Source organism: Rhyacophila brunnea, unplaced genomic scaffold, assembly GCF_057557595.1.
Source record: "Rhyacophila brunnea isolate RB1 unplaced genomic scaffold, BYU_Rbru_1.0 scaffold_13, whole genome shotgun sequence".
Lineage (NCBI taxonomy): Eukaryota > Metazoa > Arthropoda > Insecta > Trichoptera > Rhyacophilidae > Rhyacophila > Rhyacophila brunnea.
In genome coordinates, this window is record NW_028232785.1 from 8,934,408 (window position 1) to 8,996,013 (window position 61,606).

Genomic DNA, 61,606 nt, shown 5'->3' on the forward strand with positions numbered 1-61,606 from the left:
AGTAATCGAAGAATTAAAAAAATGCAACATTTACATCAAAATTGAAAACATTGTTTCTTTTCTCGCTGTGAGGTCTAGAAGTTTAATCTATGATGTAGATAACAATGTTGCTGAAAGGTTTAATAGCATAATTGCTAAGTATGTTGGAGGCAAACGAATAAATTTCAGTCTAAGGCAATCCTATCAAGGCAGATGTGAAGCTGCAGCTGTCGCACACAATACTGCTCTTCCTTTGACCGCGCTTCATAAAACGCTGTTTAATAAAAGTCCTGGAAAGTATACAAAAATTATGGAACTTTCACGCAAAAAAAGTAGGTTAATTGCGTATAGGCCAAAGAAGAAGAATTTATTAAATTATATGTCTAAAAACCCCGATTATGGTGAATCTGCACAGCAACCAGACATGGATAATGAAACATTTAATATGGCAAAAGAATCGTTTTTAATGAAAATGGCTGTCAGTAATGAGGATATCCAAATAATCCAATCTGAAACCGTTCTGCAAGCTGGCTGTGGTAAGTGGCTAGAAATGAGAAGATCACGCATAACTGCCTCGTGGTTTGGTAGGATCTGTAAGCGACGAGAGAAAACAAGTTGCGTGAGATTAATTAAAGAAATGCTTTACGGTTCGTCACTTTGTAATATACCATCTATTAAATATGGCAAAGACAATGAAAAGAATGCGATAAAGCAATTAAGTGACCAAGAAAAAATAGACATTGTGCCATGCGGACTATTTATTGATGCAGACAAAACATACTTAGGTGCCTCGCCAGATGGACTTTATAACGATGGGAGTTTTATTATTGAAATAAAGTGTCCATCATCAGCCTCTAATATGGAAGTTGACGATGCCATAAAACAGAACAAAATAACATTTTGGAGACATAAAGAAAATAAAATAATCGGGGTAAATACAAATTATGACTGGTATTACCAAATTCAAGGACAGTTGCACATTGCAAATAAAGATAAATGTCTTCTTGCAATTTGGACAGGAGAAAACCAAAAAATTAAAGTAGAGTATATTTTCAAAGATGACGGCTTTTGGATAGATAAAATGGAATCCCAACTGACAAGATTTTATATGAATTGTGTATTGCCTGAACTCGTTGATCCTAGACTAACACGGTCGATGGATATAAGAAACCCTCAATATATATTAGATGCTATCAATAGAAAAGAAAATAAAATTGTAAAAAAGAACAATTTATAATTGTTATTCTAATACATTACTTACCGTTTAGCCTATACTTACACTAATTACATAAGGAATCAATTACTAATTTTCTATACACTAATGTTCCAAAATCCTCCGAAGCGTTCAAAACGTACTGCCCAGTGCTTATAACTGCTCACCGCGTAGTATTTTGTTTACCACGATATACCTAATGGTTTCTTAAGTTTTAATTTTTAGACAACATTTTTAAAAATCGTGCCTCGCAAAATATTCATTGAATTGCTTTCTTTTTTGAGTGCAAGCATAGTCCTGTTTTTAAGTCATGTTTTTATAATCTAATAAAAACACAATAACACCAGAATGTTTTCATGCCATCTTGTGAATGTTTTAACCCTTTGTGGAGTGACGTTTCTTAAAATTACCGGCATCTTAAATAAGCATAATATACCTACTATTATGTGTAAAATATTTTTTTTCTCAACTTACAATAAAAAGCAATATTTTCAAACATAAACTAATATTATTTTGTAGATTGGCATCATTGATTTCGCAAAAATCATCTGTCAAAAGGAAGTTGTCGGTGTTTTTCGATTATGTGTTGTTTCTCTTGTTTAATTCTATGTTAGGTACTTTTTTTATTGTTATTCTTGAAAATATAATATTTAGAAAAGTATGTTATATAATATTTATAAATTCAGCATGATAACATACAAATAGCGAACCATAATGTTCCGTCAGGCATTTGCCACCATTCTTTTTTTTACGTTTTACAAATAGCAATTGTTCGATGTTATTTGGATAAATGTGACATTATTTTGGTGTAGTTTGGGACAAAATAATAGTACTTATCTTCTCAAAATATTCAAAAATTCTGATAAAAAAGACATGAATCCAAACAATACTGATCTACGGCTCAGAGTTTTGAAAGGCACAAAGGCCGATGAGCATGCGCTCGATGTACACGAGATATACATCATACGATACGAATCATACTACATAGTACATACATGATACCATGTATGTATGCTTATACTAGGTTCCCTAGTTCTTTGCTACCACGTCCGGCACGTGCATGTACCAAGAACTAGACACCAAGAAGAGTGGAGGGAGCCAGTATCCAGAGCCAGGCCAGAGCCAGAATCCAGTAGTTGTTCGAGTGATTATGAATAAACTAAAATATAGTTTTATTTTTACCCTTTTATGACTTACATTTGCCTTCAACTTATATCTAAAAATATATATGCTTGCAGAAAAAGAGTGGTCCAAATTGCCTGTCGGTACTTTAAAACACCACACATTTTTTTTTATAAACGGTTGTATAAAGTAAAGTTTGTGAGCTCTAGTGGGAGTGGGCTCTAGCTCTAGGGAGCCATACTGATACAAAACAGTCGAAAAATATATAAATTTTTCATTATTTTTTATGTCAGGCAACAAATTGTTAAACGTATAATTTGTAATGTTAGATGAAAATTAATAAAATTATTTTGTTCACACCTTCGTTTTTTTATACATACACACTGAATTTGCCGTGGGAAAATTATATAATACATACCTATACATATTTGAAATACCTCAGAAACATACATAAGTATTAGATTTTTTTTGAAAAATATTTGCACTGAATTTGGTGGGCCTACAATAATAATATGATAGGTTCAAGAAAATGTATCACTTCACAAATTTAGAATATCAATAATATGACGTTCTTATTTGGAGGTCTACTATTTTTATTCTTATAATTTATTCTACCTACTACCTACAAAAATTTATAAAATTTGTTTGGAAAAAAATATTATTTTATTAAATAATACTTTCAAAACCCCTGATTTCGTTCAAATTCGCTGGCGGCGGCAGACTACAGACACATTCATATTGCACTGTAGATTGAAATGTTATATTATAATGCTTCTATATACCTATAACAATAACATGTTTATTTTGTTCCAAGGCTTGTCGCTTACGTCAAATTTGATTCTTGCAAATCAACCCATACGCCTTAAGAAGAGTGTATAAAGAAATATTCATATATACGCTGTGTCTAGTGATGTGAAATTAGGGAAAAACTATTACAAATTTGGATATCTATTTATGATTTACAGTACAATTTAATTTTTTTTCGCTAATGTCCGATCGTAATAGGATCATATGGGCCTCTACAGAGTAGAGGTTTGTGTTAACAGATTTTGTTCTTTACGAGAAATGGATGTCAGCCACTTGCTCAACCTATTAGGTCCATGCCCTGACTCACACACAAATTGAAAAACAATATGTGTACTTGCCAGACCCAGGATTCGAACCTTAAACCCTCGACGGTATAGGCGGACGCTTAAGCCGCGTGGCCATCGACGATAACATTTTTATTCACATACACGTTTAATAGCATATGGCGGGGTTCTAATCATTATTGTGATCGCGGCTGGTATAATTTTTTTTTCTAGCACCTAAGTATTAGGTTACTTCATTTACCACGGCGTGATAGTCCAACGCTTAAGCCGCGCGGCCACCGTGGGTTTCATTTTAATTAATTACTATAACTAGATTGCAAGCATGATTAATATAATCCACCAATCACATCATGAAGATGTTTTTTCAACAGTGTGAGTCAGTTTGTGTGATTTCAAATTGGCAGATCTTTTACATGCAAAGTTACAATCAGTACATTTAAACGGCTTTTCACCGGAATGTGTCAATTTGTGTGATTTTAAATAAACAGATTGTCGACATGCATAATTACACTCATCACATTTAAAAGGTTTTTCACTAGAATGAGTCATTTTGTGTATTCTCAACTGAGAAGATCTTGTGCAAGAATATTTACATTCATTACATTTCCACGGCTTTTCACCAGAATGGGTCATCTTGTGTAATTTTATGGATTTAGCTGATATGCAAGAGAATGTACACTCATTGCATTTAAATGGTTTTTCACCAGTATGGGTCATTTTATGTGATTTCATATTACCTGACTGAATGCATGAAAAATTACATTCATCACACTTAAACGGTTTTACACCAGAATGACTCATTTTGTGTATTTTCATATTACCAGACGTTATACATGAAAAATTACATTTATCACATTTAAATGGCCTTTTACCAGAATGAGTCATTTTGTGTTTATTTAGCGAGTCAGCTGATGTGCACGAGTAAATGCATTCTCCACATTGAAATGGCTTTTTAATAAAATGATTTACTTTATGTAATTTCATGTAAACAGGTCGTTTACATGAGAAATCACATTCGTCACATTTAAACGGCTTTTCTCTAGAATGAGTAATTTTGTGTAATTTTAGGTTATTAGACTGTATGCATGAAAAATTGCACTCATCACACTTAAAAGGTCTTTCACCGGTATGGGTCATTTTGTGTAGCTTTAGCTTTCCAGTGCTAATAAAAGAGTAATGGCACTCATCACATTTAAACGGTCTTTCACTTAAATGTCTATTTTGGATTGTAGCTTTATTATGTAACGCTTTGTGAATATTTAATGCGTCTATGGATGCGAAAAAATCAAAACAATGACCACAGACGAAATTTTCTTTATGAAATGACTTTTTTTCTAACTTTATAACAGCTACTAACTCTGGGTTAATGAATTTTGATTGCATTACATTACATTTAGTGGTGTAATTGTTGGGTTCAAGATTTGTTGAGCTATGATGATATTCATCAAGTTCTTTTTTAATTTTTTGTTCATCAATTTGTATACTAAGACAATGTGCATGTAAATTTGAGACACTCTGTAATGATTTCAGACTCGCATCAGTTGCCAACTCGGAGCATCCAGCAAAAGACTAAAAATATAAAAAAATACAGAATTAAATATATTTCTATATAAGAAAGAAATAGTGAAGATTGGATGACTTTTAAGAGTAAATTACACGAGCAAACTTAATGAGGGCATCTGAAATAATCGTAAAATTAGTAAGTGTTTTATGTAATTTTAAATCTTCTTCAACCATTCACGCTCCTTAGTTGGAGTTATCCATAATATTATGGATACAATATGACGCCTCCAAGAACCCCTATTGCTCGCCGGTATTCTTTTGTCGTTTTATACACTATGTTTGTATATGTTACACCGAATGTGCGAAATTGACTATTACATGAAATGGCCAAAATTTTGGCTAATTCATGTAACCTTCATGAATTAGGTAAATTTTGTGCTGGGTACATGAATTCGCCAGGGTATGGAATTCTTGAACTGTCAACATGACAGAAGAAAAAGTAAATTTAATACGGATGGTTTTATTAGTTATAATTGGACATAATATAATATTATTATTATTAGGTTAGGTTTGGTTTTGTAATTCTGAATTAAAGTATTCAACTGAATGTCCATTTTGAAGTTAGCTATCAAGTGTCAACAAACTATCACAAACATTCAATCGACCAAGCACGAATCAAATCACGAAAATACTTTTCAATAAAATTCTTCCGTTATCATATTATAGTTCTAGATTTCTTTGCGCATAGTAAATAGATATGAAAATCATTGCAGTTACATATTGATTGGTATATTTTTATATTATAATCAATGACATTTGTTTAGTTTGATTAGTTGCAAAAAATACCACCGGAGCGCGATCATCTATTTTGACCATAGATAATATAATATGTAGATTTTGACCAATGCACGAGCATTTTGATACATTTAGTTTAGTTGCAAAAAATACCACCGTAGCGCTACTATCTAATTTGTCCAAGACATGAACTAGACAGAAAAATTACTGCCGAATTCACGCACTCTCCAGATATTTTGTCTAATTCATGAATAAGGTGACGGGCTTGCATTTTTCATAATTTAGGCAAAATTTTGCCCATTTCATGTAATATTCAATTTCGCACAATCGGCGTAACATATTATATAATGTCTAGCTAGCTTACAGGACGTCGGAATCTAATTCCCTTAAGAAAATCAACCATTGTATTGGGAAGTTTTTTTAAATTTCAACTTATAAAGTAACATGGTTATTCACGATCAAAAGTAAATGGCCTCTAGAGGGCTAGAACAATGAAAGAGTGGGAGCTGACGAAACTTGAATTTAGGTTCTGGCAACTTCACATGTTATTTTACAACGTTTTCATTAGGTCCCATTCTTATTTGTCCGGTGGTTGTTTATCCAATAATAATTAATTAGTTAATCCGGTACAAATCTTGCAATCGATTTTAACTAACTTCCCGACTAGCTAGACATTTGAAACTATTAGAATATATCAGAACACGATGCCAATTTTTTTAAATACTTTTAGCCATCTTTAAGTAGAATGGAATTCATTTTCAGTTAATTCTGTTTTGTATGAAAAGTTATTTCGACACCGTTATTGGTTGCTAAGCGGATGGTCCTAGCAACTAAATTATTAATATATTATACGTGTGTTATTATGGAAATCAAAATGAAATGTCAATATGACATTTCAGTATTCTATGATCCTTTAAGCTAGTCAAGTCAAGTCAAGTTTATATGATTCAACATAAAATTTAAACACGTATATAATAAAAAGTTTTTTTTAACTTGTATTTATTTCAATGTGTGTTCATATCGTTGTAGGGGATCATAGTATGTTGTTCATAGGTTGAACAAATTGCTAACTTTCATTTTTCGTAAAAAATAAAACAAAAAAACCTCCACTCTGTGAAAGCACATTTTTCATATCGTGGGATTTTTGCCGAAAGTCGATAATTTAGGTATTTACAGTAAACAACAGATAATGTGTCTATAATATAAAAATGTAAGTAGGTTTGCTAGAAAAAAAATCAAGGTCATCCGATATATAGAACATGCACATAAAGCACAAAGAAATTAGCAATATGCATGATTTTAGAGGGAATTCAATTTATTCATTTTTTTAAAACATATTGTGGACATTACAAATTATAAGTTTAAGACGTTCAAAGCATGACATTTAGAAACAAATATATATAAAAGATCAGTAGATAAATAAGATAGGTACAAGGAAGTACACCGGATGAGTTAAGCAGACCCTATTTTAAGAATTTATAAAACAACGTCTACCTAAACTCATTCTCACGTATGTGGAATATATCAACACCCGAAGCAATTTCGTTGAACATAGTTATCGCCCTCCCAATTGGCATTACCAGTGGCAGGTTGGTTCTGCCCTTGGGTGAATAAACAACTGATGGTCTCTATTTCTAAGATAGTTATCAGGGACACACAGGTCAATACTGCCCAGAATGGCAGAGTTCTCACTTCCTCATTCATACCTCAGTCAGACTCCTTATTTCCATATGACTTCATAACATGATTTCCAAACATTTTTGGCACTTCACGCAGCGCTCGAAATGGAAAAGTTTACGAACCGGAGCGCTTGACAATTTTTTGAAAATATTAACAGTCATCAAATTTTATGAAAATAAGTGTTAATTTTTTTGTTATATGGCCTATCTAGCTCAGACGGTCAAATTATTTTTTCCACGAGACGGAGCGATAACTTTACCGATTGCATGAACCGAAATGGCGCTCCGGTGCGTTCCGGTCCATTTCGAGCATTGACTTCACGATATGATCTAGTACTAACATGGTAAAAAATATATATGTACCTCGTTTGCTGGTCTGCTTGCGGAATTTGAGCAACCCGGTTGTGGATCTTTATAATCCGTAGGGCGAATTATGTTCTCATTCAATTCTGACTTGATGCTAATTTGATGAGAGTTATTCTCAGCTTTTATTATGGTCAGGTCATTTACAGGGTTCTGCATAAGAAAAAAAAACATTTTTTGTGACACACACTTATCGGGTACGGTTGGTTTTTTGTAATGATTAGCAAATTTAATAATGTCGTTTTTCTGCCTTTGGACCAAATAATTTAGTAGGACATACATAACTTTGAAAACACTCATGAGAACATAGCCAAAAGAAAAAAATCTTTTTTGAAAAAAGTAAGACACCCGATAAGAATCGAACCTGCGCCTCTTGGGTATCGCGCCCTGTGCATTACCACTATGCTAAGACTGCCGAGCTTAATTGCGACAAATTTTAACTGTTGGCCTTTTTAATACGTGCTCATAAGCGCTCTCCAAATATCCATATATTGAAAATATATCTCCATATGTTTTCTCATGAGTGTTTTCAGAATTATGTATGTTCAATACTTAGAATGGGACATTCACCACCATTTAATATTTAGATTAATAAAGCCTGAGCATAACTTTTTGCGCAAGCAACGAGTGGTTCACTTTTCAGCTATCAAAATCAGATCCCTGATTGCTTGACATATTGATTCGCCCTTTCTCGTTTCAAATTGAATTATAAAAAAATTTCAAATCAAATATTAACTATCAGTGTTATTTATAAATAATATACATTCCTGTTATTAATCAGCTGTCAAAGTCAGACTAGTCCTTCACACAAAAACCGGTGGTTATATCGATTTTCAAAAGATATGTAGCATTGGTCTATGCATTACTTTTGTAGAAGGTGTGTTAAAGCTAGTGTATTATTTATCATGTAATTTATCTATTCAAATCAAACCATTCCCTGTGTGAATACGACAGACGCGTCAGTATGAGCACTCTATAAAACAATGACAGGTCATCCATAGAAAACAGCTGGAGGGGCGGAAAAAGTAGGACCAGTCGTTGTGAATGTATCTGCTTTCTACCTGAATCGGCAATGGAATTATTCGTTGCTAGAACATTTGAAACGTCTTTAGATGATTCGAAATGAAACCAGTCAGTGGTAAAGTGACACGCACATATTATAATGACGTGTGTGCCAACACAACTTTTCGTCGCTATAGATTGGTTTGCCGAATATCCGTTTTTGTCGAAATCGACCTTTTAAATACAGAATGATTTTTTGTACTTATCTAAATGGACAGGAACCATAATTTTCTTTAAATTGCTTTGTAATGAAAACAGCATTCATATTATGCTGTAAAAACAACAATTTAAATACCTTCATGTATTTAAATATAGGATAATCAAATTTGTTTTTCTTCTCCTGAACATTTGACATTTTCTATTCGACAAACTAATCCTACAGCTACGATTTGCTATCATTAAAAAAACATTTAAATATCTACTTGTACATTAAGAAAACGTGTATATTGAAATAGGTAATAGATACTTATTTAGTCAAATTAATAAAAATAAATTAAATTTTAAAGACTAACCTCAAAAGGACGAATTCCATCGTCATTATTCTCTTGTTTAATATACGTGTTGGTGTCCGAGCCATTGGGATCGATTATTGGCACATAAAACCAATGTTGCTCATCTGTATTAGATTCTAATTCAACTGGTTCACTTTTCACGTCCATTTTTCGCATTTGAGGAGTAAATGTGTCAAGGACCAAAGAGGTGTGCAAAATAGTTGAGATGGTCGGATGGTCTATTGGTGTGACCATAGATTAAAACCTTTTAACCACAGACAAAAGTTGTCTATCATACTTCTTTGCCAATATTGGACCTTTTTATATACCTAATTTCCCTAGTTGGAATATTTACACACTGGTTGGTGATACGATATTTTGTATTGCTTTATGGTGACTTTTTCAAGATAGAAATTAGGATTTTGTTTACATGACATGTCAAGAATCCCTCCACTCAAAGAAATATGCAGGACCTGATTTGTCGGAAGTGATACCTACAGAGGAGAGTAGTTTTTAATTATTATTTGTTAATCTTTCTTTGCTTTCATTATGTTATTATTTAATTATTATATGTTTTCATTGGTATGTTATTGGCATTAGTTTTTCAGTCAAAAAACCACTTTATTCACTTACTATAGGTATTTATATCATAAACATAAAAAATAACATGTTAAAAGACTATTTCATTCAATAAAACTTATTATTTACTTACCACATTATCTTTATTATTAGGTACTTATAACACTACCTTTCACTATCCTCTCTGCTATCTACCTAGCATTGTTCAGATTATTAACAAGCAAAAGTTACTAAACCATAATTAAGCGGCAAGGTAGACATGACAAAATTGAGGGGGTCAGAAGCATAGGCAGCTTTCTGCAAAAAAATGACTTTTTAACCTATGAATGCAGAACCATAGAGCTAAAAATTCTGCACGTTGTAAGCTGATGTTTTACCAGCAAACTCGGCTTTTTTCAATAGAAAATCGTTGTTAAAAATTAGCTTCAGAAGCAAACCCAGCTTTCTTCACTCTTAATGTTTCGTCCCATATAAAAAGTAACGTAACAAAATGGCGGTTCAGTACATTTTGGCGGTTGCCGTGTGAGTTTGTGCTGCGGCTTATAATCGTAATTATTGTGCTAAAATTGTGAATCTAAGTGTTAAATTACAAAATTTTGAGAGATGGAAAGTCACACTTTAGACATAGCTTCAAATAAAGCAAGGAAACGTTCAAGATGTCCAGAAAACTGGAGGAGAAATATAAGTAAAATTTCGAGGTATAAGACAAGCATCAAAACTTTTTTTGAACAATGTAATTCTTACAATTTGACAAACAAAAAATCCTTTCCATTGTAAGTAATATTATTAGGTATATCTTATAATTAGAAATAAATGACTTTATAAATTTGTTTTTTTTGTGTGCAGGTAAAGATTTTTTTCATTTATTCAAGTTACAATTTTTGTCTTTGAGTATTTTTGTAATAAAAAACATGGCTGACAAGTTAAAAACTAAGAAGCAAACATGGCTTTCTTTCAAGTTGTCAAAAGGAAAGTCAGACTTCTTGATGGGTGAAAAGCAAATGCAGCCTTGAAATTTATTATGCATCTTAGTCATGTAATAAAATTAATGAGTTCTAAAAGTTAAATTGACTTTAAAACACAATAGTCTACTATAATGTATAGCTCACATAGAATAAATTAAATTGTAAGACTTGTTATCGGTTTTTGACGTTTTTTCTCAAAACTACTCACGTGGTAGAAAGCTGCCTTTGCTTTTAGGCACATCAATTTATTGATCCTTTAAATTGTGATGTTTTATAGGATCAATTTTGCTACTACCTATTCTATCAGTCTCCTCTTCAGTCCAGCTATCAGTTAACTGACGTTTAAATGTAAAACTAAATGAGTCTTCAATCTCTTTGGAAGCGACCCACTGAAAGCAAAACGGAGATGAGACAGGATGGATTTTCCATCAGTTATCGTATCCATTTTTAGTTACCTACCTACAGTTAAATTGACGTGTAAATAACAATGTTGCCTATTTTTCTATATTTATATATTATCCATACGACTTTTCTAATTTCGATTGAAATATTATAGTTCCTTTAAAAACAGGTAGGTACGAGTACCTACTTAACTGTTTTATAATATGTGAAGTGTCTAGTTTCAAAAGCCCCTAAAACGACTTTTTTGACAGTTCTGAGAAAAATGAGAAAAAGTCATATCTAGGTACCTATTGAATGCGTGAACATCGGGTATATATTATTTGATTTATACACTATAAAGAGTATAATATTTAGAATCCTTCACACACTTTTTGCATATTTTACTGAGAGAATATGTTAAAAATCAAATGATTTTCATTTTAAGGGACTTTGAAACTCAACTACCGTTTTAGAGGCTTTTGAAATCAACATGTAAGATTTTATGCGGTTATGAAACTTGCATTATAGCAATGGCGCATTAGGAAATTGCAAAAGCGTCCTGTGGTTATATTTCTTGGAGAAAAAATAAATGTTTTGTACAAATTAAAAAATCTATTTATTTGAATAGGTAACTAAAAATAGCAATATAAATACGTTTTATATTATATTACAAATAATAATGAAATAAAACAGTAGTCTATACTTGTATATAATATATAACCGTTTCCTCGCGTCAAGCCTATCAGGCACCATTAGCGAAGGGTGCAAGACTAGTAAATGCGCTCCCTAAAGACATAGACATTTTCAATGATGTACTTTGCATTTTATTTTTGAAACTGTATTTTTCTGTATAAAATTGTATATTTTTCGTTCTCAAAAATTATATTTTTCTGTATTAAATTATACTTAAGTATGTTTTGATTATATATTTTTTTTGTTATTATTATTGTTATTATATATATATTTCTTTTTCTATATTCTCTTCTCTCTTGTGAGGGTAATGTTTGACTTATAATGTAAATCTCATGTTGTGTACGTCTTGAATTTAGATTTGTTATGTCCACAATGTTTTGTATTCTTAAATAAATAAATAAATAAATAAATATTTGTTTGTTTGTCCCGCATGCGTTCATATGCCATTCATCCGATTGCGATGAAACTTTAGTGAGTTGTTATGTGCTTTCCCGCGAAGGTTTCTGAATGAGAAAAACCATATTTTCTTCTTCATTCTATCTTCTTTTATTCGTATGGTTCCTATACCATTCATCCGATTGCGATGATATCGCATTTAAATGGCTTCTCCCCAGAATATTGTCATGTCATTTTGTGCAACTTTAACCTACTAGATTTTATACATGAGTAATTGCATTGGTCGCAGTTAAATGGATTTTCACCGGAATGAATTCTTTTGTGTGTTTCCATGTTACCAGAAATTATACACGTGTAGTTACAGTTATATATATATATATAGTAAACTCCGGTGACCTTGATCATGGAATGCTATGATATTAAGCAACAATAAATATTGTTCAACGTCAAAGTGACTTTTATTTGATTAACATATGTAGTGGAGTGCTACCACCGATCAATCCGAGTTCCTCTAATTAGTTTGACCTCCAGTTAAACACCACCCCTGAGCTGGCCGAAGCTGGATCCATCTTATACCTTGTAGAAAAGCAGGGGAAAATAATCACAATAATCATTTTTGTCTGTGTTCTAAACTCTAAAGATTACATACCTCTTGTATTAGTATTAAATAAATGGGTCATCTTGAATGATTATTCATTAATAATAAAAAAACTTCAACTCAGGCGGTCGTATATATTCATTAGTTATCTATTTTTTCTTAATCCTGATCAAAACCGGCTCAATATGGGGTCCTGATTCAACAGAATGAGTAATTTTATGTGATTTCATGTAGGAGGAATGTCTGCATGAGAAATTACATTCATCACATTTAAAAGGTTTTTCACCAGTATGAGTCATTTTATGTCTTTTCATGTCATTCAACCGTTTGCATGAGTAACTACATTCAGCACATTTAAACGGCTTCTCATCCGAATGATTAATTTTGTGTAATTTCATGGAACACGATTTTATGCACGAATAATTGCAATTATCACATTTAAAGGGCTTTTCACCAGAATGAGTCATTTTGTGTGATTTCATATGTCCAGACTGTATGCATGAGTAGTTGCATTCATTACATTTATATCGTTTTTCACCAGAATGTGTCATTTTATGTGATTTCATAGCCGAGGACTGTATGCATGAATAATTACATTTATCACATGTAAATGGCTTTTCACCTGAATGAGTCATTTTGTGTGTTTTCATTTGACCAGACAGAATGCATGAGTAATTACATTCTTCACATTTAAACGGTTTATCGCCAGAATGAATCTTTTTGTGTGATTTCATAACAGCAGATTGTATACATGAATAATAACACTCGTCACATTTGAATGGTTTTTCACCGGAATGGGTCATTTTGTGTCTTTTCATGCTACCAGAATCTGTACAAGTAAAACTGCATTCATTACAGTTATATGGTTTTTCACCAGTATGGGTCATTTTATGTTTTTTAAAGCGAGAAGGTTTCGTGCATGCGTAGTTACAATCCTTACATTGAAACAATTTTGGAGTCATTTTCATAATTTTCTTCATTGATTTATTTTTCACCCTTATAACAAATTCGGGGTAGGATTGAATTTCACTACCTTCAACGGTTTCGCATTTGTTTGCAAAACTTTCTTTGTATTTCTGGAGTTCTGTTTTAATGTCTTGTTCATCAATTTGTATGCCATCGTTAGTCTCGTCAACTTTTGACATATTTACAGCTACATTGCTTCTGGTGACAACCTAAACAAAACAAACAGAAAAATATATGTATTATTAGAGTACAAAGTATTGATAATCGCCTAAAACCGCAGAAGAGATTAATAATATATAAAAGCATAAGCTATTGAAGTTAGTAACTCCATTAACCCACACCCGCTCCAAGCCACATACGGTCTAAATTAGATCAGGGGTAGTCAACCTGGTCTCTACTAGAGGTGGGTCGATTTTGAAGACTAAGTATACTTACTACAAGTATAAAAAAATTCTTAGTATCAAAACTTGTTCCAAAATACTAACTAGTATTTGGAATACTACGAGTATATAAAGTGTTTAGCGTGCGTATACGACATAAGTCTCATACTCAACTGGAACTAAAACCAACTCCATATTAGTATTTTAAATATCGGCTTCAATAGAATTGCTGGAAATACACTGTGCTCAGCTTTTTGTAATGTCCCATTTATTATAAAATTTTAAATTTATGAGTTGTTTTTCTATTAGGTTATTATATTCTTGTTAACAGAAATGAATAACAGTGATTTTTTTAAATTTTAAACATGTTTTGAGCCAAGCATGCGCGTCATCTCACCACTGTGCTGCGACACAAAATTTATGACCTATTGTACTTACATTCGAATGCATAGACTAATAAATTAAAATATACTATTGTATTCAAGTGCTATATCTCTCGCGCGCATTTAATGTCAATAGTGTTGAAAGTCTACCAACTCCTGGCGAGCGACTTGCGATGATGTGTTTTTGGAACAAGTTTATTGGGCCACACATACTGAGTATGGGTAGTTTCATCCGAGACTTGAGTACACAAACTGGTGACAGTATTTCCAACTTCCAGCTTTCATGGTGGGCGTAGGTTTTAAAAACATTTTCATTATGTACCTATAACAGTTTATTGATACCTTTCCCTACGCCATTTCTTGTGAAATCAGGCTTTAGTGCTGTTACTCATATTATGACAATAGAAAGAAACCGCTTAAATATTTTGAAAAGTTGAGACCTTCGTTTATTCCTCACAAAAATTGAGCCATATATCCAGTATTTAGTTTCGCAGCATCAGCCTCAGGGATCTCATTAATAATTTAATTAATTAAATGTAATTTCATCAGACTTCATGCTTCTATATATGCAAAGTATAAATAAAAAGATAGATTTAACTACAGTAAGTTGTTTTATAAATATTTAATCTGCCAAACTTAGTGAAAGTCTGACATAAAGTAGGTAATTGGTAAGTAATTAGTATTAGATGTTTTAATTTGCTGTAACTCTGCTTTATAAATTTTATAAAGTAAAGTTACTTCCCTACTTTATAAATCATCATTACTGTGGAACCGGTGGGCGGTTAGAAAATTTTACTACTAACAGAGATACAAAAGTGACAGGTAGGTATACAAAGGTTGACTACCCCATGTCTAAATCGTGTCTCGCGACCTACTTTTAGTCGTGAAGCATCAGTAATTTTATATGACCGGGGATGTTTCAGGAGCAGTTACCCAAGACTGAGATCACCACGCACACTTGTATGCACTAAAGAATCGGCACCATATACTGAGACAGTTCGTATTATGACATTATGAAAAAACTGGAATGTTTTCAAATATTACGTAGGTACCAATAAAGATTAGTTACTCGTTGGTATGGGTAGACATAACTAATAAAAATAACATGTGATTAAGTTTATCTTATATTTCTTTATATTCGAGAATATTAAACCTTGCTCTGGTCTCATCCAGAAAGCAACCCGTTTTCTATTATTTGCGTGTTCCCTGAATATAACAAATAGAAAATACATTCGAATTAAGACGGTACTTCAGTTAAACGGCAAATAAATTTCAACTATAGGTACGACGAAATTTAGGACTCGCTGACAATCGGAGAGCGAACGTAGAGCTGTGAACACGTCAATTTGTTTCATGATGGCGACGGGGGTATTAATTCTTAAATCGTGTAAAGATGACTAAAAAACGTTACCCATTTACCTACTTGAAAAAGAAAACATGTCATTGAATATATTATTATTGTAACTAATAGAACAATGAACAGAACATTAAATGGACGCATGTTGGATTTATCTGACAAATTGTATTTCGTTCGGCACGCGGCAATGGAGGTATAGCCTTAATGACGACCCAATAGCAACGACGGATGCAATGGCAAGATTTTATCAAAATGTTTAGACACCATTCAAATAGGCACACAATTCATTTTACAATAAATTATATACTAGAAGATGTATGGAGCTTTTTTAGTTTGAATTATATAGGTAGCATTTAGATCAAATCCATATACTGAAACCGTATGCTGTTTAGAACCGTGAGCCATACTTAACTTTCACTTACAGTACTATTGTAAGTGTAAGTAAGTGAATGGTATAAACTAATACAATCAAATGCTTATAATAATACTTTGTGAAAATATATTTCCATGGACAGAAACCATAAGTTTAGTATGTCACAAGGTGGTTGTTAGTAATTTTGAACATCACAAACACCCAGGCTTTAAGGCTATACCTCAGTTGAGGCATGGTCTAAAAAGATCGTGGCTAGGCGATGCGCGGATTGTGCAAATGACGCGTTCCGAACGAAATATAATTTGTCATATAAATCCAACAAGTGTCCATTTAATGTTCTGTTTATTATTCTATTAGTAACAATAATAATATATTCATTGACATGTTGTATTTTTCAAGTAAATGGGTAACGTTATTTAGTCAACTTTACACGATTTAAGAATTAATACGCCCGTCGCCATCACGAAATAAATTGACGTTTCACTGAAGTACCGTCTTAAGAAAAACACATAAATATTGTGTCTTGACCGGGAATCGAAATTTGCGTGGCAGGCAAGCGCATTACGCACTGCACCACAACACCCGCCTATGTAACACGGTTGTAGACCGCATACGGTTTCAGTCTATGGATGACTTCCTAGTGTAGATATATTTTTAACCTACCAGATTTGCTTGATTGAAATCCGAATACGAACACCCTGGTTGAGGAAGTTCATAATTAAATGGGCATATCGTATCTTCAACAAACTCATCATTAAAATCAACTCGTTGAGAATCATTCTCAGATTTTGTATCGCCTACATCTGTGTCAGGATTCTGAAAAAAATGGCGATTGGTTTAGTTACCTAAGTTAAGGACGAAACTGCAAGTTACAACGTAGAATAGGCATGAAGTAAGTTGATAAGTTAGTTATTCTTCTTCGGCCGTGCGTGCCTCTTAGCTGGAGCATATTCATACCACAGGTGCTTACAAAATCTCTGTCTCTGTCAGCGATGGCGAACCTTGTTATGCATGCGAGCCAACATATTTGTAATAATGAGTGGCGTGCCAGTAGCTAATATTGTGGGTAAATAATAAATTACGAACGACATTTTGTGCCTATTAGTAATATTGATTATTATAAATTTACTGAAATACCTACATATTTTTTATGGCCGTCTGCATAAAGTGATAGTAGAAATAAAATATTAAACAACAAATTTAAATGAAATATTTGTTTTTATGCAATAATATGATACAATATATTGGTGAAACCTCACGACTATTGTTCTAATACAAGTAGAAGATTGATTAACCAGTTCAACACACATATCGTCGGTAATTTTCTACAAACACGTACCTATCTCAATTTTTGTCAGTTTTGAGTTGTTTGATGTACCTACCTAATGAAATCAGAATTTGAATACGCACATATTCCACTAACACGTATCTCAAAACATACTTTTTAACATAATAGATTTAATCAATAAGTATTACAAAAACTCGTTATCACAATAAAAGACTTTTATAAATATTATAGACTCGTATGTTGAGTTACGTGTTTGTTAGTATACAGAATACTGAACTCCGACAGATGATTATACTGAAGCTCTTTCTCGTTAGTCAAGATACGTGTTTACTGCAGTAATATTCACAGTTGCAACGCATTCTCGTATCTTCGACAATATGACTGATCGGTCGAAAGTATAGTGCGATAAATTGAAGAAACATGATATTTTTTTATTTAAATATGTGTAACTATACTAAATGGATATTTCATAGAAGAAAATTTATTTCTAAATTAAAAACTGAGAGAATAAAGTTGATATTTGCCTCTCCTGAAACGTTTGAGATACGTGTTTGTAGAAAATTAACGACGATATTCACTAAGAAACCCGAGGAAAACAGCAAAAAATACGATATTTTAACGATTACAATAGAAGGTATTATCACCGAAAATGTCATACTGGTGGGAAAACTGATGAAAAGCTATTTATATCAGATACTTATTTTATTAGAAATATGCAAAAGTGCAACTCACGTGGTCAGAATTCTCTTGCTTTAGATTATTTACGTTGACGCCTAGTTTATTTGAATTTAATATTGGTACATCAAACCAATTCTGTCCATCCGCAGTAGCTTCTACTTCCGTTGATTCGAGTTTCACATCCATTTTACGTTACCTAACGTCATGACGTACTCGTCGTACTGTCAGTTGAGTGTGTTAACTTAACCATAGACCAAAATATATTAAAAGTTCCCGATAATAGACGGATATCTTTTATAAGATAGGTACACTGAAATTCAATTTGCTGAAAATATCAACCCAAGCGATGATAATAAAAATGAATATGGTTGTTTTTTTCTAACACGCAACAATTAAATAATTTTATTTATTTAAAAAAAAACAAGCTGAAACCATTTAAATGGCTTGGGCGTTTTCAGTCCTTTTTTAGATTGGATTAAGAGAAAGTATTAATACTGGTAAATCGGAAGAAAAGTATTGGGGGACCGTTCACATACCTATTATAAAACGTCACATGAGGTTTTCACAAGCATAATGAACCAACTCCATTCTGGTTATTTTTGAGCAAGCTAGGTTCAAACATAAAATTTGAGTAAGTATTTCTAATGCTATGAGGAGAGGGTATGATTGCAATTGAAGATCTTGGCATAAAAACAGCAAATGTCACAAAACACTTTTTTTTCAGGAGAGGGTAAAAACATAATATCTTGGTTGTGAAATTTTTTTTTATTAATTTGACAATCAGAAATTATAGAGAAATTGTATATGCACTGTATGAATGTAAAAAAAATATTAAATTTATTTTGGTTAAATAGATATTTAAAAAAGAATGAGTGTGTTTGCTGTTTTTACACAATTTTTGGACATTTGTTGTTTTTATTGCAAAATTGAAAAGATCGAAATGTAAATAGTACGACTAAAACTATAATTTTATTAAATAAAATAAAGAATATATATTTCTGTTATTTTTAAATCATAATACAACTTTTAATAAGGTTTGGACATATTATTTATCTATTAACAAACGACTTCAATGTTTCTAAAAAATCAAGACTTAAATATTTGAAATTTTTTTTTAATCATGTGCGGGTTAATACTGATTAGCTTCATATTATTATTATTGATTTAATTTAATAAAACACATTTTTTAGTACCTACTTATTCCACTTTTAATAAATAAATCTGGACCGGTTTCGTCCGCCTCTGTTTTTCTGCCAACTGTTTTCAACAGTTGAAGATGTCTCTCTAAGGCGGGTGAAACGTATCCAGATTTCTTCATTAAAAGTGGAAAAAGTACTAAAAAAATGTGTTTTATTAAATTAAATCATTAAAACAATGGATTTCCACCATGGATTGATAGTGAACATGAAAAATGAAGACCGATTAGCCTAGTCTGACACCTTCACTGCAAATTAAACGATACATTTATTGGGTTTTGTAAATATTTAGCTAATTTTAAAATATTTTTTTATTTAGCTCCTTTCAATGGAACTAATCCACCATTATGTTGTTTTAAATGCAATCGTGACTTGCATTTGATTCTTATTCACTACATTGAATCTATGCCACAGCCTAGAGAGAAACTGAAATGTTCGCAAAGCACTTCTCCCTACTAGCCTGGTCTATTGTGTACATTATAACTAGCCTGAAATGCCAAAGTTTTAACCTATATTTCATATTAAAAAAATCTTTTCTCCGGTCTCTTTAGATTTTATAATGAAGGGCCCAGAATTTTCCTTATTGCATCCAACTGAACAATAATGAAAGTCACCGTTATTTGGTAAAAACGTTGCATGTTTTTGTTCATTTTTCTCTTTCAAGACGTTTCAGATATCTATGCTAGTAATATCCATGATAAAATATAAAAACAATCATAAGAAAACGTTATAAAAAGCAATAATTAAACGAATCAAGGATAATTTGACAGCTCAGACGCTAAATTGTATGGAATGTATACTAAAATTACTAACGCCGCCTGGTGATAATAGTGTAGAACTACTGGACCTTTGCTGTTTTCACACAAAAATGCCTGGACTATTGCTGTTTTTAGAAAAGTGGCATATTTTTGAGAGCAGATTTGAGGGTCTTATGATTTTTTTTAAAAATATATCTTTGCACAGTTGTGTGTAATCATACACAGGGAATATAGAAATGCAATAAAACGAAAATGGAAAAAAGTGGACATTTGACGTTTTTATGCCAAGATCTTCAATTATTCTGAAGTGTTATTTTGACTAGGTACATTTAATTATGTTATAGAAATAATACCCTTACAGCATTAGAAATACTCAAATTTTATGTTTGAATCTAGCTTACTCAAAAATAACCAGAATAGACTTGGTTCACTATGCTTGTGAGGACTCACATGATCTAGGCAATTTAAAAAAAAAAATAATAGTACTATATAATATTTTATAATACCCAATTTATTTACCTAGTACCTATCTTTTACATTGGAACACAGACAAAACACAGCTATTGTGATAATAATGCTGAAACAAGGAGATTAGACAATGCTAAAATAAAAATACAATCTTGTGAATAATAAAATTGAACGATAAATTAATTTCGTGTTAATTAATTTTAACTCCGTTCTAATAAAGGTTCAAATAGACTATATGACGATCGGGCACATAATATATGCTAAGAGCGTTTTAGTGTCTATGATCAAATCGATGCCATTCTGACATTTTTTATACATACATATTGTATGACAGCTATAACATCGTATTTACACTCTGTGACACACTAGGACGTCAACAAAAGAAACGGGTTTTCCGAATATATGACCGATCGTGTATTTGAAGTGTATTTGAAGCAATACAATTGGATAAATCAGGATACCAGGGAAAATATTCAACTTTTGTCTATGGTAAATAAGCTAGTGTCAATGTAATGGCTGCAGGATAGAAAGTAATCTGCTAAACAAAATATTAATTCGCTTATATTACGCAAAATGGAAGTAAAGCCAGAGTTATATGGATTCGAATCAGATGCAGATGGGCAGCATTGGTGTAATGTGCCAGCAATGAACCCAGACATCTTCACATGTATAAAGCAAGAGAATGTAGACGATACCAGCTGCGTCTTTGAGGTTAGCTTCTTGTATAAATATAAAAAAAAGAATTTATTGTACGTTTTAGTTGAATTATTATTTGTCATTACGTAAATGAAGACTTGTAGACCTGTCTTGATCGATATTGTTACTAAAATACGTTGATAAGTGTGGGGGAGAAGGGAAGTGTCAAGCGTGGTTGTTAGAGGTACAAAACACCCTACTGGCAGGATACAGGAGTTGCGAAAATTCGTAAAAAAACATTTGTAATAATACCTACCTACCTACATATTACAAGAAAATACGATCAGTTATGTGGGAGGGCGGGAACCGCACTAATTGTATCACCGATTTTGTCAAAATTCATGAATTCTAGAATGAAAACCTAACTTAACCTCACCTAAACAAACCCAAGCCATCAAATAATCCAGTATATCGGCTATTTTCAAAATGTGTTTGCTGCTGGCTTCCCCATAACTGATTTGTACCGAAAATACATTTATATTAGGTACCTATTCGGTTAGGTTAGGTTACTACATGAAAATAATGATCTTTATGAGATAAAGAAGGCGTCTGATGTGCAATTCTCTTCCATGTCACTAAATATTCATCTATAAATGCTTCCGGGCTACATCGATAGATGTCTATTGATTATTACGCTTTATATTGTAATTCAGAATGTTAGGTATATTATTTAAAACGCAAAATATGTCAATATTTTAATGATATACTACCTACTGTCATGTGTTAACAGATATAAGTAGGTATTTAAATTTATTTATTTATTTATTAATAAAACAAAACATTTTGGTCAAACAAATCAAAATTCAGGACGTTCACAACATGAGATATACAAGACTATAACTATAACTAAACAAATATTACTCTCCAAAAGAGAAGAAGAAAAAAACAAGTGCAATAAAATAAAGTTTCAAAAATAAAATGCAACATCCTTACTTTCTTTACTTCGTACTTTACGGAGCGTATTCACTAGTCTTGCACCCCTCGCTACCGGTACCTGTGGGTCTATTCTATGCTTATCGACCGCTAAAGTGATAAAGTGAAAAATATTATCAAACTTAGGGTAGGTTTGTATCAAAATATTAGCACTTATTGTAACAATTACACGAAGCCGGTTTTTATTGTTGCAATAAGTGCTATATTTTAACAGCACCTATCTTGCTGCTGTTAAAATATCGCACTTATTGCAACAATAAAAACCGGCTTCGTGTAATTGTTACAATAAGTGCTAATATTTTGATACAAACCTACCCTAAGTTTGATACTATTTATCAATTTAGTGTTCGATAAGTATAGAATAGACCCACTGATAGGCTTGACTCGAGGTAACAGTTCTGACCCAGAATAGGTCATACCTGCACTATGACCGCGTAGGTAATTGACAGGCAAATATAATTTTGAATTCTGTAGTACACCAGGATATATGGGGTTACAGATATGTCAATTTCAATCGTTCCAGATTTTTTTTAAATATGTCCCTGAAATAGAGTTTAAAAACAAAATAATGTTTATTGCAGACCTCCCCAACAGATCTGAACACTGTAAAATCTGAGACTGATTCTCAACGAGTTGTCGTCAAGGATGAGTTGGTTGAAGATACGATGTCTCCATATATTAATGATGATCCTCAACCAGGATGCTCATATTCAGCGTGCAAACAAGTAAATCAGGTAGATATTATTATTATTTGACTACAATACAAATTATTGTGTATTTTATTTCCCTTTCATAGAGGAACATTGGTTGATCTTATTTTAAATATTCGAGTTTGAGATATGATTCGATGAAGCGACAGCCTTCACAGCTTCCTATCGCGTCAGCATGACTTCTTCTTCTTCTTCTTTGGCCATATCCGCAACTTAACTGGAGCATATGGGCACCACGCAACGCCTCCAAGAATCCCTGTCGCTCGCCAGTTTTCTTGCTTCGTTCCAGGTCAAACCAGCATCCGAACATTATTAGACATTATTAGACATCACGAACCAGACAAAAAATCGCGTTAAAACTTTTATATTAGTAATTAATACATTTTGTTTCCAACCAGTGAGCTGAATTTTTTATATTATATACTTAATAGAAAGATATTTTTCTGCTATTACTAAGTTTAGGTAGCTATTTCTATATATATGTAGTTATATTAAATCTATGTATGTACCTAATGATTCTCCTCGATTTGCCGCCCTTTGGGTAACTGCCGCCCCCAAGCGACGCTCAATCTGCCTACCCCCACGGGACGTCACTGGCTCCAAGCGTCAAATAAATTATCACGTCAAGTCATATATGCGAAAAAAAGAATGTATAATATTTTTCTAGTTCTATCGAAGGTTCACGGGCAACTTGCAGTACACCTCCCTATCTTGCAGTGGCGATGGGTGGAGGTAGTTTGTTAAGATCCGACATAAATAGTGCACACCAAACGTTATCAGTTATACTTATTTGTTTTCATTGAATTAAGAATACAGATTATGCTGGTTAATTTAAAAATTGAGTTAAACCCTGCATAAATTAAACCATAGTAGTTTAGGTATGCTATGGGCGATCCGACAAAAATAGTGAACAATAAACTTTGTTAGTCATACTTATTTGTACCGTATACACTCTATAGATAGTATTTAACGGCCTTCCAGGTCGCCGGAATCTGATCGGCTTGAAAAACAGGCAAGTCAGGTTGAAGTTCTCTTCTGGCATCCGCAGCTTGTGGCCGAGCCAGGTCCAACGTCCCCTCTTCACTTTCAGTGTGATGAGAGGCTGCTTGGTGCGTTCTCTTATCTGCTCGTTGCTCCTAAAGTCATACCACCGCACACCCAGTATTCGTCGCAAACATCTGTTTTCGAAGCTCAGTATACGGTTGCTCTGAACCTTCGTAAGGTACCATGATTCGCTTCCGTAAAGCAGCACCGTCAGAATGCAAGCGTCGAATAGGCGGCATTTGGTTTTGACTGAACCTACAAAAGCTATTCACTTGACTGGAGGGGCAACGCCCGACAATACTAGATCCTATTAGGCCATTAGGGGCAAGTTAGTAAAAGAAGTAATGTTAAGATGTCATCAACACAAGCATAATATACTGCTCCAAACTAACCGCCCCACACCAAACTCGGTATTAATCGAGCGTGACACGAAGTCATACGTCTGATGTGAAGTATCGGCATTTTTTTTAGTTTGAAAATGTAAGGAGCAGAAACAGATGGCCACGCGTTGACTGATTTTACAGAATCTTTAGTAGCCATAGTAGAAAGGACCACTGTGAAATAACAAAAGAACAACTTTAGTAGGTACCTATATACTTAAATAAATATGAAGTATACAAAAACTAAATGAGAAGATATCTTTACGGCCGCAATAAGACGTCGCTATTTTTGGCGTTTGTGGCGACTAGGTCGGACGACCCTATGCTATGCATATAACAGCTGATTCGACCGATTTGAACATCTCTTCCTTCTCGGAACACATTTTCGGGGATTTCCAGAGTATGCTATTATGGAATAAAAATATTATTGAAAAATAATCTTACTAATGAATAGGTACTTAAGTCATCTAACGAAAATTCAATTAGGTACAAAATTTAGTGAACACTTAAATAAAGTTAGCTACATTTTCAAGATTTTCAAGTAAATTGGTGTAATATTCCAGTTTTTTATGACACATTGTATGCTGTATTCACTGTCGAAAAACGCTGTATTTAACGCCACACGTCAGATGCGTATTTTGCAAGCTAGATGTACGTATGCTTAAAAAATGCTAAATCTGTCAATAAAAACAATGACTCGGTCAGTGTATCGATCGGTCTAAAATCTGTGACAAGACACGTCATTTAAAAATCGATATTTTTTTGCGGTCGTTCATGTACGTTTCTTACAACAATGTCGTAACTAAACGATTGTTGATCGGCTTTTTCATTAATGTTTCATACGCTATTACAGGGTTTGGCAAACTCTTAAACCAAAAGAGCTAAATATGAGTGGCACAACGGTTAATATCCATACGTATATTTTTATAAATATGATTTATTTAAATAAATTAAAAACATTTTATTATCGTTTATTTATTAAGGGGGTACATGCTCAGCGTACTTCAAAATGGAGCTTTTATGCCATTTTCGAAGCATGCTCCTGGACATTCCTTAAACGTTGTAGATAATCTATTTACATAAGCTTGAAGCCTTATTATCCTTTATATTTATTTTAAACATTTGATGACTCCATAAAGTATTTTTATTACAAAAAATAGTATTCTTTTAAACCTCTCGCTCTAATGTTTTAGAATATAGTCATATTTCAGTGCGTCTATGTGAAGTGGTGTTAAGATTTTTTTATATTTATTAATTTTTTAAAGCATTTATAAAACCATTAGTAAAATTTATGTCGACATTATTATACTTAGTGAAATATTTACAATAAAAAATTATATTGATAATCTCTGTGATCCCAAATTTGGCAAGAATTAGGCATTTTATTATTCAAAAAATGGGCAAGATTTACACATTTAAAGATACTAATTATAAGCTATGTCTTTGACCATTCAAATGTGATAAACATTCTACGAATAATGTTTGCTTTATAATAATTATTGACCTAAGAATAAGGTAATATTTTTTTGAAATACGCCATCTCTATTGGCATTTCCCAGTGGCTAAACTACAACATACCCTCGTAGCTATAAATTGACAAACGATAAATGAAGTGGAGAGTAAGATCATGGTAACGCGCGTGTTTGAACATGTACCGTTTAAAAAAAACGGTTAGGTACCTGACCTTCCTTGCATTTCTTTGGAGAGTGTCTATGTTTGGTATGTAACGTAGTTTTTAATTTCAGGCGCGACTCCAAAAAATTCTCATCGGTTATTTTTGGCTTCTCTAAATGCTATTTATATTGTTTATGTTTGAAAATGATTGTTCACATACATATTAATATGTAGACTCGAATATGAGTTCGGAAAGCTCTTCAATAATATGTATTAAAAATCGTAGTATCTACTTTATGTAGATCTTTTAGATCTTTTAGCCCCACTTGTACTGTGAAATTAAATTCCATTTTTCTCTCTCCAAATCCTCTATTTTGGTGGCAAGACAAGAAGATTTTGAGCTCCGTAACTATTTGCTTGTTAAATCTACCAATAAAATTGTATTTCAAAAGTGCTTGTGTCAATATCAAATGGAGAAAAATTTGATTTGTCGACTTTTGCAATGGGTGGATGTAAAACAACAACCATACCTTTTTGCATCAACCATCACGTAGGAAAAATTAGGCTCGCGATAATGTCATTATATAATATAATAAGTGTACAAATCAATGACATACAATAAAAATTGTGAATTTTGCAAAAGTTTTTGTAAAAATTGGGAATTAGGCAAAGAGCCGCACGCCAATACCAAAAGAACCACATGCGGCTCGCGAGCCGCTTTTTAGCGACTCCTGCGCTATTACATTATGAAAGGTCTATTGTCATTAAAATTATTAATTAATTAAAATACTAACAAATCAAACTAGGAATTCGTTGAAATAAACTCTGGTGGACGAATTCACGTAATGGGTCAATACGTAATTAATTGTTTAAAAGTTTATTATTAGATTACGTCTCTTCTTCTTGGTCGTGCACTCATGGCTGAGGATCGTGACCACATTTAAATTTCGCCATCCTTCTCGATCTTCCGTTTCTCTCAGTGCAGAATGGATGGTGCCCCCAGTCAGCTCTTTCACTCGGTCGCTCCATCGTGCAGACGCTCTTCCTCTGCTTCGCCTTCCCTGGAGACTACCCAAAACTACCAGTCTCTCCAGGTTGTCCGGTCGGCGTCTGATTGAATATCCAAAAAACTGCAGAATATTTCTCAGAAATATCGTCCCGAGCCGTTCCTTTATCTTCAGTCTCTGGATGATTGACTGGTTCGTCCTGTGCTCCGTCCAAGAAATGCGAAGAGTTCGGCGCCAACACCACATCTCAAAGGCATCAATTGCCTTCCGTTCCCTTGCCTTCAGGATCTACGACGTCTATAAACTCCGTATATAAATATTGAGAACACTAATGTTTGCACAAGCATCATTTTTGTGGCAATCGAAATTCCCCGATCCTTCCGTATAGTGGTAAGGCGCGTCATCGCATTTTCTGCAATCTGTGTGCGCCTTCTTATTTCCGCTTCGCATCCGCCCTTTCCACTGATGGTCGATCCCAGATATACAAACTCGTCGACTGTTTCGAGGTTTTGGAGTGTACTTGGCGTTGGTAGAAGGTTGGCCCGATCAACAACCATTAACTTGGTCTTATTCCTATTAATAAGGAGGCCGTATTTGCGAGTCTCTTCCTCTACCCGGTGTAGCAGCTTTGTGAGTTCTCTTTCATCTGCAGCGATTACGTTAGGTGACGTAGGGAACCCATAAATGTGTTGCCTACGCTAGTATTCAAATTAATTTTCTGTGTTTTCTTTAGGTTCTAGATACTAGCAACATAATAGCTAACGCTGCGGATCGGAAACCGACTCAGTGTCTATCAGAAGTAGAGGAGAATTACAACGATATACACATTGATGAACAGGATATTAAAAAAGAAGTGAAAATATACAATGAAGGCTTAACATATCTACACCGCAAAGTTAAACCAGCATTAACATGTCAGGAATGTAGTTTCTCATGTAAAGCACCTGGTAACATGAAAAGGCATAAAATGGTACATTCTGGCGAAAAGCCATTCAAATGTGACGTATGTAATTACTCATGCATACAGTCATATACAATGAAATTACATAAAATGACTCATTCCAAACAAAAGCAATTCAAATGTAATGAGTGTGATTATGTATGCATATCTGGTAACATTAAATCACACAAAATGACTCATTCTAAGGAAAAACAATTATTTGAATGCGATGAATGTTGTTTCTCATGTAAATTATCTAGTAACCTGAAAAGGCATAAAATGATTCATTCTGGTGAAAAGCCATTTAAATGTGAGACATGTAATTATTCATGCAACCAGTCTTTTACTATGAAATTACATAAAATGACGCACTCTTCTAAAAAACGATTTAATTGTGATGAATGTGATTATTCCTGTATATCATCTGGTAACATGAAATCACACAAAACGATTCATTCTGGCGAAAAACGATTTAAATGTGATGCATGTGATTACTCCTGTACATCATCTAGTAATTTAAAATCACACAAAATGACTCATTCTGGTGAAAAACAATTTCAATGTAGTGAGTGTACGTACTCGTGTGGTACTACTAATAGCATGAAAAAACATATAAATAGTCACTCTAACATAAAACCTTTTAAATGTGACAAATGTAATTACTCATGTAAAACATCTAATAATATGAAATCACACAAACTGGTACATTCTGATGATAAGCCATTTAAATGTAATGAATGTAATTTCACATGCGTACGGTCGAATAACATGAAATTGCACAACCTGATCCATTCCGGGGTAAAGCGATTTACTTGTGATGAGTGTGATTACTCATCTATACGGTCTTTTGACATGAAAATACACAAAATGGCTCATTCTGGCGAAAAACGTTTTAAATGTAAAGAATGCAAATACTCGTGTGTGACTACGAGTGGCATGAAAAGACATATAATTACTCACTCTAATATAAAACCATTTAAATGTGACAAGTGTAATTACTCGTGTAAAACATCTAATAATATGAAGTCACATAGCTTGGTGCATTTGGATGAAAAGCCATTTATATGTTATGACTGTAATTTCTCATGCACACGACTGACGAACATGACATTACACAAACTGATTCATTCCGGTGAAAAACGTTTTAAATGTGATGAATGTGATTACTCATCTATACGGTCTTTCGACATTAAACGACACAAAATGACTCATTCTGGCGAAAAGTGATTTAAATGTGTAAATTTAATTACTTATTTATAAACGTATATAATTTAGAAAAACATTTTAGATTGGTAGGTACATTCTTAAAATCTTGTGAATTATTCGTTGAATAAAAGAAATAGTCAATTAAGATGTAAGTAATATATTCTAAAAATATTTTTTTACATATTATATTATGTGTCTATTTATCGGTACATATGTTACGCCGAATGTGCGAAATTGACTATTACATGAAATGGGCAAAATTTTGCCTAAATCATGAAAAATGCAAGCCTGTTGCCTTATTCATGAATTAGACAAAATATCTGGCGAGTGCGTGAATTCGGCAGTAATTTTTCTGCATAGTTTTCATGCATTGGACAAATTAGATAGTAGCGCTACGGTGGTATTTTTTGCAACTAAACTAAATGTGTCAATGCTCATGCATTGGTCAAAATGTACGTATATTATCTATGGTCAAAATATACGATTGCGCTCCGGTGGTGTTTTTTTGCAACTAATCAAACTAAGCAAATGTGTCAAATGTTATTGATTATAATATATAAAAATATACCAATCAATAACTACAATGACGTTCATATCCATTTACTATGCGCAAAAAAAAATCTAGAACTATAATATGATAACGGAAGAATTTTATTGAAAGGTATTTTCGCGATTTGATCCGTGCTTGGGTATCAATCGTGCAAAGGTCGATTGTATGTTTATGATAGTTTGTTGACGCTTGTTAGCTAACCTCAAAATGGACATTCAGTTGAATAATTTAATTCAGAATTACAAAGCCTAACCTAATAATAATAATATTATATTATGTCCAATTATAACTAATAAAACCATCCGTATTAAATTTACTTTTTCTTCTGTCATGTTGACAGTTTAAGAATTCCATACCCTGGTGAATTCATGTACTCGGCAGAAAGTTTACCTAATTTATGAGTAAGGCAACAGGCTTGACTATTACATGAATTAGCCAAAATTTTGCACATTTCATGTAATAGTCAATTTCGCACATTCGGCGTAACACATATATTAATAAAGTAAATACCATTTGATCTAATTTTATGTGAGGTGATCAGGCAAAGAAGCGTATCGGTAAAGTATAAGTCTGTGCAAAGTTATAAAACGTAGGTATACTCTACCTTATTATACCCTACCATTAAATACCTATCTGATGGTCATAAATTTGATGTACAAGAATATCAATAAAACTGAATATCTAGCTTATTTCGAGTGCTTAAAGTCAGACAACGTTATCTACAAAAAAGTGTTTTTTTTTTTTGAGATAACGTTATTTTACATTTACGGCTACATGATAGTCAAACAACGTTATGTCAATCTTTTCTAATTTTTAATTAAATCGTCAGTAAAGTTTAACGCTAACTACATAAGTTACCCTTGTTTTCATATTTTTTTAAAAACTATCCCTATAAATTTTAACATCATCATAAGCAAGATAAATGTACAATAAAATATAAAATATTAACATTAGGTTTTAAATAAACCTTTCTCTTGTTGATTTACAAGAATCTAAATAACGATTTTTGGCTCTCCTGTAAAGTTGCACTTTTGTAGATAGTGTTGTTTGACACTAAGCCCTCGATTTAAAGCTGTTAAATGCATCAAAAACGCTATACATATGGTGCATATACACCATGAGTTAGATGCATTTTTTGAAAGCTAGGTGCCTAACTAAAAATTTTAAGTTGGCAACGCTGCTCACCATCTATAAAAATTTGGCTGACTATCGGGTAATCGGAGAATAATACAAATATTTTAGTTCGGGGAACAGCGATAGATAGAACAATATAAATAGCACATATCGATACATCAGTTCAATAGGGGGACATCTCAAAATTTAAAGGTTTTGAGTTAAAAAATGTCAATCGATGCAGAAATGTCTTCTCTTTATAATTCAGCAAAAAAAAGACTGAAAAATTTCTTCAATGTGTCATAAAATCGAATAACGCTTTCTGAGATTATCAGTAATTCCATTTTATACTGAAATTTATTGGATAATTCCTTATTAAACTGTACTATTTCATTGTGCATTGCTGAATTACACTAAACTAAATATAAAAAACATACACTTTTGTCAAAATCAAGGCTATAAAATTAATATAAGAATTTCTGCAAAAAAATTCAAACGCTATTATCTTGGAACAAGGTTTTTTGAGTTATTCCCCTATTGAACTGAGGTATCGATATGCTGTTTATCATTGTTCTGCCATAAGTTTGATGTTTGTTTTTTTTTTTTTTACTATTATTTGATTTATTTTTCATACCCAATATACAATGATATTCTATGTTTTCTATTTTAATAATATAATATCAATAATTAAAAAAATATTACTTTCCTGTAAAATAATTTTCGATTAAACGTTTTCCTTCATTCTTCAAAATTATCGAAATGTGCCCCTAATCGAAGTTCGGGGGGTGCCTTCTTTCTTTAATGATAATATACTGCCTACATTATATTTAATATCTAAAAATTAAACTTGTGTATCTTAATTATTATGCAGTGATGGTTTTAGTGACATGGAGACAGATAGTGATAATTTGTTCAACCAAATCGCGTCGTCTGTTGATATATTCCACCTACGTGAGTTAAGTATTATAGGTGGGCCTTGTTTTGTAAATTCCAGGGCTCGAAATAGACCGGAGCGCACCGGAGCACCGTTCCGGTTCGTGAAATCGGTAAAGTTATCGCCCCTCACGTGGAAAAAATATTTTTACCGTCTGAGCTTGATATGCCATGTACCAAAAAATCTAACATACTTATTTTTATAAAATACATATAATATTTAATAACTATGTAAATATCATCATAATAATGTCGAGCGCTCCAGTTCGTAAACTTTTCGATTTCGAGCGCTGGTAAATTTTTAAAATTGGGACCACTACACACCGAATAAGCTATCATTCGGCGTGTGTGCTTCCATGCTTTATAATTTTTGTACTTATTTACTTTTTATAGTGTTTTTCTGATACTGCGTAATTGCTTCTTTACCCTGTTTTTTAAATTATTTCTTCGCTTTTAAATGTCATGTTGTGAACGTCCTTAATTTACAAATTGTAATGTTCACTTTATGTAAAAATAAATAAATTTGAATTGATTGGGGAGGCATCTTGTTTTAGAAATTAAGCTTTATTTTAGTACTAAAAACTCTATACTTATATTATATATATTGTGTTCCTATACTATTACTGTTCTATATCATGAATCGTTGTATAGAGGTTGAACACTGATCAATGTTAATATATTTGTTTTGCTTTAGAAATTACTATGTTTGTATAAACAACATAATTTTTAAACATACATATAAGAAGAAAAAAAACTAGAACAAAACTTGATCCCACGTCTTTCACTTTCCGGATGAGTGCTGTGGCCTCTAAACTATCGATCTGTTTGTGATTAAATTAATTACATACTTTAAACTGAGATACTACAAATCCCGCCAATCAGGAGGCAATCTGCCTTGTGATCAATTAGGATTAATGACATTACTAACTTAATTAATTGTAACAGAAGTCTCGGCACTAGCCACGTATTTCATTAATGACTTTTTGAGCTTTTAATAATGTTTGATTGTTTATTTTTAAAAATAACATTATTTGTATATACATTTTACACTCGATATAATAAAAACTCAAAAGGTAATAAAATTTTCTGAAAGATATAAAATAACATTACATCTTATAGAGAAGTGTTACCACCTAAAGAACTATCATAGAAATTCACCAACAGTATAGTTTGGTGTATATTTAGCGGTCACTTTGAAATTTGTAGCTTCTGTGATTATAAATGAAATTGAAAAATAATGTACCTATTTGTATATAATTTTATTTTGTTAAGATTATATAGTTTTATATAAGTATCCACGATGGCCGAGCAGTAGCCTGTCTGCTCAGTAAGCCACGGGTTTATCAATTTCACACGTTGTTTTTATACGTACCCAGTGGCGCAACCAGGATTTAATATGGGGGGGGCCCAAGGAGGAGAATGTAAATTAGTCCCATAGGATCTTTTTCTTCTTCACAACCTAATTTCTCGTTTATCGGCCTTTTGTCTATTGCACTCGTTGTAGCTACACCATGGTCCCCACATCCTGAAACGGGCCCTCAGGCTAGGATATTTTGCGGGTCCCCTACATACCGCTAAGATTAAAGACAGCGTGAAACACTACATTAACGTTTTTCAAATTGTGTTTTAGTTCAAATTAAGGGTACTCATACAGTGAATTATTGGCGAGGCCCCTTGCCCCCCCTCCTGGGTGCGCCACTGATCGTACCTATATTTGAATCCAAAACATGGACCTAATTAGTCAAGCAAATGTTTAATATACAAAGCATTTGTAAACAATCTGTAAAGAAACCACTTTATGAAGTAATCGGATTGGAGGTAGGTTGTTAAGATTCGACATAAATAAAACACACTAATCTTTGTCAGTCAGACTTATTTGTTTCCATTGAAATAAAAATATAATATACAGATGGTGCTGGTCAATTTTTAAAATTTATAAAGGGTACTTTCGTGGACTTCCTTAATAAATGTAAAGTAGGTTCGATATGATTTTGAAAATGGAACTATGGCGAAACCTGAGCTTGTCCCTGGCTCACTGTAGTCTTATAGGGTCACGGCTAACCGTGTAGACCGTTGTCAGGGCAAGCAAGACTACTGTGCTGAGCTGATTCCAAGTTCGGCTCAATGATAACTGATTGTTCAAAGCCGAGCATCGCCTTATATAGCGAACTAGGCGGCCTCTTTCTCGCCGTCCAGGTGATAACGTCGGTGCGCTTCGGTGGGGGACGCCAGGTAGCAGGGACGCGCGATGGTGGGGACGCCCGCGCTGACGTCACCGATGTGCGAGCGAGAAAGTATTCGGAAGCCGCGCACTATAAATTCAATTAAACCCTGCCTAAACTAAACCACAATACGTAGTTAAGGTATGCTATGGGAGTTCCGAAAAAATAATTTACATTTTTTCTGTAGGATTTTGAATAAAGAAATTTTCAAACAAAAATAATTATCATTTATTTAGGTTTTATTAATTTTTACATCTTTCTACATTAGCTATGCTAGGCGTCATTCAAAATTAGAATAGGTCATTTTATATATTATTTTCATATAATCATTAGCTTTGCAAGACACATAAAAATCATGATACTTAACCGTGTTTTTATCAGAAAATGATCATTTTGTGGGATCTCAAATTGCATAAAGATGTACATGACTCTACATTTAAATAGGTTTTCACCTCAATTAATACTTATACATTGATTGAAGACCTATTGTATAAGAAATTACAATACATGGCCTTACGAATGAATCATTCTATGTCTTATCATATTACTAGATTTTAAACATGAAAAATCACAATTTTCGCATTGAAATGGCTTTTCACCAGAATGTGTCATTTTGTGTGATTTAATTTTACTAGATGTTATACAAGAGTAATCACATTCATCGCATTTAAACGGCTTTTCCCCTGAATGTGTCATTTTATGTATTTTAATGCCGTCGGACCGTTTACACGAGAAATCACATTTTTCGCATTTAAAAGGCTTTTCGGTGGAATGCGTCATATTGTGTTTCTTCATGTGACTAAATTGTCTAAACGAAAAATCACACTGTAGACATTTAAATGGTTTTTCACCAGAATGAGAGATTTTATGCCTTTTCATATTACTAGATGAAGAGGATGAATACTTACAATCTGCACATTTGAATGGTTTTTCACGTGAATGTGTCATTTGATGTAGTTTCACGTTGCTATATAAAGATGATGTATAGTTACATTCTGCACATTTAAATGGTTTTACACCCGAATGTGCCATTTTATGTAGTTTCAAGTTACTAGATGTTATACATGAGTAAGTACATGTATCGCATTTAAATGGTTTTTCTCCAGTATGAGTCATTTTGTGTGATTTCATATTAGATAATTGGATACATGAGAAAATACATTGAACACATTTGAATTTCTTTTCACCAGAATGTGTCATTTTGTTTGATTTCATCCTATTTTTATGACACGCTTTGTGAAACTTCAGTAGATCCAATGATGGATAAAAATTGAAACAAACACCGCACACAAAATTTTGTTTATAAAAATTCATCTTTTCTATCTTTATAATAACTACTAATAGCTGAGGGTTTGTGATGTTAGATTGTTCTTCATGACGTTTACCTATGCAACACACTGCATCTGTATGTGTTAACCTGTCATTATATTCTTCAAGATCTTTTTTTATGTCCTGGCGATCTATCTGTAGGTCTATATTACGAATTTGCACATGTCCCGACCTCTTCCAAATTGATGTGTGCCTTTTGACTTTTGACATGCCCTCAGAGATCAACTAAAAAACAATAATATTTAAGAATTTCACGTTTTATTAGGTACCTATCTTAATAGATTTGACTATTCAATGGATGTTCTTCTTTTCTAAAACTTTCGGGCTGGTTGCATGAGTCAACTCAAAGTTTGGTCGCCAAAATTAAAACGTATCTATATATTTATGGATATGAATAAGCAGTGGGTAGGAGAGGTTATAATGAACAAGACTCAAGGAGGATTGCGTGCTTGAATAGCCACTGCATTGTCGAGTGGCTGGATACTTCGGTGTCGGAGACACAGGTGTCCTGTGTGAAACGGGCTATAGAGTTACGATGGCACAACTTTGTTTTGAAATTCGAATTGCACACAATATATTTCCTACTAGTATTGTTTTCGTAATGTTCTATTGTTTCACCTTTGAAAATAATACAAAGCTGCAATTATACACTGTGAATAATATTTAGGTATTTATTCTACATTTCAACCCTAGACATAACAGTGGCTGCGAATACATCAAACAGATAAACACAATTTCCATAATAGTACCTATGTACGGTATTATTATATCGTATAAGTAAGTAGGTACCTGATTAACTAGCCCGCTTTTAGAGTAAGAGCAACCGGGTTGAGGGTCTTCGTAATGGATTTGGTGTATTGTGCCTTTTACAGATTCGTCCTTGAAGTAAACTTGGTGAGAATCAGTCTCTGGTTTTATATTGCCAGGGTCCGTTAAGGGGTTCTGAAAAAAGGATGTTAGTTATAATCATGGGCCCCACATCGTGAAGCGGGCCCCCCTACCTATCGCTAAGAATAAAGACAGTGTGTACGTGGTAAAATTAATCTCTATATTTAGTATTTAATTGTAAATTTTAATAAAACATCCATTCGAATGATGGAGATGTTAAGTAGGTATTGATAAACAATTAAAAATTGTATCGTATAACCACATAGGTAACTTTAATTCATTGAAAGGAAATAGCTCCGCAGGCGACTTTTTTTACTATTAAAGCAAATTTGTGATGTGTGTTTATATCACTTATCTGGTCGATTCACATCGCCGGGCTCCTCCTGAGCCCTGTCCCCTAGGCTATAGCCCTATCAGTCCCCCCCCTTGTTGGGGCCATGGTTATAATATATCAAAGCACCATTTAAAAGCATATCAGTGATTTTGACAAGCACATGAAATGTGGCGACCAATTGTATCCATTTTAACAGGGCCGGTCGTAGTGAGTGTGAGGCCTCTAGGTTATGATCGCGATTATTATTTAAACTTATTTTCCTTTTCTACGTAGGTACTTTTTTAAGTGGTAAAAAATTGAATGATTTCTTGTGAATGGTTTCCTTAATTATTTTACGAGACACCTAATGATTTCGTAGTTGTTTCAATTTTAGATAACATTGATAATGATATTTTACTTACAACGTTAGATACCTAACCTACACATGCGACACTCCAAAGAATGACGATCGAAATTAAATGAATCCGGGAGTGAGACCGGCAAGTTTAAAGTGAGGCTCCGCGACAACGTGGCAGCTATGCAGCGGAACCTCACGTTAATACTTTGAACCTGAAGACGCACATGCGCGTAATGACCAGGCGGCCGATCGATGTAATTAACGTGCATTTTAAAGGTGCTAATTAAAAAATCATTATCTACTCAGCAGTCAATGCGTTAAACTTGTCGGTCTCTAGTGATGATGTTTAAAGATAATAGTTAATTATTAATCTAATCAACTACGTATTGATATTAATTCCCTATGGCTGTTCGAAGATATTATTTACGCCAGGGGTTTTTAACCTTTTTATACCTACCGCCCACTTTTGTATCTCTTTAGTAATAAAATTTTCTAACCGCCCACCGGTTCCACAGTAATGGTGATTTATAAAGTAGGGAAGTAACTTTACTTTATAAAATTTATAAAGCAGAGTTACAGCAAATAATAATAATTACTTACCAAGTACTTTATGTCAGACTTTTGCTAAGTTCATTCTGATTCCTGATTCCACAAGATATGAGGTAGGGAAAGGTAAACATAAACTGAATATCATTTTCCACATATTTGGAATGAGACAAGCACTTTTTTATTTTGCCATAGGTGTAAATGAAAATGTTTTTAAAACCCCTACCGCCTACCATGAAAGCTGGAACGCCCACTAGTGGACGGTAGGGAACTGGTTGACTACCCCTGAACGCGTATTTCGTCAAACGTTAGGTAAGTATAGGTCTGTTAGGTATCGAAAGTTGAGGCGATCACAGATACGAAAGATTGTGTGTATTAGTGTATTTTTGAAGAACACAGTATTCTTTTACAGGGTGTTCCTTTTTTGAATCAGTTCATTTTTTTTCCTGAATCAAAACAAAGAATCTCCTTTTTTAAAAGTCGATTTAAAAATTTGAAACACCTGTTTGTAAACAATGCGTATGTGTGAGTAGGTATTCTGGTCGCCTCAACTTTCGGCAAAGCGTCAATTACATTGAGCTACTTTACGAGCTGTTTGTTGGCGAATTTACAATCTGCCTGTAAAGTCGCCCAGTGTAATCATCGAATAAGCTAACAAGCGGATTGTAAATACTCTACCGAGAAAAGTTTAAAGCCGTTCTACTTTACACGCTACACGCCGGCGTGTGGGCCTACTGTAGCAGTAAAACGCAGTAGCAACCTCCCGGTAAAAAAACAACTAAGTTCTGTCAAAATAGTCGCTGGCTTGTGGCTTCTCAGCGAATGGAAAGCTTTGTGTGTCATCATCATAATCGCAGTAGCTGAATCACCCGCTATTAATTTCGCCAACAAACAGCTCGTAAAGTAGCTCAATGTAATTGACGCTTAACAGACCTATATATTGTAGACGATTATTTGGTAGGTAGGTACCTACCTAATACATTTCCAACCGTAGAAATTTAGAAAACCTGTAGATAACTTAACAGCGTACGTGAACAAGGCAACAAATAAATGAACAGTTGCGTTAAATTTTCCTAATTGGTAAAAACAAGTACAAACAAGTAGGTACCTACCTATCTATCTATAATTGGTACATATTTTTTGGAAAGACTAACCTCAAAAGTACGACTGGCATCGTCGGTACTCTCTTGTTTTACATAAATGTCGACAACCGGAGTGTTTGGATGCAATATTGGAATATTAAACCAATGCTGACTTCCTGTATCAGATTGGAATTCATCAGGTTCACGTTTTACATCCATTTTAGTTGAGGTGTCGTTGTAAATGGCGCAGTTTGACGCAGTCTCCAACACTCTCTAATGTCATAAAAGTACCTAATGATACTTTTTGACCAATACTTCAATACCTAAATTCATGTCAATACTTTTCTTCCAATACGAACCGATACCTACTATTTCTTTCGATCACGTAGGCCATGCTGTCCTCTGTTTATTTGAAGATAGGTAGAGTACCAATAATTATATGCTTCATAACTTTGCACTCCGGCTATAGGATGAAAATGATGTAGGTACTAACTTATGTAATATAGGTATTCTAAAAATATTGTTTTTGCATAGGTAAGTAGGTAGGTATATTCTTCGTCTTCTTTCACCCTGTCACGTCCCAACTTTGGGGCATAGGGCAAGCACAAGCTGGCGCCACTTCCAACGGTCCATCGCCAACTCCTGCGCCTCCCGCCATGTCAGACCTGCAGCACCTAGGTCATTTTTGTAGCACCGCTGCAGGGTGAGGGATGGCCGGCCACGGCGATGGAACCCTTCAGGCTGTGCCACAAGGGTACGAAGTGCCGCACTCTTTGGCGGCATCCGGAATACATGTCCCAGCCACGTAAATCTTCTCTTCGTGATAACTTTTATTAGTATATTAGCTGTCTATTTATATTTTATAACTACGTCATATTAGGTATATTAAAACACGTGAATATCATTTGATCTAATTTGCAGTGACGTCCCGTGGGGTAAGGCAGATTGAGCGTCGCCTGGGGGCGGCAGTTACTCGAAGGACGGCAAATCGAGGAGAATCGTTTGGTATACGTGTAGAAATAGCTACGTAAACTTAGTAATAACGAAAATATCTTTCCAACAAAAAATACGCTCACTGGTTGGAAACAAAAGGTTTAACAGGACTTGTTTTGTCGAGTTTGCGATGCCTAGTTTACTTATGTTGTCCGTCGACGTCATACAAAATACTGTATAAAAAAAATGGGGCGACATTTTGGCGCTGCCCAGGGGCGGCATTTTGTTTAGGGACGTCACTACTAATTTTATGCGATGTAGGTAGGTACCTAATCACGCAAAGAGGCGTATCGGTATAGCAAAGAGTGCAAAAAAACTGCAAAGTTATAAAATGTATAACTACTCTAATAATTATTATTACTTATTACATTTTTATCTTTACGAGATTCAGTTCAGAGCAGTTTTATTATTTGTGAGTAAGTAGGTAGCTATTTTTTTATTACATAAAAATATAAGGTGGTGTTATTTTAAGTTCTGTAAATCGCGATGAATTATTTTTGTAATTTCAAACAAAGGTGTTTACCACAGAACGTATTAATAAAATACCTATAATTCTGATAGGCTATACCCAATACACATTTTGACGAAAAGTCTTGAACCTGTGAGTGTCCTACGAAAATTTACCACACATTTTCGACGTGAAATAGTGTGTGTTGTAATCTTCAAATCACTAATATTGAATGACTAAACTGAGAGCAGTTGTCAAAACGAAGGACAAGCTTATTATTGATACGTGTTTGTTTATCCCATATTCTTCCATACTCGAGATCGGTTACCTGTTACTCCACACCCGTTAGGTATTTCAGATCTTTACTGTGATCCAAAAATGGCGTCGGGATGACTCTAAATCGATGACAATATAACGCTTCGTTTGATCAGTTACTTATATTACGTTTAATAAATTTATTTTCTTTGTAATTTTATGTACCTAGTACAAATTACCAATCATTCTATATGCTCCGTCTGGAGGAAAATAATATTTTAATGGTTCCTACTCATCGGTATTAACAAATCGTCCATCTATATTTAATATTAAAATATTTTTATAATCTTATAATGAACTAAAGAGTTTACATACCAAAGTATCGAAGTCCCTTTAAAAATATTGACTTTTCAATAATTCGATACTTTTAAACATTCCTAATACCGATGAAGAGGATCTACATTATACGTGTTGAGTTGTCACAATAATCTTTCGTGATCGAAAGGTTTTATTTCCTTAAAATGAACGTGAAACATGCACCAGGTGACGAAACTGATGCAGAAGAGCAGCATTGGTGCAATGTGCCCGTAAAGCAAGCGAATAGCCCAGAATCCAAAACCTATATTAAGCAAGAGAAAGTCGACGAAGAAATTTGCCTTTTTGAGGTTAGTTTTTTGTATATATTATTATTTGTCGATATTCCTTAGTTTTTACTTGATTTATCCAATACACACACGGAATCTTGTATGTAGATCTATTGATCGATCCGGTGTCGCATAGGAAGACCGCGCACAATATCTGCCGATCTACGTAGCGACCGTCGCACATAACCTTCGAAACGTACAGATGTCTGGATGCGGCGATCGGCGAGCCGGTTTAAGAATGACCAATTCGTAGGTGTTTGCATACGTCCTGGCGTCTTCGACTCGCAGCCCGAGAAGCATGCAACCAAGGCCTGAACAAAAACGATGCATGAGTGCGAGTGAGAAAGTATTCGGCACCCTTACAATCTCTGCGACACGTGCTAGAGTAAGATAAAAGGTCTACATATCTGTGAGATAGTTTCCAAAAGTATCGCTATCAAATCGGAGCGAAACGCTTCACATAGCGTCGATAACTTGCGAGCTCGAGTTGCTAAAATTGATATTTTTTGTGTTAAACATAAAGTCAATGGTAAATATTTTTAGTTAATTAAGTAGGATGGTTCTGTGTGACGTATTAAAATGTAGTAGCCATACTGATAAGCAAGAAGATGGTATTACGTTTCATAGGTAAGTTGATACATGTTCGTGATAATTTATTTGTATATTATTATATATTTTAATATCAAGTGACCGTGTTTCTTTAAAATAACTTAAATTATGGATATCTTTACCTAATGGTTACATTTTGACCGCTTAAAAATACTATATAACTTAAAAAAATAGAAAATTATATTTTAATTCTGAGCGTCTAGTGCGAGCACTTTGGGCGAGCACTAGCGAAATGGTCTATGGTCTCGAACATTTGTAGACGAATGCGTTCGCTCGCCCACAAACCAAACGCAAGGCACGCGGCTTCATTTAGCAATGCAACGGGTCGCGTCTAGATGTATCTATAGTCTTAGCATGCAACAGTAGATGTTGTCGCATTGCACCAATTTGCGGAAATCTATTTGGCAACGTGTGTTTTGTGAATAACGATGACGTATTCGACACTTTGCAGGCGAGACGAGTTTTGATGTGAGAGCCGGCTTAGAGCCCTGCGATTGAGACAAGCTACAGCGACTTGTATTATCCGTAAAATGTAATTGAATATACGTCAGTTCGCGGTGCACGACAATAGGTTTTATGCATCCGTTGCGTGCAATGACAATAATATATGGACGAAGCATCTGGAAAAAAAAATGACACTCACTTTTTTGTCGGGTCTGCCGAATGGCATAATCTGTTCTAACGCCATTACAATAAACGTGATATTGCTATTATAAATTTCCGATGCTTTTTGTCGGTCTGCCGAATGGTTCGGTTCGTACGGGTTCGCTCAAATGGACATTGACGCTAGAAACACTGTTCTAACGCCATTACAATACAGGTCGATTTTTTCGATCTGCGCATGCGCAGTAGAGCGATAATGGCTAACCTGTCCGCAAAATAACGAACGAACGAATTTTCAGGTTGACCGATTTTCACTACCAGCTGTCAAATAAATAATATGACAACATCGCGTCTCGCTCACTCTTGAAGAATAAATTGGAGAGACAGTCAGCACCTTTACGTGTGAACAGTTATTGTCACGATAGTTTAAAACACGTACTATCAGTGACGTCCCTAGATAGAATACCGCTCCTAAGCAGTCCTTTCGTAAGTCCAATATCTACGAAATAATATGTTGTATGGATACATTACTAACAAAATATCAGAGTAATAAGGACGTCGGAGGGCAACGGAAGTAAACTAGATATCGCGAATCCGACAAAACCAGTGAGCTGATTTTTTTAATGGAAAGATATTTTCGTTAATACTAAGTTTAGGTAGCTATATATTCAAAATGATTTTCCTTGGTTTGCCGCCCTGCGAGTAACTTCCGCCCCCAAGCGACGGTGAATCTGCCTATTCCCACGGGTCGTCACTGCGCACTATTGCTGCCAGTAAATCCATGCACGTGTACAGGCGCTACAACTTACTAATGATTGTTCACAAATTTCCTACCGTTTCGTTAGTATTGTTGCAGCGAAAAATGTGGAAACAACGGCCGTAAATATACCTACACCAAATAAGGAAGGCTGTATTGGCCATGTGTGAAAAGTCTGATTTATTTTGAAATAATGTAATATCTCATTATTTATTTTCAGGACCCTACAACAAAACCGATGTATATAAAATCCGAGAATGGTGTTCAACGAGTATACGTCAAGGATGAGTGTGTTGAAGCTACGATGCCTCCAATCAATTATGAAGATTCGAAACCAGGTTGCTCTTATACGGAGTGCAGACCAGTAAATGAGGTACTTTTATTTGAAATACTGTACATTATAACAGTCTTGCCAGGGTATCTTCACTTGTATCCAGTGTTGCCAACCGTACTATTATTATAATATTTGTACTATAATTTTGTTCCGCGTACTATGTACGATATAAAACAGGTATTGTACGCCCAAAATACTATAATTTTGAATATCGGAAAAAATATGTAAAAAGTACTAAAATTTCGATATTTCCGTTTGATAAATTGGTGCAAAGTACTATAATTTCGCAATATAAGAAAATTTAGAGAACTTGGGAAAAACTGCTCGTAAAACGTAAAAGAATCCCTTGACTTTCGGTTTAAAATGAAATTTCTTGAATTCTTCGGTAAGTATTTTTGGTCGAAAAAGATACCTAAATAAAAAGGGGTCTCGGAGTTTCTCAAATTCACCGTTATTTTTTTTTTCTGAGAAACAAAAAATATATACATTTTCAACAGATGACAACGCGTACTATATTTTTTACCAAAATACTATAATTTTGAAGGCTCTGTACTATAATTCCACTTTAAAAACATGGCAACACTGCTAGTATTACTGTCTTACAAACTCTCGTGTTTGCATTTCATTGGATGATTAGAAAAATGGACATTTAAATAATTGATATAAACAACTTAGGTCGAAAAAATGTTATCTACTTAAATTTAAAAACACTGAATTTACAATCAAAATTATATTCCCAGAAATCAAAATTGGTGTTGTATATGGTTAATAATATACAGTGTATTTAGGTCATAATATAATGCTGGACACTTTCACGGTTGTTTGTTACTGCCAAAGGTTGATAAGTATCGAAATCATGTTATGGAGTAATTGCAATTTGAAACTTTGACTTGCACTATAAAATTAGGCATAATGATAATTTCTTTGTGCTTGTTCAATATAACGGATGGCCTTCATTCTTTTCTAGCATACATCAGTAGCGCACCCAGGGGGGGGGGGCAAGGAGCCTTGCCCCCCCCCAAAAACATTGAAATTGAAAGCCAATAGATTAGACAAATAAAAACACGGCAAAAAAATGATTTGAAATTCTCCAGCACCCTCCTTAAAAAAATTTCTTAGATTTTAATTTCTAACACAACAATTTCGAAACACTAATGTCGGGTTTTTTTAGAAACTCAATCTCTAATGGAAATGTCAAAACATTCTCGGTGTCCACCCGAATTCCGGAGTGGTGTACACCAGTGGCGCACCCAGGGGGGTCAAGGGGCCCTGGCACCCCCTAAACATGAAAATTAAGAAAGCCAATAAAACACGGCAAAAAAATGATTTGTAATAATTCTCCAGCACCCTTTTTAGAAAAATTTCTTAGATTTTAATGTTTTTTTTTAAGTTTTTTTAGAAACCCAATACCTAAGGGAACTGTCAAAAAATTCTCGGTATCCACCCGAATTCCGGAGTGGTGTAGGTCATGGCTGGGAAGGGCTGACAGTGCTCTAGCCTGGGGCCCAGGTTGTGAGGGGCCCGACGTGTCGGGTTGACCAGATAAGTGAGATAAACACACATCATAAAGTAGCATTAATAGTAAAAAAGTCGCCTGCGGTGCTATTACACTTCATGCCCATGAACATTTTCAATTACTTATATAATTGTGCAATATATTTTTTGATTATTATGTGTCGATACTCGACAGCTCCATTATTAAAGTAGATGTATTAAAAATCGCCAATAATTCACTGTATAAGTACCTTAATTTGAACTAAAACACAATTTGTAAAACGTTAATGTAGTGTTTCAAACTGAATTTAATCTTAGCGGTAGGTAGAAGGCCCGCCAAATATCCTAGCCTGAGGGCCCGTTTCAGGATGTGGGGACCATGGTATAGGTACACCGAGTGCGATAGACAAAAGACCGATAAACGAGAAATTAAGCTGTGAAGAAGAAAAAGAGTATATGGGACTAATTTACATTCTCCTCATTGGGACCCCCCCCCAATATTAAATCCTGGGTGCGCCACTGGCATACATATATGACACATGATCTGTTGTTAACTCTAAATCGCTTAATTATCGACTTACCAAATGTTGGCAGTAACCCCACGAATTCGTAATATGTGTGTACTTTTTTCTTCCTTCTTTCCTTAACGTTTCGTCATAGCAACGTTTGCTTTCGGTCTATCAAAATTCCTTTCTACATTCTTAGAGCAGCGTTCGCGTTTATACGCCTAAACTACACGTCGTCATAATATGGCGTCTGCAAAGAGCCGGAAACGTCAAGGAAAGAACACGTGGTGGAGAACCCCTTAATCTATAATATTACTTACGACATTAATAAGTAATTGTTAATTATAAGCCTGTTTAATGGGCCAATGTGGTCTTCTAATATAATAACGGTACATGTGTAGAAACCAATTATTTTTGTTTATGTTTAGCGTTAGTAATCTGATTTAATATTTTGTTTCTTTTTTTAGGTTCTCTCTGACAGCACAGTAATAGTTAACTCTGCGAATCTCGAATCGACCTGGTGCTTGTCAGAAGTGAAAAAACCTTACTGTGACTTGGATCAACATGGCGTTAAAAAAGAAGATGGTGAATCCAATGAACAGTTTAATAATACACACTGTCCAATCAAACATGATACTCGACGTAATCCCGAATTGGTTGCCATTATAAACTTGCAAAGAACCCATTTTCACGATAATAATTACGTCTGCAGTACTTGTTTCAATTTTTTTGCGTCGTTAAATTTACTAAATATACACAAAACATTGCGTACAAATTCAAAAAATAAAATAATTACTAACATAGCTGATAAAAAACCGTTTAAATGTACTGATTGTAGCTATTCATGCATACAATTATCTACTTTGAAGTTACACAAAGTAACTCATTCAAGCGAAAAGCCATTTAAATGTGATGACTGTAATTTCTCGTGTAAACAGCTTAGTAACTTGAAAACACACAAAATGACTCATTCCGGTGAAAAGCCGTTTAAATGCAATGAATGTAATTACTCATGCATACAATCTAGTTACTTAAAAATACATAAAATGACTCATTCAGGAGAAAAGCCATATCAGTGTAGTGAGTGTGATTACTCATGTTTACAATTCGGTAACATGAAAAATCATAAAATGACTCATTCTAGTGAAATGCCATTTAAATGTGTCCAATGTGATTTCGTATGTAAGACATCTAGTAGTATGAGTAGACACAAACTATCACATTCAGGTGAAAAACGATTTAAATGTGATACGTGTGAGTACTCTTGTACAACATCCGATAAGATGAAATCACATAAATTGACACATTCTGATGTGAAACCATTTAAATGTAGCGAATGTGATTACTCATGTATAAAATCTAGTAGTATGAAATCACACAAACTGATTCATTCTGGTGAAATGCCATTTAAATGCGATCAATGTGATTTCTCATGTAGAACATCAGTAATGATAAAAAGACATAAATATACTCATTCTAGTGAGAAACCATTCAAATGCGACGAATGCAACTACTCTTGTATTATGTCTTGTAAGATGAAATTACACAAAATGACACATTCCGGAGAAAAACGATTTAAATGTGATGAATGTGAATACTTATCATTAACATCAGGTGGCATGAAGTCACATAAAATGAGTCATTCTGCAGACAAACCATTTAAGTGTGACGAATGTCAATACTCGTGTAAAACATCACGTAGGATGCTATCACACAAGATGGTTCACTCTGGCGTAAAACCAATTTCATGTGGTGAATGTAATTTTTCATGCAAGGCATCTAGTACCATGAAGTCGCACAAAATGATTCATTCCGGCGTAAAACCATTTAAATGCGAAGTGTGTGATTTTTCATGTATAACATCTGGTCACATTAAATTACACAAAATGACACATTCTGGTGAAAAACCATTTAAATGCGACGAATGTGATTTTACATGTGTACAATCTAGTGGCTTAAAAAAACACAAAAAAACTCATTTAGTTAAAAATAATATACGATAAATTAATTTAGGTTACATTCAATAATATTAAGTGCTATTTGGTGACAAAAATTAGAATGAGAGTATTGCAAATACGTCACATCCGCAAAGAAAGACCTCCAGGGTAGAATGCAAGAACTCGCAGATGTCAGTCAAACGGTCGGCCTAAAGATAAACGTCTCAAAGACAAAAGGAACTGTTTTTCGGACCCTGCGATTATCTGTATTAATGGCACCCAACTACAACAAGCAGCTACGTTTATCTCAGACAGCAGGTGTCCATAGACGGAAGCATGTACGATGAAATTGCTGGCAGAAAAAAGCTGGGGTGGATTGCTTTCGGACGTCTGAATAGTATCTTCAAGAGTGACCTACCATTATGTCCTAAGCGTAGGGTGTTCAACCAATGTGTGCTACCCGTGCTCACGTATGGCTGCGAGACGACGACTCTCAACACGAGAGAAGTCCAAAGGACCGTAAGAGAAATGAATGGGTTAGGAATCTGAGAGAAGTACGCGATGTAATAGACGTTGCCAAACAACCGAAATGGAGATGGGCGGGGCACATTGCTCGCCGTCAAATGCCGTCATCCAGTGGTACCCAAGAGGCACAAAACGGCCACAGGGTCGCCCTAAAAGCCGCTGGATTGACGAACTGGTAAAGTTCGGCGGAAATGCGTGGCAGCGAACGACACAGAATCGAGAGAGTTGGAAAAAGCTTGGGGAGGCCTTCATCCAGCAGTGCATTGACCCCGGCTGATGATGATGATGATACTTGACTATATGGAAAGCCCAGCCAAACTGTCTTCATACTTAATATTAGAATCATTATGATGGCATCTACAATTATTAAGGACCGTGTCCCACGTAAGTTCCCCTATACGGTCGACAGTGCTAAAGAAAAAGTTTTGCGTATTGAAAAGTATTATTGTGTTCACAATTCATTACTAATAGATATATCAAAATGATCAAATTGACATTATATATATATATATATATATATATATATAGGTATATATATAACACGACAATAGGTCATGAGGACCAATGACAGTAGTAAGGTGTAATAGGAGTATAATTAGTAATATAGGTGAAACAATCACAAACAACCAGGATTTGATAAAATCACATTAATATTGTGACCTCACCGGTGATCGAACCTGGAGTTCCCCGATGAAAATCCTGCGCTATACAAACTAGACCATGAATGCCTTCTAAAAACTTTCATTCAGCCTTTGTATTGTTTTGTAAATTGTTCTCCGCTATTTTAATGATACACCACACAATAACATAAAATGAATGCGTAATTTTTAGTGTGTAATGCGAACGACATCAACTCTATTTTCAATTATTGTCTAATTTGACTTTAGAATAATATTTTTAAAGGTGGAACTAACTGCACAGAATACCCGTGGAAATTATTTCATGCTTCAACATTAAATAATATAAAATTATGCATTGGTACCCATAGACACGTCTTACCTCTATATTATTATGGAGGGATCGGGGAATTTCAAATTGCACGAAAATTATGCATGTGCCAACATTAGTGTTCGTCATAATTTTCTACGGTGTTAAGTCATGGATCCTGAAAGCAATAATTGATGCCTTAGAAATGTGGTGTTAGCACCAAATGCTTTGTATTTCTTGAACAAGGCGTAGGATGAATTAGTCAATCATCCAGAGACTACAGATACAAGAAGAAAGCCCTCGACGTCAATATGTCTGAAACAATTTCTGAAATTTTTGGACACAATGTTCGGTGCGTGGTTTTGGTAATCTCCAAGGTAGGTGAAGCAGACGAAAATCTTCGGCACGCTGCAGTGACTAAGTAACAGTCTTCACTATGCCATGTGAGAAGCAGAAGGTCGAGGTGGGTGGAAAGTCTTGGTCGCTCAAAATGTGACAAAATTTCAAGGTTGTCACGATCCTCAGTCGTGAGGAAATGATCATGAAGATATACTTAATATTGCTTACTGCAAGACACGTCATTATAACGTATGTAAATGAATTACTTAGATGTTCAATAATTTATTAAAGGTTCTTTTGTTAAAACAATATGGCTTTGATTTCTCTCGTCTCCTTTTCTATTAACGTAATACGAAAAACTTGTCCTTATAACGGAGGGGTCTATTACGATTTGGCGCCAGGACAACTGGACGCAATGGAATTCGAAAATAAATAGACGTTAGGTACTTATTGGTACTTTAAAAAAATATTTAATATTTATATGATTATATTATGATCTAATAGTTGGTGAGAATGTAAATATGCAGACGTAAATAATGATTTAATCGCGCCTATGTTTAAGGTCTAACGAAAAAAGAGTTTTTTTATTTTATATAAAGCCTTAGGCATTGTAATTATTCTCAATCCGCAATAAAGAATACATTATGTTAATAGTAAAATGAATTAAAACTACCAAGTAGTAGACAGAAACTGATTAAAATACCTCGTTTACGTTCTGTATACGTGACTACGACAGTGCGGCGTCCAATTGTCCGACGTCCAGTTGTCGCATTCCCATCACAGAGATAGTCGACTCTTGGAATGTCTAATACGTCTTAGGGTAAGGCCATGTCCAGATGGCGCTTGTCTCACCGCGCTTTACGCTTGAGTTCTAAAATGTGCTAAAAATGCTCCCATATAACGCGTTTCATTTGGCAGTGAGCAGTGCGAGAATAGAACTTGACAACTCAATCGTGATATAAGGTTCCTTATAGATTTAATATGTCGCGGTATATTGGCAATATATATTCTTGGCAGTAAACGAGGTAGGTGACATAATTCATTTTACTTCGAGCGTCGAGCTAGTCGGTTGATAAGAAAAAGTCTTAGGCGTAAAACCCACATAACGCAGCGAGTGGGGCAATCGCGCAAAATTTCACAAGTGGCGCGTAAATCATCGAAAATACAACGTAATCAAATATGCCAGCGCACACTGGATTTGACGACGCATTGTGCCCGCCCGCCCCATGATTCACCGTTGTTTGGCTTCTCAGCGGGACGAATTAATGAAAATACAACGTAGTCCATTCATTGAACACGGCAAGCAAAATCACGCTTCTGGAAGCGTCGTCGATAGACGGGCGAGAAGGCATTATTTAATAACAGTGAACTAATATTTTTATTGCTTTGCTATGAGAGACGCTGATAATAATAATTATTTTGTGCTTCTTGAGCCCCTTATTACATAGGTGAAGGGTAATGCGCGGGTGGGAGGGGGCCTACTTCGTAGTGAGCGCACCGAGCGTCGCTTTGGTGGGCTTTCTGCCTTAATGCTAGAACGCAGTCGTCGGGCGGACGGCGGTGCAGCAGCGGCATGCGCAACTCAAACGTATAACCGTGTGTAAAATGTTCGTAGTCGGTGTATTTTGTTTTGGCATATCAGTAGGTATGCGAGAGGCGAGATACTATGGCGACAATAATATTGCCGACAGTTTCAACAATTAATGTTGCGCCCGTGTATTGAATACTGTCTAGTATAGTAAAATCAAGCTTATTAAATATGAGCGAAACACACGTTTGGTACTCACGCGACATGCGTCATCTGAATAAGCACTAAAATTAGAGTTGTAAAGTCTGCATGAGTTTATTAAGTAGGTATGGTACGAATATAAAAGTCGTACAAACTACATTTAGATAAGATTACTACGTGCTGATGGTCTGACATGGCGGGAGGCGCAAGAGTTGGCGATGGACCAAGGGAAGTGGCGCGAACTTGTGCTTACCCTATGCCCCAATGCTGGGTCGTGACAGGGTGAAAGAAGATATTCTCTTTATAGAAGATAAACCATTGCGCACTACCAGAAAATGCTATTCTGAAGACCACCGGCAACCATTGCTGGCAAGTACCTACACAAATTGTTTATCAATTTGTGTCTGTCAGGGTATGGACCTAATATGTTGAGCAAGTGGCTGACATCTGATAGTTAACAAAAGGTAGCTTCTAAAGAACGAAGCACTCTAAAGTAATACCCAAAAAACCTTTTATGAAAATCTCTTGCGCTAGGTATTAATATAAATTATGGACCAGAATGCTGGACAGTGGCATAGACGTCACAGACAAGGAACGATGTCGCACAAAATTATCAAGGTGTTCACACTTAGCCGAAAAACTATGATTGAAGGCTGACATAGATCGTTTGACATATTATTACCTACCTATATTATAATATGACAGTCTATGACATCGTACCTATTTACACTCTGTGACACGACTCCAACATTTGATCATCGATTTTATATACCTACCACGTTTTTAAATTTTCTCTTGAATCATATAAACGTGACAATTATTCTATGACGTAGGTATTAATAAAAACTTTTTATTATACTTGATAGAAATACCTACTGAATAAGAATAAATAGAATACTGAAGTGTCATATTGATTTCCATAGTAACGCTCGTATAATATATATTATAATTTAGTTGCTAGGACCCCCTTAGCAATCAACAATAATAACTTTCCGTACAAAACAGAATTAACTGAAAATGAATTCAATTCTGCTTAAAAATGGCCATAAGTATTACAATAATGCATTGTTATTCGAATTTGACTTTGAAGTCCTTGAGATAGGGTTTGCTCTTTCTTCTTCGCGTGAGGATATATTCTACTAATTTATTTTTCTTTTTCTTGTCGTTGGTCATTTCTCTGTTTTCATTTACTGGTCATACCCGCGCGTCTGTTTTTTATGTATAAAGTTTGGCATCACTTTGTTCATTATGGATTTGACTTCTTACTTTGTTTACGTGTTGCTTCTGACAGTTCATTCTAACTATCAAAATAATTATCTTGGACGAACGTTAAGTGATCAGTGATTATGGCGCAACATCTGAATGACCGTGAGGAGGATATTCTAAAAGCAATGGACACCAGACGGCGCAGCAGAACTGCTACAGGAGGAAAAGTTCAACGTACCAGCGTCGATTAAGATGCTGATGTTTGAGGTATCCTCGTTACGTACCTTATTTCAGCAGGGGGACCGGCAAGGAGTGGCACAACGCCCAAAAAACAATTCTTGGCGGCCCCTACGGTCGTAGAGTTAGGTCTAAATGACAAGTTGCGTCGGTGCGACCACTCGTGATCAGCTAACCATCTGACGAAAAGGACCATCGCGGCCCTCCAGAATGCGATTTTTTCCCAACGGGACAGCTTCTGAAAGGGTATGCAAGGGTTAGTGGATTGGGCAACTAATCCTCAAAACAATTGGTAAAAATAATAGCCGTAGCCCGCATACCTTTTGTGCGGATACCACCATTGGTAAGTCCTTCTTTACTTTTACGGAAAGATTTTCAAACGCAACAATCAGCAGCGGTCACTCTCCAGATCGAGGACTTAAAGAACTCAGGGGTTCTAGAAGAAGCGGGTCAAACCCCTGGTTTTTCTCTTTACCCTGTTTCTGATCAAGAAAGAAGACGGGGCCCTATGCCCTGTTTTCAACCGAAAGCGTTTGAATGCGTTCCTACAGCCAAGGCCATTCAAACTAATTCACCATTACGAGGTTCCAGCCGTCTTACAAACAGAAGACTGGCTAGTAATAATAGATCTAAGCCAGGCGTCCCTCCAGGTACCAATGGCTTCTCAACATCGTCGATTCGTTCGACTACCCTACCAAGGGGAGCTCCTACGATTCACGTGACTCCCGTTCGTGCTGCCAACCGCTCCAATTATGTTGGCATCCCTGACCGATTGGGTCGCCGAACGCCTACGAAAGAATGGCTGAGAATATTCACTTACCTAGACGACTTCTTAGTAGCCAACCAATCCGAGAAACAGTCTCGATTCAGGTGGAATACAGGATAACCTTCCTACAGTCTTTAGGATGGTTTATAAATATTAAAAGATCCTGTCTGAACCCAAGCCAACAATGAGGGTCCCTGGACATCACGTAGGACACACACAACAAGCGGGGGTTTCTGTCGCCGGAGAAGTGTGTAGCACTCCGTCACCATCAGCTGCTAATGCAGGTACAAAAAGGCAGTTGGTCCCCCAGACAGGCACATATCCAATCCCTTCTGGGGCGACTCAACCTCACATCCTACCTCCATGAGGAAGGTTGCATTGCCGACGGCTACAACGCTCCAGTCATCAATATGGTCGAGGTCCCATCCTCGCCAATTGATGACGATCCCACCACAGGCCCAACGGGACATCATGTGGTGGCTGTAGGCGATAGGATCCTCAAAGTTGACATAACGCAGGAAAAGGCAGTTGGTCCCTCAGACAGGCACATATCCAATCCCTTCTGGGGCGACTCAACTTTACATCCTACCTCCACGAGGAAGGTTGTATTGCCGACGGCTACAAAGCTCCAGTCATCAATATGGCCGAGGTCCCATCCTCGCTAATTGATGACAATCTCACCACAGGCCCAACGGGACATCTTGTGGTGGCCCTAGGCGATAGGATCCTCAGATTTGACACAACGCAGTTACAAAAAGGCAGTTGGTCCCTCAGGTAGGCACATGTTCAATCCCTTCTGGGGCGACTTAACTTCGCATCCTACCTCCACGAGGAAGATTGCATTGCCGACGGCTACAAAGCTCCAGTCATCAAAATTGTCGAGGTCCCATTCTCGCCAATAGACGACAATCCCACCACAGGCCTAACAGGACATCATGTGGTGGCTCCAGGTGATAGGCTCCTCAGAGTTGACACACATCAATCACCTCCTGACGACAGACGCGTCTGACACAGGCTAGGTAGCCCAACTGAATGAACACACCTATCAGGTACGTGGAAACAAGACCAGTTAGCATGGCATGGCATTCCAACAGGAAGAAGATGTTTGCAATTCAATCTCAGATACAATCAATCATAGGATCAGATCTGCTTCTGCAGACAGACAACAAAACAGTGGTGGCATACATCAACAACGAGGGCGGCACAAAATCTGTCACCCTCCCAAACCTATGCCGACAGATACTAGTATTTACCAGTCGAACCAACATCACGTTTACTGCACAATACTTCCGCAGAAATTACAACTGCGTGGCAGATCATCTCTCCCGCAGACAACTCATTCCCGAATGGCACCTCATCAACACCGCAACCACCCCCCTGTTTCAAAGATGGGGTGTTCCCGAGGTGGATTTTTTCGCAAGCGAAACAGCACATGTCATTGCAACGTATGTGTCACGAGACGTTACAGACAGTGGCGCGCTGTTTCACGACGCCTTCAGCCGAGTGTAGGACTTTAGATTGGCGTGGATATTTCCCCCACCAAACATCCTTTCACGAGTCCTAGCGCACCTGAACTCAGCAAGAGGGAAGTACTCACTAGTGGCACCAAGCTGGAAACAATGCTTATACAATGCCTCACCTACATACGACACTAGTTGGTATGGAGACCAACGGTCCACCTCCAAGGACCCGGGACCTGTCCCTTTAACTATGGATAATTTCGGGTGGGGTGGAAATAACATCAAATTGAATGGTGGAAGAAAGGGCACTTCTTACTTCCAGATGGCGGCCTTCGACTCTAAAAATAAACCAGCTTGGAACAAATGGAAGACAATGACATGGGTAACATGAACCTAATGGATCATAATAGCCCTCAACCAATGGAATTGGCCAGATACCTAGGCTACATGCACAACATGGAGGGTTTGTCGTACATAACCATCCTGGTGCATAAGTCAGCCATAGCCACATTTTGCAAACCGATTATCATTGTAGATATCAGCATCAACGTGGTAGTACAACACAATATGTTACAGGAAATTTCGGTTATGATAACTGAAAATATGAAACCCATCAAACCACCGGTTTGGGATCCAGGACGAGTGGTAGATCATCTTAGGAAAACAACACCGGTGGAGTACAACCTATTCGAAACCTCTCGCAGGACAGCCACCTACTCGGCTGCTTCTCGCATCGGGACGAAGGGTTCATGACCTCACACTACTCAGTAATAGTAGACAATGGATTAGTGGAAAAAAGTGGCCACAAATTGTATGGCCAATGTTTGGCTCAAATACAGATACCGCCAAGCATCGTCAATCGGAATGGAAGCTAAGCGCTTCCACGTGTCAAAACATCGACCCAGTATTCTGGTTACGGAAACTCGTCTGCATGTCAAACCCAGGGGTCGAAATGGACCGGAACGCACCGGAGCGCCGTTCCGGTTCGTGAAATCTGTAAAGTTATCGCCCCGTCTCGTGGACAAAATAATTTGACCGTCCGAGCTAGATATGCCATATAAAAAAAAAAAAAAAAAAATCTAGCACACTTATGTTTATAAAATACACATAAAATTTGATAACCATGTTAATTTTCGAGCGCTCCGGTTTGTAATCTTTTCCATTTCGAGCGCTGGTCAAACCTAAAGAGAGGGGAAGGTCGGTATATTTCGGAATTATTTATATCTTCAAGAGGATCACCAAAACCAACCACCAGGACAGTTATAGGGAATTGGATATGGTCAGTACTGTTGGAAGCAGGGGTACAAGAACCACCAGGTAGTGTCCGCTCAGTAGTGGCTTCCTTAAACTGTAAATATACCCAATAGATGATATTTTAAAGAGAGGTAACTGGCGTAGTGAGTCGACATTTCACGACAACTACCAGAGAACGATGGATACACCACCATCAGAAGGGGAAAAGAACCCATTAACTTCTCTATTCAACATATACATGGAAAGTCACGATGGTCTATACCTCGTCAATGAATCATTGTCACATACAGGAATTTGGCATACCCAACACCAGGTGATAACAAACAGATATCTCAAGGACTTCAAAGTCAAATTCGAATAATGAAAGGAGTTTTACCTACCAATAAAACTCTTATTATTCATGTTGACTTTGAAGTCCAGGTAACTTCTACCTGGTTCCTTGAGTCATATCATAATGAACAAAGTGATGCCAAACTTTATACATAAAAAACAGACGCGCGGGTATGACCAGTAAATGAAAACAGAGAAATGACCAACGACAAGAAAAAGAAAAATAAATTAGTAGAATATATCCTCACGCGAAGAAGAAAGAGCAAACCCTATCTCAAGGACTTCAAAGTCAACATGAATAATAAGAGTTTTATTGGTAGGTAAAACTCCTTTCATTGTCGTGTTCTGATATATTCTAAAAGCTTCAAAATAATATGTCTAGCTAGGGAAGTTAGTTAAAAATCTTGGACAAACAAGAAAAAATCTGTACGAGACAAAACAGGAATACGAGCTAATAAAAACATGGTAAAATAGGATTGGTTTAATATCACCCCAGTTCATATTACACATTTATTTCGTCTGGCAATACAAAAATGAATCGTGTTACGTGTCACTGCGTAGTTAGATAGTTTTGACACATCGACTTGAGACAACGTGTATAATAATTACAAACTTCAAAACAGTGTTTTTATTTATCAATAGTAAGTATTTTTTAAAACAAAATAATGTAATCTTATTTGGGCCTTTTTAAATGCCTAGTTGGGCAGTAAAAACCATCCCATGGCATCAATAAATCTATGTTTGTCCGTTAGACTTGTGCTTAACGGTTTGTTTTTTTTGTTATATTCGCGCACCAATTGCCATTAGGTTTCCGATAGGTATTATATCGCATGACAATGATAAATGTAGGACAACCAGTAGCGTGCCCATAGTGTAATGAACGGCGTCTCCGAGTTCGATACCCGGTGTTCACATAATACATAGATACAAGTAATTTTCTCAATTCTGGGTATTTCTGTGATGCATTTGCCACTGTAATTGAACATTTTTAAATCTTGTGAATTACCTATTCGTTGTTTAGGTTGCGTTAAGTTTTCTTTGCCAATTTTTCTACCTAGATCTCGATAATTTACCCGGAAATGTAATAATTTTACAATCATGACGCATTCTTATAAATCATAATAATAATTATGTTATTAAGAGCATACTTCTGTGAAACGGCAAATAATTTTCAGCAATAGGTGTCGCGTTGCTTATGGGCGGCAGTTACTCGAAGGGCGGCAAATCGAGGAGAATCATTAGGTATATCTAGAAATAGCTACCTAAACTTAGTAATAACGGAAAAATATATTTCCATTTAAAAAAAACAGCTCACTACTTGGAAACAAAGTGTAGGTATTAATTATTAACATACAAGGCTTAACAGGACTGCATTTTTGTCATATTCGCGTTGTCTAGTTTACTTCCGTTGTCCTTGGAGTTTACATCATTAATTACCAGCAGTGACAAGTGCAGATTTTCGAATTATAGGTAGGTACAACCGTGGACTCGCAATATTCTATATTGAAGCAAAGATGGCATTTAAATTATATTTAGTGGTATATATTTTATAAGTAACAAATTTCTTAGATATTTTAGTCATGAAGGGATGTTAAAAAATACTGTATAAAAAATGGGACGGCATTTTGGCGCTGCCTAGGGGCGGCAATTTGACAAGGGGCGTCACTGAGTGGACATATTACGCATTATTCGATAAAAACGAAAAAAAGAAACGACACGGACATTGACAACATAAAAAGAGAATTTCAGTGCGTCTTTTTTACTTATCGACCGCTAAAGTGATAAATATTATCATATTTATGTATTGAGGTATTATAATCGTTACAATAAGTCAGCCGTCAAAACAGTCAATACTATCTATCTCGCTCTAGAGTTAACACAGCCAAGAGAGGTGCTGTTAAAACATAGCACTTAATGTAGCAATTGCAACTAATTTATTATAATTGTTACAATGAGTGCTAATATTTTGATACAAACCTACCCTAGATAGCTGCCTTAGAGACCAAGAAGCAGTCTTGTGTAAAGAATAGACCCGCTGGGAACCCTAATTCATTATCATATCATTCTAGGCTGTGATTATATTTTTTTTACCTATAAGTTCTCGTCCTACTGTAGTTTCGTAACCAAGGCATATCTCCGATTCACTACCTATTGTTATATACTTAACTTTTTATATACTTACCACGTTTTTAAATTGTCTGTTGAATTATATAAACTTGACAATTCTTATTTACATTACCTACCTATGAAATTTGTATTTTTTTTTTTTTTACAGATTTTCCTGAATTTTAACTCTTCTTTTGTGGTCACACCCGTTTGTCAACTTATCGATAAACCAATCGCAAGCCTGGTAACATTACACTGACTATTATCAGAGGCGCGGTAAGGTAATTGGCGCGACGATCAGTAGTGTGAGGTATTCCAATTATTGTGAAGTCAGCTGCACGTTCTTCTCCCTTGATTGAGGCGATATCAGAACAATGGATAAAACCTGGCTAGCTGTATGCCGTGTTTACAACCGGTTGGCGTCTGCCGTCATGTCAACTAATACACGGCCTTCTGGTTTAAATATAAACGATTTGCCATTGGAAGTATTGAGTGAAATATTCACCTATTTGTCATATGAATCTATTGTGAAAGTTAGAAAAGTATGTAAACGTTGGAAAATGGCATCAACAAGTCGTCAAATATGGAATCGGTTACATATCGATTTCGATTGTTTAGAAAATGACATTATGTCAACTTTAATTAATGATCTTAATGGAGTCTTTTATTTAATAAGATACTTTAAAATCCATTTTATTTTTAATGATGAAATATTGGAATACATTTTATGCAAATCTCCAAACATACATACTTTATATTTGTCACGCTGTGAGTTAAATTATAAAATGATTGAACACATTCGCTGTCTCGGTGCCTTGGAATACTTGGTCATAACAATGAATTCGTATGGCGATGATATCCCACCGAATTGCGATATTGACTTCCGGTTTCATCCATTATTAAAGTCTTTAGGACTACCAATTGTCGGTTTGAGTGATTTAAATTTCGAAGGTCTTCTCCTATGTAAAAATTTGGAGCATTTAATGATTGATGAGATAAAAAATGTCTCTCAAGAAAATATTTTACAACTATTGAACCAACAGAAGAACAAATTGAAGACACTGACGTTGTTCGGTGGAGAAGGGTACGATGATACCCTTTTGCAATACATTTCAGAATGTTCTAGTATTGAGAGATTAATAATTAGGAATTGTGTTAGGATGACAAATTTAGGTCTGAAATACCTAAAAAAACTCCGTAATATAAAGGTCCTAACATTGAGATGCAATGATATCATCACCGCCGACGATTTAATGGACCTATTTCATAATGGTCACTTGGAGCAATTGACATGGCTTGACTTGCAGAATATTAGAAATGTCGAGCTATCGTTATTGGAATTTATCCCAATTAAATGTCCTAATATCACATTTCTTAATCTATTTGGATGTCCAGTGATGGAGAGAGTTGAAGCAAGAGTGATACTAGCAAGAATACTTCCAACCTTAAGTGTGAATATTTGTTAACTGTTACGCACAACTACCGTCTGATAACAATAACTAACATAATAAATACTGAAACCCATTTAAAAAAATGGTGTTTGTACTTATGTACGCTCGTTAAAAGTTGTACTTTGGCGTAACAAAACTTGTGATAAACTAGATTCTTTGAATAGATCTTAATTGTCTTATTAAATTACACACTCAAGAAAAAAGACCGTTTATTGGAACGCCGTTGGTTTATTTCTATACACTTTAACTTATATTACCAAATTATATACTTAATGGTTTCTCATTGTTTTTATTTTTAAAGTACCAACTGTCACTCTGACGTTTAATCATATGTTTACTTAAGGAATTGCAATTGGCCGACAATAATAAATTCGCTGCCTAGGCAACGAAACAATTCTAAACTATAATATTATACTGTATAATCGTCACAATTGCAGTACCATACCGTGGCGTAAAGGTAGTGCGTTCGGCTGATAACCGAACAATCGGTGGTTCGAATCCAATCGATTGCGTTTTTTTTTCGTAAGAAAAAATAAATTATGTGTTACATGTCACACGCCAAAAATACACTCTGATCTGATTTCCCAAACTAGCCAAAAGAAGTATAACTTCAATAATATGTAAACAAAATATTTAGGGAAATCATAATATTTGACCCGTAACCGTATTAGCCATTTAGCATCTTTGAAAGGAAATGATCGAAGGATTCTATCTGCTATGTCAAAAAAACCGTGTCCAAAAACTTGTAGGTATGCAGTTCGCCGTATCCCACTTCACCGTGAAATGTTGTATAGGATATATGTGGCCGTATATTAAAGACCGCCCAACCTCTCTGGGTCGTATAATACTGACATAAAGTTCATGTCTAAATAAAACATGGCTCTTGTCGGCTTACACTTTGTAGTACACAAATGTAGAAAATAGTCAATATAATGAATTATTTGTTAGGTTAGGTAAGGTCTTCATTATTGAATTTTGCCAAAATCAGCTATGAAAATTGACTTAATGTACATATTGAATCTAATAAGATTGGAGATCGTATAGTGTACAGTCATCTCTTTCCGATAAGAAAGCTCACGGTGAAATGTTTTACGTGCAATTTACATGTAACCCAAAAAATACTTTTACGAATTAATGACATAACGGAAAGAGTCCAAGTCCAGGCGCTTACACAGAAAAATGGTATACAGGAGATCCATTTCAAAAAATAATAGTTTAATATTTTTTTAAAACGGTGGGACTTATAGTTTTATGGTGAAGAGGGTCCAGAAGAATTTTTGAGACTCTTTACTTTCGACTGTATGGATATTATCCGTGGCTCTTACTTTTAGGTATGCCTACATATTGTAGCTTACAATTTAGAAGGTATCTTTATTTAGCCAAGTACATATTTTTTCCGACTTATACGCAGCGTAAATGTAAACTCTGCTATTCTTGGTGGTGTTGGCTTGGGTCTCTGATAATTATCTTAAGAAACAAGGCCATCCAATATATTTTGTTCTCCCAAGGTGCAGTACTAACCTGCCATTGGTAATGCCAATTGGGAGGGCAATAACTATGTTTAATCAAATCGCAAAATTTAGGCGGAGGCTGTTTTTAAGATAGGGTCTAGGTTTCAACCTAGTTCACTCTGTGTGCTTCCATGTATTTTTATTTACTATGTTATTTTATTTCTTATTATATTATTAACTCACACTGCCCTGTAATTTTTAAAAAAATTGTTACAACTTATTTTATGTCATGTCGTGATTGCTTTACATTTATAATTTGTTATGTTAATAATTATATGTAAACTGAAAAATAAATAAATTTGAAACATCTAGCAGGTGACATTGACTTCATTTTTTGCCTCACGGACTCCAAATATTTCCGAGTATACACCTCATACCCAGACACTCCGAGTCTAGCGATGCACATAAATATAATCAGCAACCATAACTACGGATCCACGAGTTGTTGTTTTTTTTGACGTACCGCTATTAAAGAAAATATTGGTTAGTCCAGTGATGATTGTAACAATTCATGTGCCACGGGTCTTCCACTGACAGTCCTTGCGTATCGTAGAATACCGAGTG

At 35.1% G+C, this 61,606-nt stretch overlaps 1 protein-coding gene and 2 long non-coding RNA genes across 3 annotated transcripts; 2 read left to right on the forward strand and 1 right to left on the reverse strand.

The window, feature by feature from the left end:
- Nucleotides 1-33,744: 33,744 nt before the first annotated feature.
- On the reverse strand, nt 33,745-38,877 carry LOC147076373 (uncharacterized). The gene is made up of 3 exons (XR_015069287.1): nt 38,694-38,877; nt 36,224-36,376; nt 33,745-35,659 (listed from the first exon to the last, which is right to left on the reverse strand). It is a non-coding gene; the product is annotated as an uncharacterized LOC147076373 (long non-coding RNA).
- A 1,910-nt stretch (nt 38,878-40,787) lies between these two features.
- On the forward strand, nt 40,788-47,249 carry LOC147076374 (uncharacterized). Its single transcript, XR_015069290.1, has 3 exons — nt 40,788-40,982; nt 43,151-43,303; nt 45,732-47,249. It is a non-coding gene; the product is annotated as an uncharacterized LOC147076374 (long non-coding RNA).
- Nucleotides 47,250-58,309: 11,060 nt separating this feature from the next.
- On the forward strand, nt 58,310-59,667 carry LOC147076375 (uncharacterized). The gene has a single exon (XM_085940252.1). It carries the CDS (start codon nt 58,455-58,457, stop codon nt 59,544-59,546), a length of 1,092 nt encoding a protein of 363 aa, XP_085796378.1. The 5' UTR covers nt 58,310-58,454; the 3' UTR covers nt 59,547-59,667.
- The last annotated feature ends 1,939 nt before the right edge of the window (nt 59,668-61,606 follow it).

What these genes read in the sequence shown, in the direction of transcription:
- LOC147076375 (XM_085940252.1), top strand. Translation starts at nt 58,455, where the DNA reads ATGGATAAAACCTGGCTAGCTGTATGCCGTGTTTACAACCGGTTGGCG.